At 37.1% G+C, this 72,089-nt stretch overlaps 1 long non-coding RNA gene across 1 annotated transcript; it reads left to right on the top strand.

Annotated features, from left to right (window-relative positions):
* The first annotated feature begins 45,997 nt into the window (after window positions 1-45,997).
* On the top strand, window positions 45,998-59,629 carry LOC311599605. Its single transcript, XR_014779967.1, has 4 exons — window positions 45,998-46,280; window positions 55,103-55,136; window positions 56,182-56,241; window positions 57,821-59,629. It is a non-coding gene; the product is annotated as an uncharacterized lncRNA (long non-coding RNA).
* Window positions 59,630-72,089: the final 12,460 nt, after the last annotated feature.

Genomic DNA, 72,089 nt, shown 5'->3' with positions numbered 1-72,089 from the left:
CCCAGTCAGAAAATATTTTCAAGAAAATCATAGAAGAAAAATTTTCTAACCTAAAGATGGAGATAACTTATAAAGTTATAAGAAGCATACAGAACATCAAATAGATTGGTCTAGAAATGAAAGTCCGCTCACAACATAAAAATCAAAACATTAAACATATAAAACAAAGAAGGTTGAAAGGAACAAGGGAAAACACAAAGTAACATATAAAGTCAAACCATTAGAATTACAACAGATTTGCAATGGAAATCTAAAACTCAGAAGAAATTGGAGGGATGCCCAGTAGACTTTAAGGGACCACTGATTCCAGCATAGACTACTATACCAAAAAAGTATTACAATCACCGTAAATGAAGAAAATAAAATACTCCCTGATGAAGTCAAATTTAAACAATATCTATACACAAATCTAGCCCTACAGAAGGATCTAGAAGAAAAACTCTAGCCTAAAGAGGTCAATTATACCCATGAACACATAGGAAATAAATTATGTCAGAGCAGCAAAATCAAAAGAAGCAAAGTACACACTACTTACCACCACCATCACCACCACCACCACCACCACCAACAACAACAACAGTAAAATAACTATATTCAACAATCTTTAGGCATTGGTATTTCTCAATATAAATTGTCAATTCTCCAATTTAAAAAAAAAACAGACTAAGAGAATGGATGTGAAAACAGGATCCATACTTCCGCTATATCAAAGAAACAGATCTCAAAATCAAGGATAGACATTACCTCAGGATAAAGGTTTTGAAAAAGGCATTCCAAGCAGGTGGACCTAAGAAACAATCTGATATAGCCATAATAGTATCTAATAAAGACTAATTTTCAAACCAAAACTAATCAAAAGAGATAAGAAAGTATACTACATACTAATTAAACAAATCCGCAAATAAATCATTTTAATTCTTAACATCTACACCCCAAACACAAAGGCATCCATGTTTGTAAAAGAAATACTACTACAGAGAATCAAATGGTGTATACTCACTTATAACTGGACACTAGCCTAAGGGGCAGGTCCCATGGAAGTCTTCACCTACCAGAAAAGTGGGATAGAGGTGAGGACATCCTATTGAGACTCTAGGTGAGAAAAATATAGGGCATAAGGAAATAGGTGGATCCAGAGGGTCCTAGAAACCTACAAGAGGAACATTATAATGGGTGGATCTGATCCAGGGGTTCTGCTTGATCGAAGGCACCAACCAAGGACAATACGTGCAGTCATCATCAAACCCCTACCCAGATCTAGCCAAGGGACAGAACATTCTCCACAGTTAAGTGGAGACTGGGGACTGACTTTCACAAAATCTCTGGTGCCCCATATTTGGCCATGTCCCTTTGTTGGGGAGGCCCAATGGCACTCGGAGAAAGGACAGCAGACTACCAAGAAGAGACTTGATACCCTAGCACCATATTCATGGGGAGGAGGTCCCCCATGGTCACAGTCATAGGGAAGGGGGATTAGGGTGAAAGTGGGAGGGAAGGAGGAATGGGGGGATGCATGGTATGGGATAGAAAATGAGATGTAATATGAATTATTTTATTTTTCAATAAAAATGTGTTAAAAAATACTACTACAGCTATAATCTCATATTGACCCTCATGCAATGATAGCGATAGACATCATTGCCCTACCCAACAGACAGGTCATCCAGACAAACATTAAACAGAGAAATACCAGAGCTTGTAGATGTTATAAGCCAAATGGACCTAACAGATATTTATAGAATATTTCACCAAACACAAAGAAATAGTTGTATTACTTTGGGGATAGAGTAGCATGAAGGAGTTGCAAGTTAGATCAAACAAACTTTCCACATGATGAATAAGTACACCTCTTGAAAATGGCTTAGTTTCATGGGTGTCCACTTACATTAAAACTTATCAAATCATCGTAGATAAATATTGGAGTTTATTGGATGTTAATTATGACTAATTAAACCTCAATAAAATTAGTGAAATAATAATTAATTTATAACAAAATTGAGGAAAAGTTCTTTATTCTTAGTCTAATCATTTATCTTTGTTTTATTTTTGACTTTTTGAATACAGGATTTTACCCTATATTGAAGATGGCAGCAGATGTACAATCCTCCTGCCTTACCCTGCAAGTGCTGGAAGCATAGGTCCTATTTAACTACTTGCACTCAGTTGTTTTTAACACACATTCTTCAGAACTACAACCTCATTTAATCCTACAAATAGCTTTGTAACACTAATCTTGGCACACTTATGTGCCAAAGTCTATTCTCAGAGTAAGACTTTAGGGGAGGCAGTGGGGTTGTGTAGGGTTATTTTGACATAAGAGCTAAGAACATTAAATTTACAGACACACTTGCTGGTTCACTCCTGTCACTGTTTCCTTCCTCACTTGAATAACCATGTGTCCATTATCAAATTGTCTGAGCCTCAGGTTGTTCCAGTATCTAATATGAACAATGAAGTAATTTATTCAAAGCAATGCTTGAGCATGGTATGTGTTCAATAGTTTTTATTACTGCTATATTACTACTAATGAAATAGTGTTCCCCACTGTATCATCAAGACTGTGGAAAACAATATAAAAAAAATTCATTTAGACACTACTGAAGCTTTTTATAGACACAATTTTAACACACACATCGTAATAACTCATCAGTCTAAAAATACACTGTCTGGAAACCTTCTTTCTGCCTTTAAAAATCCCATTTTTCAATGGTTGAAGAAACCCAAGATTCCTTTAAAATATCAAAATGGTACACTTGAAACCAACTAATGTCGTCTCAGTTAGCAAGCAGCAATTCAATTATCCACATGCAGGCAGAAGAAAATAAAACTCTATGACCCGTTTTAAAGGCCCCTGTAAGCAGCAGCAAAGATCATGTGCTGTTTGAAAGCAATGAGTCAGCCAAAACATCAGATGTTCTTTCGAAACACCTTGTTCCAACTAGGACAGACTCCACCGGCAGAGCTATGTCAACAGTGTCTCAACTTTAAGCCGTAATTGATTGCATTTCTGATCCTTACCTTTGGGAAAGAGTGTAGGCAAGGTGAAGGCACAGATGAGTGAATAAAATATGCCTATGACACCCGTTTCAACAGAGAAGTAATATCTGTGCTGCACTCAATTTTAATAGTTCTTTCTAGCTTCCCCATGTTCAGGATGTTGAACTGACCATGCAACTAAGTGGTCAAGGTAGGATTACAATTGTGTAAACACACTGTAAAAATAAATGATTTGTACAAAAACCTACACTCTTCATAACAGGGTCTAGGGATGATCCACATACCAATGAATAAATTGGTATTTCAAAGCTGGGTCACTCCTGAGTGTCATAAGTAAACCCACCATCCTATATCACAGTTGAAGCACACACAGCATTTGGCGTTCTAATTTCCAATGCTGCTTCTTTGCATTTTACTAGAACACCCATGAAGTTAGCCCATTAACTGGCAGGTATATCAGCTATTTAAAATCTACCAAGGGAAATTACAGGTGCTGTAGGGTTAACTTATTTTTGCTAGCCTGCCTTGATACCATTAAGAAAGGTAATGAGCCGGGCGTGGTGGCGCACGCCTTTAATCCCAGCTCTTGGGAGGCAGAGGCGGGCGGATCGCTGTGAGTTCGAGGCCAGCCTGGTCTACAAAGTGAGTCCAGGACAGCCAAGGCTACACAGAGAGACCCTGTCTCGAAAAACCAAAAAAATAAAAAAATAAAAAAATAAAAAAGAAAGGTAATGAAATGTTTAAAGTAGTTACCAAACATTTTTAAACTTCGTCTGTAGAGCCAGAGAGCCTCTTTGATAATCTATAGCGTCTCTTCGTCTACATTAGGGGAACAGAAATAAATAATATAATCTGGGGTAAAGACAATCCAAGAGTAAACATTGAGTACTGAGCTTCAGAAGGTTAAAGTCAGCATCCTGTTGGAAAACCTGAGAGTTTCACACAGCATGGTCGGATACGCACTTGAAGATTTTAGGTATTTTAGATTGTTCTAAAATGCCTGTGCCTAAAGAAATGGTTAACATTTTCCACTAAGACATAGAATTACCTCATGCTGAAGGCGAATGTACAGGCTCTCAACCTCATTGACTCAGAGTTTGCCTTCCAGATCTGCCCGTCCCCCTCCCCTTCACACGTATTATTACTGTGGTTAATTTATATCATAGACCAGTGGGGACACATGGGGCACAGTAAGAGGGAATTGTGAGGCCTGTTTGTTATGTGCCTGTTTCAGTGCTTGTTCAAGCTATCTAAACTGCAATGTGTATTAGGAAATACAGCAGAAACAAGTAAAAGGCCTATGGCATCAAGTTGCTATGCCAGATAGTGAAGAAAAGATCTCAGGTGCTTACTGTACTTGAATAAAAATGCTATACATGTTAGAACACTCACTCAATGGTTTGGGTCTAGGAAAGGGCACAGAACATCAAGCAATGCTGCTGGAGAAAACTATGCGAACTTGAAGAGTTCTCTAGTGTTTTTTTGGTTTTGTTTTGTTTTGTTTTTGTTTTTGGGTTTTTTTGTTTGTTTGGGTTTTTTTGTTTTTTGTTTTTGTTTTTTGTTTTTTGTTTTTTGGTCTATGAATCAGAGCTGAAGGCAAGAGTCATTTAGAGAATTTGGCTTCCTTATAGCAATGAGTACCATATGATATCATAACAATAGAAGCCAGCCGCAGCCGAAGCCTCCAGCCAAACCCTGAAATATAAAAAGTGATTACGCTGATAGAACCATAGTTTTATTAGAAAAGAGAACAGATAAACTTCCAATAAGAACATTCCTGGGATTGTATAAGAATGGACACCTGTGAGGCTAAGATTCATCACTTCGATAAAAAGGCCTTCAGGTGTTTCATAGCTTACAGACCGAACTCCCCTACTAACATGGAAACTCTTTGATTAAGCTAAAAAACCTTTCATTGTCTCAAGCCCATTGTCTCTACCCTCCAAAGGACACAGTAAAGCCATTGCAAATATACCTGCTAGGGTTTCCTCAGGTCTTCCCAGAAATAGGAATGCCTATTTGATCAAGTACTTTCCTATTTGCCAAGGGAAAAAAAATATACATTTCCAGGAATACAGAAATCAAGGCTTAATCCCCAGAGTGTTGGGGGATGGTCCTGGTCCGATGTATTTTGATGCTAATTAATAAAAAGCCATCCCACCTGGGCAGGGCAGAGGAGATAACCCTGTCTGAGAGAGACAGAGAGGAAACCTGGGAAGAAGAAAGGAGAAGGAAGATGAGGAGAGGGTCCTGAGAGAAGAGGAAAGACCACCACGAGGAGGGAGGTGGAAGGAGAAAGACCAGAGGAGGAGAAGGAAGAGGATGGCCGCCATGGGTTAGATGGAAGAGAAACATGTGGCAGGCATGGATGGAGATTCAGCCCAGATGAAGAACATTAGCAAGCATTTGGGATTATAGATGGGAAGAGCAGTTATTAAAAGCAGATGGCATGGGATTGGGGCAGGTATCACATACCTGCCCTGCTATGGGAAGTAGTTTATGAGATTAATGTCTGCCCTGCCCCAAGTTAACTAAAACTACTTTAAAATATAATCAGTGTCAGTGTCTTAATTGATTGCTAGCAGGGCATACAGTTAATACAGATAATTTTAAAACAATACCAGAGAACTGAAGTGCCTTCATGGCCCTGCTTCTTCTCTGGGTGTGCAGGTATGCATAAGTATTCCTCATTTCAAAATGGTTCATTGGGATTGACCACTGTTGCATCTTCTACACTGTCACTTGGGGCAGACACATCTATAAGGGAAAAAACAAATATAAGCCTCTAAACTGTATTTACCAAAAGTAACACACATTCTGATCCAGACGACAAGTGGTACCACATCCCAGGATGTCAAGGATACTGATAGTGCACGAATCCACATCCATCACTTCCAGTCACTGCTAGGTTTGTACCTTCTGTTCTATTTTTATATCTACTATTTTCTGATTCCTTTCCACTTTCTGATTTTTGAAAACAAAGGGGCATTTTATGAGTTACACATTTTTTCAAAAACTGTCATTTTTATTTCTAAAATTTTATTATATACGTTTGCATTTAACATGCAAATCTCCTAATATATCACTTCTTGTATTTCTTTCCTGTTGGTGATGTGTCCTTAATAAGTGTGCAAATAACAGGATTCTGTTTAATGTCTTATTTTATGTCGAGTCTACAGCTTCTCTTTATTTACCAGATTATGGGTGATGATTTGCCTACCTGTACTGCCAGGTATGATCAAGAGGTAAATTCTGAGACGACACTGGCTGTTTACTGACCTGGAGCCAAGCAAGACCATGGTGGTACAGCACTCACCATTTCCTTAATCACTTTGATTTTGATTCCACCATTGAGTTCATTGGTTTTTTGGGGGGCATGGGGACATTATTTGAATTATATATCCTAGAGCATTACAGACTACTGAAGGAAGGTGAGGCAAAACTGAAGCAGACGACATAGAAGAACATCGTTTATTGGCTTGCTCCTGGCTTACTCAGTTTGTTTACTTACCCTTTTCCCCCCTTTATTGAAAATAGATTTTTCTCTCATATATTATATCCTGGCTGTGGTTTCCCCTCATCTATTCCTCTCAGATCTTTCTCCTATTCCTTCCTACCCAGATCCACTCCCTTTCTGTCTCCCATGAGAAAACAGACAGGCTTTTAAAGAGTAATAATATGATATGATATGATATGATATGATATGATATGATATGATATGATATGATAAAACAGAAACCAGCACATAGGAAGAGAACAAAACAAACAAACAGAAGGAAAAGAGCCCAAGATGCAGAGACCCTCTTGTGCACACACTCAGAAATCCCATAAAACACACGGACCTATAGGAGGGGAAAGAGAATAAAAAATAAATAAAATGAAGTAAAAATAAGATAAAAAATTTAAAAAACAGAAGCCCTGGCATGAATTATGAGACAAGGAGCCTCAGAGGATGCCATTGCATGCATTTATTTCCTGTCAGTCATGCACTGCTGGGCATGCAACATAACATTAAGTGTAGCTTCTTTCCCCAGTGAAACTCACTTGGAGGAAACCAAATTTTTCATTTGCAAATGATTATCATTTGGAATAGCTTCTGGGTTAGGGATGGGGCATGTGCCCATTTCTCCTTTCAGCTCTGTGACCCTATCTGGTGCAGGCCCACTCAGGGTTTGTGCATGCTGCCTCGTTCTCTGTGAGTTCATCTGTGCATCCATCTTGTTTATATAGAGGGCCTTGTTTTCTTGGTGTCTTCCATCCACTCTGGCTCTTAGACTCTTTCTGCCTCCTCTTCCACGTGTTTTCCTGAACATTGAAGGGAGATATTTTATGGAAACATCCCATTTATGGCTGAATATTCCAAGTTCTCTCACTCATTGCATCATTTCTGAGTGTCCCAAGGTTTCTCCCTGTACATAATGTCTGGTGTGGGTCTTGTTTGTTTGTTACCATCTGCTGCAGGGGGAAGCTTCTCTGATGATAGGTGAGCAGGACACTGATCTATGCATATAGCAGAATGTCATTAGAAATCATTTTATTGATACGTATTTTTGTTTTAAAGAATATTAGTAATTGGTTTTCCCCCTAGGTCCCTGGACTAGCTACTTTCATGTTCTTGGTCACCCAAACAGTTTTGGTTATGGGTTCTATCTCATGAAGTGTGCCTTAAGTCAAATCATATGTTGGTTGGTTACTCTCACAAGCTTTGTGCTAGCGTCACCCTAGCCTATCTTACAGGCAGACCAGCACAGTAGATAGAAGCTTTGTGTTTGGGTCATGTTTGTGTTTCTTTTTTTGTAGCATGCAGCCTAACTTCCTGTAGCAAAGATGCTGGCATGTAGGTGTAAAGGCTCTCTGTAGGTACTAGCTTGACTTCTCGATGGTCAGTGAGTTAGTTGTATAGGTGATGTCTTCAGCAATGTGGAAAGCAATCTATAGTCTTAGTAACAACCTGGGTTGTTTGGGGTTCCCATGGGACCCCTTTGGCTAACAACTAAATTAGATATAACCCAATCCTGGTTCTGCAAGCTTCATTTGGTAAAAAAAAAGGTGGACAGTTAGGGCTCTCTTCTCCCTCCCCCCATTATTTGTATATTTTATTTAGATTGCCTTCATATATTTATATATTTTAAGAAGTGTATACTATATTAGGTTTCCATACTACCCCTCAAATGGCCTTTAATTTTAGCAACCTCTTTGTGTATTTCCTTCCTCTTCCTTATATTCCTTCTCCATCTCCATTTGGATCTTCTAACCCAGCTCCCGTATTTCATCCATAACTATCTATTCTATTTCCATTTGCTAGGGAGATCTGTCTGTCTCTCTAGTCCTTTACTCTGTACCTAACTTCTGTGGTTCTAAGGATTACATCTTGGTTACGATTGACTTAACAGTTAATATGCACATATAGGTGTGTACATATACCATATGTGTCTTTCTGGGTCTGGGTTATCTCACTTAGAATTTTTTTTTAGTTCCATCAATATTCCTGGAATTTTCATTATTTCATTTGTAATGGCTGAATAATACTCCATTTTGTAAATGTATCATATTTTCTTTATCCATTCTTCTGTTGAGACACATCTAGGTTGTTTCCAATTTATGGCTATTATGAATAGAGAGCAATAAAGTATGAGCTTTTAAAAATACTCTTAAATCTTTAGTTTCTATAATATAAATTTAAATTATTGAAATATCTATGTATATTGAATAATATTTTAGAAAATGTTTCCATGTGTTAAAATTGTTATTTCATAAACTTTAAATAAAAAGGAAAATTTGAAATTTGCAGGGAAATGAATGGAACTAGACACTATCATCCTGAGTGAGGTAATCCAGACCCAGAAAGACAAGCATGGTATGTACTCACTTAAACATGGAAATTAGCCCCAAATAGATCTTCTCTGAGAGCCTCCATGCAGCAGGGGATCAGAACAGATAATGGGACCCTGGGGAAAGAGCTAAGAGTTGTAAGAAAGAGTTGGGGCATGGAAGGTCCAGGAAGAAGCAGGAGCTCCACGGGGAGACCATCAAGGCCTGCGGATCTGGACTCAGTGGGTCCTGCACACACTGATGCACCAACCAAGGACAATGAATACAGAGAACCAAGACCCCCTGTTCAGATGCAGCCAAAGGAATACCGATTCTCCATGTGGGGCGGGGCGCAGGAGACCGCTAGTGAAGCTCTTACATGAATTCTGGTGCCCTCTATTTGGTCATTACACCTTGGCAAGACAGCCTTGTGGACACACAGAGGAAGGGGACGCAGGCTATCTTGATGAGACCTAATAGGCTGTGGCCAGACAGTGGGATAGGAACTCTCCTGCCCCATTAGAGGTCTAGCAGATGAGCATAGAGCAGAAAGAGGAGAGAGGGGAGCAATGGGAAGATAAGAGCTAGGGCATAACAATCTAGATATATTGTGAATATATTACATTAAATAAAATATACATAAAAATCCCCTCACCAGAAATAAAATTAACACAATTTCTAAGATAGTGGTAGGTTAGAAAAGGAGAGCTATCACAAATAACATGTAACTGGTAAACCTGTGGGAAATGTGTAATATGATTTGTGCCTCATACGTTGGTAGATGAGCAAGATTAGATGATGTTCATCCAAAGTTAGAGTTCACAGAATAGGAAAACTGACCCCAAGAGTGAGGGAGGGAAAAGGAGGAATGGCAATGAGAGAGGAAAGAGGGAGGAAAGATAAAGAGACAGGAAAATGGACATAAATGAAAGAAAAGAGGAGGGTATAGTGAACAGACAACCCCTGTATATTGAAGATTGTGGGACATTTTTATAAAATCTCATTGCCTCAGGGTTACTCAGAAAAAGGATAAGCATCCTTCATCTGGAACCAGTTAAAATACATGTAAAATCAGGCTTAGCTTAAGAGCTAAGTTACTGAAGTTCCATCTCGCATAGTCATTCCATACCATGCCTCGGAGCTACCCATCACGCCTCATAAAAGTTCTTTCAAATTGTGCATATTCTAGGCATGAAAGTTTAGACTAGTTTTGCTGAGATTCACACTTCAGTATTACTGATCTAAGAGGTTTGTGAGCATATATAAACCTTGGGATACTGATTTAAAGTACACTCTGGGGCTTCTGGGATTGCCTGCTACTTAATTAGAACTTCCACATAGGGAAAGAACAATGAGTTAGTGTCCCATCTCCAACAGATGCCCATGCCAGATGCTCAGACAAATACACACTCCGTTTCCTCTAATGTCATCTACTGCTCATTTTATACAGTTTCAAAAAAAAAAAAAGGCTTTTCAACAATACTTTAAGAACTTACAGCCAAAACAAATAGAATATGAACAGAAAGAGAATCACCATTTCACTATTTTTGCATTGCCTTCTTTATGAATATTTTCTCATCTGTCGTTCTGTTAAGGGCAATTTGTATTCTGCTTAATACTTTCTGGTTATTCTAATGAAATTTACAGTGTAACAAAGAGGACCCCGATCCAAACAATCCAAGACCAGTTGGTGATGCTTTAAGTTCTTGGATCAAGAATAAATTTATGCACCTCAAGGAAGGCTTTGATAAAATCTAATGTTATCAGCACTGGCACTTACAGTAAGGAAGATAAGAGAGAAGAATATTCATAATAGATGTGAGGATTTTTCAGGAAAACTAAGGTCATTCCTAAATTGTATCCATCACGTTAATGTGTTCAATGAAGTCTTTGTACAGTGTCTTGGGAGGATCCAACTCAGAACAGTTCATGAAGAGACATCCCTCTAGGCAGCAAGCCCAATTTCATAATACCAAAGACTCTGACATTAAAAATACCACTAACAGCATCACTGGTTGTCTGATATTCCACTTGATGTAAGAGTATGTCTGAGAAAATCTAAAATTTGGTGAGTTTCTACACACAAAAATAACTCAGAATTGACATTATGTTTTTATGTCTTATATTCATAAACAATGAAATGCAACAAAAAATAAAGATCTTTGATCAGTGAAAATCTAATTTGTACTAGTGCCTACATGCCTAGTCACCCCTTCAGTTCTTTTAAGTGTTGGGCACATGGGGATTATAACAGATGATCAAACCATTCACATGCAAATGGTCCTGTGTGTTCAGCATACCATATGCTGCTTACTGACAAATGTGTGATTGGTAGGTGTTAGTACCCTGCCATTGTAACTGCAGTTATTACAGGTCACCCTACAGACAGGTGGTTATTTTTCAAAAGGCCTATGCTCTCTGCATGATATCTCTTTGAGGTATGCCAGAGATACAAAGTAAGGACATTTGCCTTAGGATATTACCTTAATCTTTAGTCTCATGTTTAATGTGAAATAAAATATTTACTCTAAAATTCTGGCAAATTTATGAAAGCTCTATGGGATAGATTTGTTTGGCTCTAAGTTTGTGACTCAAACTATTCCCCTAGGCCTTTCATCTCACCATCTGCTGCCCTTTGTTAATGTCTACTCGATGCTCATCCACATGCGAAGCACATTCCTCGTTTTTTTTTTAACCAATAGGCAAACATATAAACAAACAAACAAAAAAACCCCTCAAAGTTCAAAGATAGAAAGACTTCTCTCTCTCTCTCTCTCTCTCTCTCTCTCTCTCTCTCTCTCTCTCTCTCTCTCTCCCCATCTATATAGAGTTAATGTTGTGTGCTAGCTTGATTGACTTTTGACATACTTAAATAGTTAAGTAAAACAGTATTTTTGGTTGAGGAAATAGAAGGATCCAGAGGGTCCTGGAAAACTATAGGCGGGTCTGGACCCTGGGGTCCTCCTCAAACTATGGCACCAGCCAAGAAAAATATAGGCAGTAAACTGCGAACCCCTACCCAGACTAGCCGATGGACAAGACATTCTCCACCGTTAAGTGGAGAAGGAGATCTGACTTTTACACAAACTCTGGTGCCCCATATTTGACCATGTCCCTTGGATGGGGAAGCCTGGTGGCACTCAGAAGAGGGATAATAGGTCAGCAAGAAGAGACTCGATACCCTATGAGCATATACAGGGGGAGGAAGTCCCCCTCAGTCACAGACATAGGGGAAGGGAGTAGGGGGGGAAGCGGGAGGGAGGGAGGAATGGGAGGATACAAGGGATGGGCTAACAACTGAGATGTAATAAAAATAAATTAATTAAAAATGGAAAAAAACAGTATTTTCAGGTATGTTTGTGTTGTTCGCAGATTGCATTAGCATTTGTATTTAGATTTAGTACAGTAGAAGCCTTTCCTATAGGTGAGCATCTCTCAGTCCATTTAGTGGGTGAGAAAAGCAAAGAGAGGAAGAATGAATTTGCATACCCCATACTTTTTGCCTTTTCTGTCTAATTTCCTATGCTGGAATGTTTCATCTTTCTCTACACTGGGATTAGTGTGCCTCCTTGGTTTTCCTGATTCTGTCTAGACCATGATGAGTTACAACTCTGGCCTTCTGAGATCTTTAGCTGACCAACTTTACACAGAAAACTTCTTTTTTTTATTAATTTATTCATATTACATCTTGATTGTTAGCCCTTCCCCTGTTTCCTCCCATTCTTCCCTCCTTTCCACTTCCCCCTTCTCCCCTCCCCTATGTCTGTGATTGAGGGAGACCTCCTCCCCCTATATATACTCTTAGAATATCGAGTCTCTTCTTGGTATCCCTCCTCTGAGTGCAGTCAGGCCTCCCCATCCAGGGGACGTGGTCAGAAAAGGGGCACCAGAGTTCGTGTGAGAGTCAGATCTCACTCTCCACTCCACGGTGGAGAATATCGTGTTCGTCGGCTAGGTCTTGGTAGGGGTTCGAAGTTTACTGCCTATGTTCTCCTTGGCTAGTGCCTTAGTTTGAGGAGGACCCCAGGACCCAGATCTGCCTGTAATAAAGTTCTTCTTGTAGGTTTCCAGGACCCTGTGGGTCCTACTATTTCCCCATTCTTCCATGCTACTCTCGCCTAAAGTCTCAATAGGATGTCCTCTCCTCTGACCCACTTTCCTAGATGTCTACATGTAGAAAAATGCAATTAGACCCATATTTGTCACCATGCACAAAACTCAAGTCCAAGTGGATTAAAGACCTCAACTTAAAAACAGAGACATTAATTCAGTTAGAGGAAAAAGTGGGGAAGAGCCTGAGACACATAGGCACAGGAAACAACTTCCTGAACAGTACACCAACAGACCAGGCCTTAATGTCAACAATTAATAAATGGGACCTCATGAGGCTGAGAAGCTTCTGTAAGGCAGGAAACACTGTCAGTAGAACAAAGCGACAGCCTACAGACTAGGAAAAGGTCTTCACCAACTCTTCATCTGACTAAGGTTTAATATCCAAAATATATAAAGAACTCAAGAAATTAAACACCACAAAACCAAACAACCCAATTGCGAAATGGGGCTTGGAACTTAACAGAGAATTCTCAACAGAGGAATATCAAATGGCTGAGAAACACTTAAAGAAATGCTCATCCTCATTAGTCATCAGAGAAATGCAAATCAAAATGACACTGAGATTCCATCTTACACCCATCAGAATGGCTAAGATTAAAAACTCAAATGACACCACATGTTGGCAAGGATGTGGAAAGAGAGGAACACTCCTTCATTGCTGGTGGGAATGCAAACTAGTACAACCACTTTGGAAAGCTATCTGGTGCTTTCTTAGAAAAATGGGAATAGGGCTTCCTCAAGACCCAGCTATCCCACTCCTTGGAATATACCCAGAAAATGCCCTATCAGACAACAGGGACATATGCTCAACCATGTTCATAGCTGCTTTATACATAATAGCCAGAACATGGAAACAGCCTAAGTGTCCCTCAGTAGAAGAATGGACTAAGAAACTGTGGTACATTTACACTATGGAATACTACTCAGCTATTAAAAACAAGGAATTCCCGAAATTTGTGGACAAATGGATTGATCTAGAAATTATCATAATGAGTGAGTTCACCCAGAAGCAAAAAGAGACAAACGGTATATACTCACTTATGTCAAAACACTAGTCCAAGGGATACACAGAAAACTTCTAATCTTCCATAGTCATAGAGCTACTGCCTCATTTTATTAAAATCTCTTTTTAAGACTAGCAATTATGTGTCTGCCTGTCTCTCTCTGTATGTCTGTTATTTATATATACAGAATTTTATTTGTCTATCCATATAGCATCTATCCATTTATGTATACATAAGTCTGTAACTTATCATCCATTTGTTATCCTTTTCTCCATTATTCTGTCTGTCTAGTTCTCTGTCTTCTTTTGTCTGTCCATATATCTATCTACGTCTCTATCCATTCTCATTGCCTCTACTCAGCTGTTTCTGTTTCCATAAAGAATCCTAGTCCTATACCTTCCTTAGTCTGTCAAGAGTTGGAAATTTCTTCCTTACTGCTGAGATGGGTTAGTAGGTGGGGTCCCCTTTTCTGAGAAGTGTGGGAGGGAAGATAGGGGAAAGAGAGAGGGAAAGTGGGGCTATTCAGAGAGGAGGGAGGGCTACAATTGGAATGGAAAGTGAATAAATTAGTTTGAAAAAGAATTGGAAATTTCTAACTAAATGGCTTTCTTCTCAATATTCATCCCCTAATCCTTTTGCTTAGTTTCACTTTCCATTAGTCTCCCTCTAGTATTATCCTTAGTTTTTCCTTCCCATTGAATTTACTTTCATTACCTACCATTAATTTTTCTTCTTTCTTTTCTTTCGGTGTAAAAGAGAACAGTACTCTAGGAATTAACCTTTCACCCTTATTAACTCAGTATAGCACATATAATTTCTTCATTGAAAGAGACTTTGACTCCAAATGTTGAACTTGTGTTTTTGTATCACATTAAGAATTATACATACTTATTAATATTAAATATTTTAAACAAAGATCTTTTTTAAAAAGATTTGATTAAAAGGATGAAGGGAAATTTATTTTGTTAAGTTCTCATGTGTGTGTGTGTGTGTGTGTGTGTGTGTGTGTGTGTGTGTGTGTTCATGAGTGTGTTGTACTGGTGCTGTGGCACACATGTAAAGATCAGAGGGCAGTGCTAATATTGGTCCTTATCTTCCATTGCTTGAGATAGGAGGCTACATTGTTTGCTTCTGAATATGCCAGATCAGCTGGTTCTCAGATTTCCAGAGAATTTTCTGTCTCTACCTCCCATCTCATTGTATGAGTAAAGAGATTTTTAAACTGTGTTATTGTAACCAGTTTTATGTGTTATCAATTGTCTTAGTAGCTACTGCTAATTTTCTAGAATTCAGCAACAGTGATATAATAGAGGTGGTGATAGTGGTGATGGTAGTTTTGGTGGAAATGATGGTGTGTGTGTGTGTGTGTGTGTGTGTGTGTGTGTGTGTGTGTGTGTGTTGTGCACACATAATATTTGAATCATATTTCTCTCTGCCAGTGACTATTAATATAGTGTTTTGGTTATCTATTGCAGGTCCACAAGCAGCATCTCAATAAGCACAACTTAATTACGACGTGTTTCTTACACTACCATATGTACTGTGGATTAAGTGAGCTCAGCTCAAGCTTTCTTTCCTGGGGGAAATCCCATTTCAAACTCATGCCACTGCACAATGAGGACTGGACTCCAAGTTATCTGAAGAATAAAATGTATGCACAATATATTTTCTTCCCTCAGCTGTTGGGTTCTTCAAATGCTCTTCCACGTGACCTGAATTTCTATAAGGAATATATAGCATTCTGATTATACACTACTATTTTATAAGCAGCATCTTAATAAACACTTTTTTTTTAGCAGAAAGACTGTTTCATATGGTTCTAGAAATTAAACGGGCTCAGTTCAATATTTCTTATTTGAGAGAACAGCTGTATGGAGAGAATTGTGTTACACAATAAAGGTTATGTATGTTGTCTGAAGACTAGCCTTCTTTTCTGAGGTGTATTTAAACACTACTGTTCTGAAAAGTCAAAAAACAACCTGCATAAATCCCTTTCACCACAGTAAACTGCTCGTAAAAGCTACAGATAGGTTGTCCAGATTCAAAGAAAAGGAGTTATACCCTACTTTTCAATGGCCCGAATATTTAAGAACCGTGGTCACCTTTGTTCAGCAACACACACACACACATAGAGCCCTTCCTCAGCATAGAGTCTAGGCAATACCAAACATCCGTTCTCACAGTCAGTGCCCATAAAAAATCCACGGAGGTGTGATCTATGACAGCCATGTTTCCCACCCAGTTAGCTGTAAAGTAGGCTATTGATCACGAGTTCTGGCTGATGTTGATGCTCTTGTTCTTTATCACTTTGACACATAAGCCCAGATTTAGCTCAGTAAAAGATTCTAGTGGGAAGATTTATCACCATTCATGTTTCAGTGCATAGCCAGATCAGAGCATGTATTATGTATTATTGAAAATCTCATGCCTTTGTGCCTCCAAAGATAACATAAAATTACAGTTCAGCTTCCGATGAGGCAATTAGTCTTTCAGCCCATTGCCAATTGATTGCATGAATCTGCTGATACAACTGGAAATTACTATTTAGCCAGAGTGTCTTTTAAAGAAATAAGGGTTGTCCTTGTTTGCTTTGGGTGGTTTTCAAAATTTGCAGTATAGTGGTATTGGGTCATTAGCGAGGGACAAAGCTCAGTGCTATCTGGTGACCTAGGATGGCATGTTATTTACCAAAGCATTTATTGCTCTTTCAATAGCACATGTGTTAAAATAATACTCCATACATTAGTCCAGCCTTAAAATATGAGAATTTATAATTTACATGTAACAATATTTAAAGGAAGAAATAGCATAATGAATTTGTTTTTATTTTTGTTTTGTTGTTTTTCTTGTTGTTGTCTGTTTTAATAAGAAATCTCCAGGAAAATGAAGAGGGGCCCATCTGGTAAAGAAAGCCATTTATTCCTTGGCAAGAAGCTTTGAAACTAAAGCACGGCTTTTGTTTTTAGCTGAAAAATATCATTTTGGAGACATTTAAGTTTTCACTGTTCTTCTTATCAAAGAACTACTTTTGAAAACTAATAATTTTCCAAATCTATGAAGTTGGCATTCTGAAATTCACATCTTCGGTGATGTACTTTCTTTTGATCCTGCGGTTTTTCAAACTGCTAGGAATTCAATATGATTTAAATGTTACCACAGATTACTCTTAACTTTACCTCCCGAGGGAGTTTGCTTAAAAGAAAAAATATATTCATCTCCCATCATCTACTTCCCACAACATGTCTCTGTATTTGTTCCAGTACACTGTGTCTTTGAAAAGCAGCTCCAGCAGTTCATATTTCCCAAGTGACACTGGGGAAGAAAACTTGAATGAGGCTATGGACTTGCAGCTTAAAACGAAAAACAAAATGATAACCCATGCTTATCAGTGTTATGTCTCTCCCCCACTTTATAATTAATTCTCTTTAGGGAGTAAGAGAACCCAGAATTATAATAGCTCATGGTATAATCATATAAATAGGGCACACAATCTGAAAGCTTGAGTTCATTTCCTGGCTGGCTCCTCCTCGCTGCTTGAAAGGATGTGTGTATGGGAGGGAGGGGGTGCTAGATACATTAAAAAATCAAAAACGTGTTAATGTAGTTTCCAAGTAAAGAGAAATTTATTCTGGAGATTAAAATTAGCACCAACAGTAATTACAAACCTTATAATGAATTTTACTCAGAAAAAAAAGTTATAATTTTCTAACCATAGTTAGAAACCAAGTGTCTTTGAATAATAATGAATACTTTCTAAAGATAATTTCTAAAACATGGATAAAACGTAAGAATCAGGGGATCAGTTTTGGTTTTAGGAGCAGTTAGTGTGGTGTGTAAGCCATCCAAGTCTTCTGCAAACCATTCTGTCTGGGTCCAGTGAATGGCAGTGAGCACCAATGATGAACTTGAGATCGAACAGAAGCAAATTCTTGTTGTGATGAGGAAAGCAAAGAGGGACAAATCTGTCTTTGTTGAACAGCTGATTTAAATAATCAAATCAGATGACATGTAACGTACGCTGAATCACTGTCAGTTTCATCGCTGGAAAACAGACTTCTCTGCTCCTGAAAGCCTGTGAAACTGTAATTTAGTGGAGGACAATGCGCAGAGTGCTCTATTGATCTGTAAGAAGGAAGAGACAGTCAATTCATAATGGCCCATTTAGGAATAATGAATGTCTTTCACTTTAAATTCAATGTAGAAGAGAAAATGAGGATATAGACAGGTTAACAATAAAGAAAATGAGGTTTTTGAAAAAAATCATCCTTCAATTAGTTTCTGTTACAGAGGCTCCTCCAGAACAGTTTCATGACCTGAGACCAAGGTAGTCAGGGTAACATATGTGCTGTGACAGGGACTGACTATTATATTATGAAAAGAATATCTCTCAGTCATGATTAGGTATTTAATCTTGCTTAAAACAGATTCTTTCATATCTGAGCACACTTAGCATACTAGAGTAACAGAATAGTTCTTCAGAGAGAACTGTGTTTCAATTGAACCCAGTCTGTTCTCGTCATCCATGGTCCAGTTAGGCTCAGTGTCAGTCCCGAAGACAGTCTGTGTTTACTCTATAGCCTTTAAAGCACATTGTGGGGGTAAGATCCTGTTTAATAAATCTTTAATTTGATGAAAATGGTTTTAATTGCACAATGAAAAATTCTCACATTTTCTCTCCTTTCTTTATGTCAAAAGAGAGTAAATTTGTACTGAAAATAAATACAGATGCAATCTATTAAAATTTGTGTAGGAAAGCATAATAAACAATGTAACTGAAATACTACTAACAAGCCCAGCAATCCCAATCCGGGGATGTTCTGCTCACATCACTATTCAGCCTATCTTCATGAAAACTCCTAAGCTCCCATACAGCTTTTGTATAAAAGGAAACAAGATTCTATATTCTCGTGTCTTATGTACATTGGTCAATTTATATTTCCTCAGTGAGGTAATATAAAAATTAAAATATAGATGGTTAAGTAGTTCAAACCATAGGTCAACATTAAAAAATGATAAATATTTACCATAGCACAAAAACTTTATCTTGTGTTCACAAGAGTTACAAGCAAAACTGTGACCTATAAAAGCATGCTGTTACCCAAAATGATATTTGTTACAACCAAACTGGAGCTGGAAGCAAATAACCCAGTAAATTAAAATTCTTGAAAGAATTCAGCAATATTTGCTGCCATTAAAATCCTCAGTTTGTGATTACTTCTAAATTATGCTCTCCAAATGTGCAAGAAATATCTCAGCAGTGATATTTTCTGATGTATATTTTATTATTTCTTTTAATTTTCTACACTTTTGTTCCCTTTGCAGGCTATTAAGTTTTACCAGCCTTAAGCTTGTTTCCTTTTGCACATATATTTTATTTTGCCAAGAGTTTGTAGTTTGATAGCTATAGCTCAATAAGGTCCTGCTCATCGGACAGACAGAATTCAAGTTTCATTTTCTAGCCAAGAGAGATAGGGAGGAAGAGAAGGGCGAAAGGGTAAGAGGTATAAATAAATATTTTATGACCTCTCACCCTTGTTATGACCCAGTTATACAGTATTAAAAGGAAAGGAGGAAAAGAATAAAGAAAGAAAGAAAGAAAGAAAGAAAGAAAGGAAGGAAGAAAGGAAACTTACCTTTAGTTCCAGATAACAAAGTAAAAAGTTTATAAAATAATCAGCAATATTTTGGGTACAAGTATGAGTGTGTATTATTTTTTTAAAATATATTTTATTAATTTATTCATATTACATCTCAATTGTTATCCCATCCCTTGTATCCTCCCATTCCTCCTTCCCTCCCATTTTTCCCTTACTCCCTTCCCCTGAATGCATATTATTCTAAATTTTATTGGGCAAGAAAGAAAAGCACTCAGGGAAAATTGAGAGTCTCACTTGGCTTTTTGAGAATTTATTGGAATCTTGTAAATGAATTTCTGCTCATAAAGTAAAGTTACTTTCACTTATAAAATAGATTTTTCAATCTTTTAATTCTAAAAAAAATAACAGTGTTGGGATTCACTAAAGTTAATGAACAAACTCAGAAATCATTAGTCAAGTGTATTGAACAGAATAAACTTAATACAAAAATAAAGTTAGATGTTGGAAGTAACCATTTAAAGCATAGACATTAATCCAACAAAGTTAGTCTCTTCTGACACATGTTCTTAGCTTTAGGGTTATTTTTAAACTCAAATTACCCTGATAAACAGGTAACACTACAGGCATAGCCTTTAACTTTGTTATGTAAATATACTTAGAAACATTTAACTTAATATTGAATAAGAAGTACGTAACTAATTTAACTAAAAATTTTCAGAATCCAACATAAATTTTTATCCTTTCTTACATAAAAAGTAGCTTTTAGGTTTATTATGCTACTCTGATTGAGGACTAACATCCTGGTTATATAAAGAACTCAAAGAAAGAAAGAAAGAAAGAAAGAAAGAAAGAAAGAAAGAAAGAAAGAAAGGAAAGGAAAGGGGTGGATTCAGCAACAAACAGACAGACAAACAAACAAACAAACAAAAGATCCAGACCAAATGACCCATTTGAAAAACTGGTCCAGGGCTGGAGAGATGGCTCAGGTTAAGAGCACTGGCTGCTCTTCCAGAGGTCTTGAGTTCAATTCCCAGCAATTACATGGTGGCTCACAATCATCTATAAAGTGATCTGATACACATGGGCAGAGCACTGTACACACAGTAACAAATAAATAAATAAATCTTAAAAAAAAAAAATGGTCCTGGGACCTGAACAGGTATTTCTCAAAAACAAATAACAATAAAAACAAATAAAACCAGAGAAATATCTTTTAACATCTTCATCAACCCCAGCAATGAATAAAATGCAAATCAAAGCATCTTTGATATTTCACCTTTGATATTTCAGAATGGCAAAGATCAACAACCAATGGATAACAAGTGCTGCAGGGGGCACAGGAGAAAAGGAGCACTCATTCACTCTTGGTGGAACTGCAAACTGTACAGCCACTATTAAAATAAATATGGCAAAACCTCAAAAGAGTGGAAATAAATCCACCATATGACTTAGCTATCTTGTCTTGCAAGAAATAAAGTCTCAAAACTATTCTTATCTGCACTTTTGAATTAGTAGCGTGTTGATTACCATAACTAGGACTACAGATGTTTTAGTAATACAGCACTTATACACTCAAATAATTGTCAGTAAGCTGTTTGCAGACATGCTCAGCATTTCTCACCATAAAACAGTATACTTTTATGGATCTAGTGTGATGATTTTTAGGAAATTACCAAATTAACATTAAAAACTGAAATTATCATGATGATACATATATGTAGTAAAAGTTTTGCACACACACACACACACACACACACACACACACACACTTTCTTCCTCTAATCCATATATATGACCTTCAAATTCTGTTAAAAACAGGAAAGTCAAATATAATTTAATAACGAACACCTTAATATTAGCATATAAATTTAAAAATGCTCAGCAGTTATATGTCTGGGTTTTTCAAATTTATTTCAGTGACTAAATATGACCCTCACAATCTACACTCATTTTGATTTTAAAATAACTAATGTTAAGAAAAGCTATATCTTTCCAGGGTCACCTGAGTAGCTACCATGAGGAAAAAAAAACCCACAAATGTCCCACAGCATGAAATAATTTTGTGGCTTCAGGACCAGAATAAAAATGTTAGATTTATTTCTCCTTTTTTTCCCAGTTAACTTGTCTGGTATTATGATATTCAAATTAAATAAGATTTTATTATCTCTGCCAAAAATAAAATTGCAGCAAATAATTTCAGTTAATTGTGTTGTGGTTCTAGGCAGCACACAGAGACATGGGAGAAATCCCCCCATGTTGGCAGTAGACAATTTCGTGTTTGGGTTTTATTCACATTGCCACCTCTGCAGGTTATTTTGCCAAACTGTCCTTGGTACTCATGGCACTAAAACTTTCCACTGAGAATTTAATAATTTCTTATTTTATTTCTGTTTTAAAATGTCACTCTTTTACTGACTCTGTTTAGGTGGTAATATTACCTTTAATATTTTAAATTCTTTGTATACACTGCCAGAGGTGTCTTTCCTTTGTGTCACAGACAATTGAACGTATACAATATGAACTCATAATCTTCTTTAATGTCTTTGCCTTTCCATACTCCATCCTCTTTAGTAACTGCAATAAGCTCTGAGCTAGAGTTCACAATCTAAAATGCTCTCTCCCGGGCTGTCCTTCCTATAGCATTTGTGGGGCTCTCGCTCTTCAGCTTTCTCAACCCAGACATATTTCCTGTGCTCAACACTGCAAACTACTAAGCATCACCAATGCAGAATTACTAGAGTGTGGTGATCTCCTTAGCTAGGGGTATAGATGTTATTGTTATACAGCACTCTGTGTTTAAATAGATGGTTAAGCTCTCTCCAGCTGTGGTTTCCATAAGCACAGGAGATTTGAAATTGCTGTGTCTCACTTCATAGTTCTCTACCCACTTAACATTTTCCATACTTTCCAACAAATTAGTAACATTTCCTAAGACTCAGCTCCCATATTGTCCCCTCTAGGAACAAAATATAGAAAATATCTATTTCATTTTCCTCCTCTCCTCTTTTTTATATTTAATTAATAAAATCTCAGTGAAGGTATTGCTACACAATTAGCTTATATTTTAATTTTGTCTACATTCTTATTTTCTCTGCATATTCTAAACTGGCTCTTAGCTACATGATGCACTGAAAAAAAAAAAGAATAAATCAATAAATGATGTCAGAACTAGACAAGACAGTGACCTCTACAAATGGGAGAAAGATATATCAGGTCAGAGTCCTAAGAAAGGAACCAGAAGATAGAAGGCAAGAAACAAGCAAAAAACAAAAAATCCAAAAACAAAGAAAGACATCAGACAAGATGGTTAGGAAAATATAGCTCAATTGCTGCACAGGCCTGGTTTCTCTTCCAGGGTACTTGCAGTTTTAATGGTTTAGTTCAGTTGAAGTAATCTTTATCTCAGCACTTTATTAATACCCTGAATTTATGGGGAATTAATGAAATTCATACCACATATCAAGTACTGCATAAAGCTTACCAATACAGGATTTCACTCATTACACAAAATATAGTGGAGTTTTATAAATTTCCAGTTTCCAATGGATCAACAGTTGAGAAAAGTATTGATAGTGATAAGAGCAAAGAGAAAAGTCTCTGCCCAGAGCTTGTGACTCTGAGGCCACATTCTGTACCTGTGGTGGCATTCCAATCTTTCTTCAGGTTCTGCTTCCAGGTCAACCTGAGCATGGATTTCTTTTCAAAGTGACTGGAAACCAAGTTTCTTCTCTGTTATGCTCTCAAGAGCATCTGGCTGATTCCTTTCCATTTGGGAGAGCCCGAATTGCCCTGACTTGAATCTTAGGACATCATGTTCTCTTGCTATCTGTGACTAGACTCTGCCTATGCAGCAGAGATGGGAATGGTGTTGTGATCTCCTTCTTATGTTGGGAAGGAGTTACTGAGTGGAACGCCTGACTGTGGCGAGCCTTCAACGAGAATATGAAATTCACTGAATTTGTGGTATAACCTGTGATGACAGCCTCAAATCCTGCAACTCACTTTATCGTCAGTACTGAGTTTTATACTTAACATCAAAAAGCTTTGTGGGAAACATTTGTCAGAAGGAAAATATAAAATTTAAAGCCTTACATTTGGAAAATCAAATCAAAGGGCATCTTGAATGAAGGCTACATACTATACAAAATACTAAATCAAGAAATAAACAAATGAGTTCTCATGGTGATAATAACATGGCTAATTGTAAAAGTAATTTTATTTTTCTGGCCATATTGCTGTCTGGGACACTTACTGCCTCCTTCTGCTGTCCTAGACATAGGCCTGGAAGCTTCTGGCCTCTGAACAGTCTAATGCAGGCCTAGAATGTTTTCATCCTCTAAGACTTACTACTTAATGATCTCCCCTTTACTTGTTCTTTCTGAGCTCTGGGCTGGCTGGTTCAACTCCGCTGATCTGGCTCCAACTCCTCTCCCAGCTGACTTATTTAATCTGGCTTCTCTCTTGGCCTAGAATTGCTCTGCTCGGCCTCAGACTAACTGAGTAATCTGCTCTAATCCTCTGGCTTTTTCTCATTTTTTGACCTGTTCCATCTTCACGTAATAGAAAGTGAAATAAGTTTTGTTTATTACTATTATGTTTCTACTGAGACTCATGAATGGAATGAAAGTATACTCGGTACATACTTTGACTTGATGCTCCAATTTTAAAGTTGGCCTGTTTAACATTCATTGTAAATTTCCATTTTAAAATGTGTGACCTTTTATTTTCTAGACCAATAACAAACTATTTTTTTCAAGCTGTTTTAATACAAAAATAAATTGTCCCTGACCATGGATGCACTTACAGAAGAGTACTGTCTACCTTAGGCAATGCCAAAAGATGTCTATAACTGCTGATGGCACAAAAATAGGTGTCTGTTTACCCTTGACAATTGAGTTCTTAGTAGCATGTGTTCCATTTGATAACAAATGTCCTTTGGCAGGACAAAGTAGTGACTTTCAATCAACATCACAAAGGTATGCTGGAATACATCAGAAAGTTATTTTGATGGTATGAAAGTGTAGTGTTATATGACTATACTTTCACAAACACACACACACACACACACACACACACACACACACACACACACACACACACACGAGACCCAATTAAGCTTGCTTTGTTTTGCTCAATTTAATATCCTTTACACAAATTTTACATTAACAACTTCAATATAAGACATTTCAGGTTCATGAAACTATTTTGGTAATGATAGAATTTATTTTTATTATTACTTTTCTGTAACCAGGTTTTCTCAAAGGTGAAGAAAAATGACAATTAGTTTTTAAGACTATAGCATATAATATAAATCACATATGTAAATTGACTAACCTGATACTTTAAAATGCTCATTAATATTCTTACTTTGATCTTCATGTTTATTTATATTTAAGCAATATTAATAAGTGATATATCACAAAGCTTTATATTACTACATGCATATGATTTAGTTGATAGTAATAGTTCTAACCTATTTATTTGAATAAATAAAATTTTGTTGTATCTTTATTTCAATCTTATAGGTACCCAAACCTCAGAAGAGCTAAATGACTTTAAAATAATTATTTTTACGACTTTTATCCTTTGTAAAATAGCACTGTAATAATATAAACACATGCTCCAAGAACATGCTCAAGCTATGTCACCTTGGACATATACCTAAAGGGCTTTGTATCTTACTCAGAGATACTCACTCATATACGTTCACTGCTGCTCTAGTCACAATTGTCAGGAAATAGAAACCTCCTATATGTCTATCAACTCATGAATGGATGACGAAACTATGGTACATTTACACACTGGAGTATTATTCATCTATGAAGAAAAAAGTAAAAAACATATATATATATATACCTCCTGCATGAGATAACACAGACACAGAAAACAAAGACTATGTCTTCTCTCATATGTGGATGTTATCTTTGAATATGGTGTGTGTGTGTGTGTGTGTGTGTGTGTGTGTGTGTCAGGAAGGGAAAAACAGAATGCAGTAATAAAAAGAAAGAAATGAAATAACAGACTAGGAAGAATTAAATTGGTTGCGGCTATAAGAGTAGGCTAGAACAAGGGCTATGTGGATGCATAAGTAACACTAAAGACCTTTCCAAAAAATCCATGCAGACACCTAAGACTGTAGAAGTTTCCTTAAAAGAGAAAGAGGGAGCCTTTAAATGGAGTTACCCTACAATGGAGAAGCTCTATCTGAACCAGATGCCACATGCTAGCAAATAAAATTTCCAGAACAAGATATGAATTATATATTTTGAGTTGTCGGCTAGTGGGGTCACAGAGACACGAAACATCCCAGGCTATTGCCAATGAATTTTTTATTAACTCCCATAAGCAGAAAGTAAGATCTAGAGATACCACACTTGAGTCATAGAAAAGGGAGAAATCAATCCAGTACTTATTTTAAAGCTTCATTTCTACTATCAATGTTTCTTAGTTATGAGAGTGTTATATACGCTGTTGGGGGAGAGAAGATTCTCACCCCACTGTGAATCCTGAAAATTAAGATAAATACTGGCCTGACAAAATATGCCCAAGTGGTGAAGTAGTTGCATCAATTTTATGGCAATAACAAATCACTTCCTGGTTGCATTTAAGAGAAGGCTCCATGACATGGGATCCTTATCTGGAATTAGTAAACAGACAAAGAACTGTGGATATATAAATCATATGTCCTATGAGGAAACCTACTGTGATTACTGTGCTTCATAGACATAGTATTAACGTGACTCCTAATTACTTAACTCTATACTCTCAGATTGCTGCATCTCCCAACTCTCATCAGAGATGTTCCTTCTTGAAATAGATGGAAATTAGCACAGAGACTAGGGACTGGTCTGCAGAGAATAAGAGAAGGGATGCACATATCACAACCCTCCAAAGCTGTCAATCTTAATGCAAAAAGGGGTGGAAAGAATGTAAGAGCTACAGTAAGTGGATGACTTCAAGGAAGCTGTATTTCCCAAGCACAATAGTGCAGTTAACATATGAGAAACCACAGCTATTGTGATAATATTCACAAGAATTATGTAAGTGCAAACCAGATAAAATTCTAGCGTGTAAGGAGGAAGGTGGACATGAAATCCCACAGCAAGCTGAACCTATATATGTATTTGATATTTGACAAGAGAGGGAGCGTCCAGCTTCTTTAATGATTTGCACCCTGTTGTATTGTTCACACTCCATGCCAAGACCTAACTCCAAGAGTAGTGAGGGAAACAAAAATTAGACTGGCTAGGTTAACATACAGATAGGGTGGCATGAGGGTAGGGAGACAGACAGACAGACAGAGAACACCAAGTTGGGTGGTGAGGGTAATTTAAGAGGAGGTAGAAGGAAACATAAATAAAGATCTAGAATATAATTTATAATTCCTCCACTATTTTTAGAAAATAATAAACCTTGGAAGAGATACAAGATGGCAGTGTCTAACACACACCTTCCTTGATCATTAGGACAGCAGTGACTATTCAGCAACCTACGGACTGATGTGAGAACCAGAAAACACCAGTACTGATGACTCACAAGTGAAAGGTGTTAAAATTATGTGGAGCACAGTTGGGTCAGGCCTCCAGCCACTTGGCAAAACACACACACACACACACACACACACACACACACACACACACACACACACACACACACACACACACACACAGAAAAGTCCCAGGTCCCCAGAGAAACAGGTGCACAGCCTCCAAAGGCTAGTGCCACATACATGGCTGACAGGCAGCTTCTAAAGTCCTGGGGGCACAGAGTGAGCCTTGGTTTGCAAAAACACCAGCGTCTGTGGATTCTAGTACCGAGGAGGCACCACAGTCAGGAACACAAGTAAATCAGGCCTCAAGTCACCCAGAAAAGCTACAGAAAGCTTTGGGGGTAAAAGCAAGCACTGTGCTTCTATGTTAGTATCACATGCATGGCTAGCCAGAAGCTCTTGAACTCACCCAGATGCAGAGTGAGCTAGGGTCTGCAAAGACATCCACATCTGTGGGTTCCAGCACAGGGCAGACACCACAGTCAGGAACTCTAGGGGATCTGACCGCAGCTCACCCAGCAAATCCACAGAGAGTACCAGGGTCCAAGCAGGCACTGGGCACAGGCTCCAACAAGAAGAAGCATCACAATGGGAAGAAGACAGCATAAGAACACAAGCAACAATCCCAAGGACCATCTGATACCACCAGAAACCAGCAGCCCCACCACAACAAGAAGCCCTGGGGATGCTGTTACATCCAAAGCACAACAGAAGAATTTCAAATCTGAGGTTATGAAAATGACAGAAGCCTTAAAGGAGGATATTAAATCCCTCAAACTACAACAGGAATACACAAAGGAAGAGATAAAAGAATTGAACAGATTGCTTAAAGAAACTACAATCAAACAGGAGAAGAAAATGAATAAAAGGTCTTAAGACCTAAAAATGGAGATAGAAGCTATGAAGAAAACAAAATCTGAGATAATCCTGGAAAATGGAAACCCTAGAGAATGCATCTACAGACATAAGCATTAAAAAATAGGATTCAAGAGACGGAAGAAATAATATCAGGGATAGAAGATATGACTGACGAAATGGATAGAGCAGTCAGAGAAACTGTTCAATCTAAAGAGGTTCTGACACAAAACATCCAAGAATCAGGGACACTAGGAAAAGACCAAACCTAAGAATCATAGAGAGAGAAGAAAAAGAAGACTCCCAACTGCAAAGCCCAAAAAATATTTTCAAAAAAAAAATTCATGGGACAAAACTTCTTTATCCTAGAGAAAGAAAGAAATGTCCATAAACATACTAGAAACTTACTAAACTCCAAATAGATTGGACCAGAAAAGAAATTCCTCCCAACACACAATAATTCAAACATTAAACATATGGAACAAAGAAAGAATATGAAAAATTAAAAAGGCCAAGTCACATATAAAAACAAACCTGTCAGAAGTACAACTAACTTCTCAACAGAGACTATGAAAGCCAGAAGGCCTTGGACAGGTGTTATGTAGACACTAAGGGACCATAGATGCCAAACGCTTATCAGAAGTACAACTACTCAACAGAGACTATGAAAGGCAGAAGGCACTGGACAATGTGATTCAGACACTAATGGATCACAGATGCCAAACTCTGACTACTATACCCAGCAAAACTTTCAGTCACCATTGATGAAGAAAACAAGACATTCCATGACAAAACAGTACCTAACCACAAATCCAGCACTACAGAAGATACTAGAAGGAAAGCATCATCCCAAGAAGGGTAATTTTACACAGACGAACAAAGGAAATAAATAACCCCACATACACAAAAAAAGAAAGGAAGCGCTCTCCCCCTCCCCTCTCTCTCTCCACTACCAACATCAAAATAATATGAACCAATAATGACTGGTTATTAATATCTCTCAACATAGTGCCCTCAATTTCCCAATGAAGAGACAAAGGTTAACAAAATGAATGCAAAAACAGGCCCATCAATCTGCTGCATATAAGAAACATGCCTCAGCAATAATGATAAGCATTACCTTAGAGTAAAGGGCTGGAAAAAGGTAATCCAAGCAAACGGACCCAAGAAACCAAGAAACAAGCCATTCTAGTATCTAATAAAATAGAGTTTCAGCCAAAACTAATCAAAAGAGATGGGGAAGGACACTTTCTTACTCATCAAAGGAAAAATACACCAAGATGATGTCTCAATTCTGAACATCTGTGCCCCCAATACAGGAGTAATCATATTCATATAGAAATATTAGTAAAGCTTAAATCGCATATCCAACCCCACACATAAATAGTGGGAGACTTCAAACTCCACTCTCACCAATAGATAGATCATTGTGGTGGAAACTAAATGGAGAAACAACAAAACTAATAGACATCATGAATCAAATGGATGGACCTAATTAATATATACAGAACTTTTTACACAAACACAAAAGAATTCGCCTTCTTCTCAGTATCCTATAGAACTTTCAGGTGCCTCTAAGTGTCTTTATAAAGAAATTGGAGAGATCCCATACTAGCATCTTAATGACACACTTGACAGCTCTCAAACAAAAACAATCAGACTCACCAAAGAGGGGTAGAAGGCTGGAAATCATCAAACTCACGGCTCAAATCATTAAGTTGGAAACAAAGAAAACAAATCAAAGATCAACAAAACCAAGAGCTGGTTCTTAGAGAAATCCAACAATATAGACAAATACTTAACCAAACTAACTAAAAGGCAAAGGGAGAGTAATCAATTCAACGAAATCAGAAACAAGGAGACATAACAACATTAAGGAAATTCAAAGAATTATTAGGTAGTATTTCAAAAGCCTATAAACCTCCAAATTTGAAAACCTAAAGGAAATTGACAATTTTCTTCATAGATACCAATTACCAAAATTGAATCAAGATCAAGTAAACAAATTAAATACTCCTATATCCCCTAAGGAAATTGAAGCAGTCAGCAATGGTCTCCCAACCAAAAAAAAAAAAAAAAAAGCCCAGGGCCTGATAAATTCAGTGCTGAATTCTACCAGACCTTCAAAGAATAGCTAATATTCTCTTTAAACTAGTCCACAAAATAGAAACAGAAGGAACATTACAAAACTAATTCTATGAGACCACAGTCACTTTGAAAACTAAACCATAGAAAGACTCAAAACAGAAAGAGAATTTCAGGCAGAAATTAATTTCAGACAGAAGCTGTTAACCTGCACTTCCAGTTTATTCTTGTAATTAAGTTTTATTCCTTCTCAAGTCTCTGGTGGGGTTAAATACCAGTTAATTTAGTCTTACAATTAAGCTTAGTCATTTATGGGTTAAGTTGTTTTTAGGTCTAGATAGATGTTTTAAGTTGATACAGATGAGATATGATACATAATTGATTTTCATTCAGAATTTTAGACTCACCAAGATAGGAAAGATATTTTCTTCAAGATTGCCTTATACAAATAGCCAAAACACTATGAATGTAACATTAATATAATTCTGATTGTTTCATGGATCTTCTCAGTGTATGTAGTTTATTTAATTTATGTGTAATAATCTAAATATGTATGTAAAAAATAAATATGTAAAAATAAAAAATAAATATAAAAATGAAAGAAAATAATAAACTTTGAAACTATGAAATAATGAATGAAATAAAAACGATAAACAAGCATGAATAATGGTGAACAAATAGTTAAGAGAGCTGAGATTAGTGGATTTACTAGAATAAACATGTTATTTATACTCATAAAACTATACTTCATATAGTGTGCATAGAGAATTCTATTTGCAAGAAAGATGAGTAATGTGTTTGTGATAACAGCAGCAGCATTACTAACAATCTCAGTAGTGGCTGTCCTCCGTAGGGTAAAGACAGCAGTAGGAGATGCTGTTATACAAATGCTTTCCCTAAAAGCAATGGAAATGACATGATTCCAAAGTAGCAAAGGCCATATGGTGTTACTTAACCACCAGAAACTAAATGGAAACAATTATCCTAAAGAACGCAAGGTCAAACTGGTAGACAGGGTGGCCCAACTTGTATATAGAATAGAAAATATTTAAGATAACTCAGCAACCTTCAGGTCGTAGGAGTGTATTGATTAACTAGCACAAAGATATAACGTTCGATGATCCAAAGGCTCAGGGTATTTGCCCAGTAAGATTCACAATCTCTTGCTTGCTGTGTAGCCAAGTGTGAGCTGGTTCTCAGATCCAGACCTCCAGAAAAGAAATACTACAGTAAGGATAGCTACAAAAACTTCTTCCAACATTTCTCAAAGTAGTCTATAGACTTTCAGGAAAGTAAGATAATGTTAAGAAAAGAGAAATAAGCAACAAAAAAAAAACTTTGTGGCTCTTGGCACATTCTCTGAATTTATGTTGAACTTTCAACTCTTCCAGCTCCTACTACACATATCTTAAGTACGCAACATCCTGTTTTGTTCTTGGAGAAACTGATTAAGGGGCACAGTCTAGATAATGGCCTACTATATATCTGGGTCTGAAATGATCCCAGTGAGTTCACAAACACGTCTGTACTAACTCCCTGGTCCATGAATGTATAACAGAAGCGCATATATTGTACATACATAAGAACTTCATGCTGGTTCTATAGTATTTCAGGTACCTGTGTCTTTATTGAGAAAAGCTACGTAGAGGCCTCTGAAACAAATTTCACTCTCAGCCAAGATGTTAACTAAAAGGTGATATATTTATATTTCAGAGAGAAACAACTAAATATTTAAACTGTAAGGCTGATAGTACCCATCATAATCATGTTTCCATCTTGATTATTATATACAGGAGCAATTGTGGGCATCAATTTCAGATACAATCAGCTTGTAATTTAACTGCTGTTATCGATGATCTTGCATATATATTTTTTTCTTGGTTATATAAACACATATGTGTGTATATATATTATTTTGACTATAAAATATTATCAGGCTTCATGCTACAATTATTATATTACTTTTCAAGGAAAAGAATTGAAGAAATGTCGTTGTATCCATATATGAATCCACTCACAGACCAAAGAATTTATTTAAGCTGTCTAGATTAGTGAGTTTCTTGTAGTTACAAGAGTGTGCGTAAAGTATTATCTCTAGAAAGCATGAATGACTTAAAAGCAACTTGTCACTGAGAAGCCCATGCCACTATGAGTGTCTGTGCACCTTGGTGCTCCCTGCATGAGTTGGAGGAGATTCAGCCAGTTATAAAATCTCATTGCCCCCAGGTATTGGTGCTATTTATAGAACACTCTTGTGAATTTCTCCAGCTCCCTGAGACCTGTAAAGTTACTTCTTTATAAGTTCTGCTTATGTCTTGTGCCTTAAAGATACTCTCCAAACAGAGGATATCATTTCAAGAAAACTGTACACAATCACTGCTGTTTGTTACAAGGGTGATTTTGTTTTGTTTTGTTCTGTTTTGTTGTTCGAGATGGGGTTTCTCTGTGTAGCCTTGGCTATACTGGACTCACTTTGTAGACCAGGCTGGCCTCTAACTCACAGTGATACGCCTGCTTCTGCCTGTTTTAAGATTACAGGAATACACTACCATGTCTTGCATAAGAATGAAAATTTTATATTTCTCAGGAAGTATTTTTATTTACATGAAAATCACAGCAAACTCTTTCTCCCAAGGCTAGTTTACCCTCTATCAATCTGACAGGATATTGCCTCATGTAATTACCACATTTGTATGAATTCAGATTCTCATAAATCTATATGTTCATGATAGTGTGTAGATGAGCCAAAAATTCATCTGTTTGGCCAGTCAAATCAATTACTATCATGTCAAGTCAATTAAAGTCAATTCAGCAACAGAGCTTTACAGATATATTCAATTTTAAAAGGAGATTTATACTAGTGGAATTTTATATGTTTTTATGGTCTGAGTCATGAAAAGTCTTATACTCTCTAAAAAAACAAATTATCAACTCTCCAGTAACTAAAGAGAAACCCTAGCTGAAGTGCTAAGGGGCAAAGAGTCAACTGAATATTTAGTTCCAGTGTATTTACCGTGGTATACAGGATGCTGCTAGCCCAAAGGCAAATGTAACAGACCCATGTTTCAATATAAGCCAAATGTCTCAAAGTTCCTATAGTTTAAGAGGTGTATATTCAACGAGAAAGTTGAAATGTGAAGAAATATTACATTGACTCTTTACATTCTTTATTTTATTGACAAATAATTATACATATTTATAGGGCATAAAATGATGTTTTCATGCATGTGTATATTGGATAATGATCAAACCAGAATAATTATAGTAGCCATTACTTTAAACATATATATTACATTTGTGGTAGGAGCATTCAAAATAATCTCTCTGGTGGTTGTTTTAAAACATATATTACTATAAAAATAGCCACCTTATTATTAAGTATAACACTATATAAAGCTCCTCCCAAGTGTAACTTTTGATCTACTGGTCAACTTATTGTTGCCATCCCCTTTATCCTCTACTCCTGTAACTCTGATATCATCTTCATCCTCATTTACCAGATGAATGTAAAAAAATCACATTAGTAAATATTATATATATATGTATATACATAAAGTCTTTCACTTAATGTAATGCCCTCCAGTTGTATGCTAGTTGTCACAAATGGCATGATTTATTCTTTATATTCTTTATTTAAATTTTTGAATACTATTGCATTTATCTAACACTTTTTTTTCACTTCAACTAACCATGGGCAGCAATAGACATATGATTGCAAATATTTCTTAGATATACTAATCTCATTTTTCCTTGGTTGTATTATCCAGTAGGAAGATTGTTGGGTCTACTTTTATTTTTTACTTTTTGAGGGAACTTCTACAATACTTTCCATAATGGGTGCACTAGTTTACACTCCTATCAATATTGAGCAAAGCTTCTATTCTCTTCTCATCCTTGTCATGACTTATATAATTGCAGTGATGTGAGGCCTCCTTTTTGGTTTTAATATGCATTTTTATGATCACTAGTAATGCTGGGCTTTTTGGTTTCACAGCATTTGGACATTTTTGGTTTTGGTTCTTTTGTTTTGGTTCTTTTTTTTTTTTTTTTAAGAACAGCCACTCCGATTTGTGAACCAAATTTTAGTCTTTTGCTTGATATTAACTTTTGAGTATTTTACATATTTAGAATATTAACCCAATATTAACCTAATATCTAATATATGGCTTACAAATATTTTCCTCATTCCACAGCTTGCATTTCATTGTGTTGATTTTTCTTTACTATGTAGCTGGATTTTAATTGGATATAGTTCTATATGTCTAATTTAGTTTTGTTGCTAAGCTATTGGTGTAATGTCTATGGAATCATTGTCAAACTAAATATTAGTCAACTTCTCATATATCCTTTCTTCTAGGAATTATAAATTTTCACATTCTATGCAAAAATGTAATAACATATGTTGTTTTGAGTATGATATGAGGTAAAGGTAAATTTTCATTTTAAATATGGATTTTTCACTTTTTAAAACATGTAAAATAAAATGTCCTTTGCATGTTGCATATCCTCCTTGGATTATTAATTAAAGCAATACAATCAGAAGTATCAACTTAGTATAGTCTATAATGTTCTTTATGGCCTTAATGTAGAAGTACAGAGAAATATAGGTTGGGTAGGTAAAGAGTGATTTCTTAGTTAATAACCATATGTCCATTGTATCTCACCATGAGTTCTGATTTGCATTAATATACAATGTAAAAAATAATCCTTTGAATGACTGAACGGACTATATGAGATATGGGATAATCACAGAAACATAAAAGTCTGTTTTCAAACAGGTAAAATCAATTTATCAATTTAGGTTGCTCTCCTTAAGCTCACAGTTTTGGTTATATGCTGAGGCAGCTGTCTAATGACTAGACAGAAGTGGGAACAAAAAGCCAAAAATACATATGGATTTACATCTTAATGTACAAGCTTGGTAGCCACTGCACAACAGTTTTACCCATAGATGTCTATGAACGTTACTCAAGGAGGAAACCCCTGTGTGGTCAGATCTTCACACTGTGTTGCGAAAAAGTGTATACAGAAAAAGTAAAGTCCTGAAGTATGAACACTCATACTGTTATATAAATGACAATGAGTTGGTTGGATAGTCAGTCATAGACATAAAAAGGGAAATATTTGAAGACAATGGGGACTAGGGTAAAGGCATGTTCATTTCTCTAAAGCCACTTTTGTGGGATTTTGAATGTTAACATACAAATGAGAACATCTATCACAAAAGTAGCAATAATAACATAAGAAAGAAAATAACTCTGCCACTTGATATCAGTCAGCCTGTGTCATTAGATAGCTGTTTCAATACTTGGGGATCATGAACTTCCTTTGTTGTTTTGTTTTTTTGTTTTTTTTTTAAGAGTGCACAGGTTTTATTGATTATAATTTTAATTGTATTGGGGGGAATTTCCATATATTCACATGTTTTCTCTTTTTTTTTCCTCCTTTATTAATTTATTCTTGTTACATCTCACTGGTTATCCCATCCCTTGTATCCTCCCATTCTTTGCTCCCTCCCAATTTCCCCTTATTCCCCTCCCCTATGACTGTTCCTGAGGGGGATTACCTCCCCCTCTATATGATCATAGGGTATCAAGTCTCTTCTTGGTAACCTGCTGTCCTTCCTCTGATTGCCACCAGGTCTCCCCGTCCAGGGGACATGGTCAAAGGTGAGGCACCAGAGTATGTGAGAAAGTAATATCCCACTCTCCACTCTACTGTGGAGAGTGTTCTGTCCATTGGCTAGATCTGGGTAGGGGCTTAAGGTTTACCCCCTGTATTGTCCTTGGCTGGTGCCTTAGTTTGAGCAGGACCCCTGTGCCCAAATCTGCCTATCATAATGTTCTACTTGTAGGCTTCTAGGACCCTCTGGGTCCTTCTACTTTGCCTTTCTCCCATGATTCTCTCATCTAGAGTCCCACTAGAATGTCCTCTCCTCTGTCGCAGTTTCCTGGTAAGTGAAGGCTTTCGTGGGACATGCCCGTTGATGTAGACTGTGCAAGACACAAGCAGCATAGAGTCCTATCCACTAAGACTGTAGTAAATATCTACATTTTCGACAGAAAAGAATTCAGCTTCCCAAAACACGGTGAAATGTTGGCAAATGTTTACCATATATTTATCCAGGAAATACTCCTGATTTTTCTGATTCTAAGAGCTCCAGCATGATAAGCTTAAACTTACCAAGTTAACACTGAGGAACACAGAGTTGCAATGAGAAACATACAATCAACTATTGGGAGCCAAACTAGATCTTTTGAGCCACTGCCTGCATGACACCATCACTTCAAAAAGCAATTACAAACTTAGTGGCAACTTTTTTTTTTACATTGCATCCTTTCCATCTCACTTCAAATCAATATACAATCCAGATAGAGCTTCTTTTCCTGACTCAGAGCTTCAGCAAGTATTACTATCTTAGGATGAATACAACCTCTGATATATATCTTCCAAAGCAGTATATAAAACAAACTCTCTCTCCCAGAAACAGAATGGTATCTGTGGCAGCAAGACTGAAGAGGGTACCACACCAGACAGAAGCTCCCATACAGAGAATCAATGAGTTAAACCTTTTCAGGGAGGAGGTATGGCCTGATATTGGTTATGTAGACCAGGATGATTTTAAACTCACAGCAATCCACTACCCCCTGCATCCCGAGCACTAGAATTAAATCTATACATCACCACACCTTGCCATATGTAGATTTGTGAAGGTACAAGCTTAGAAATAACCATATGGGCACCCTCTGGCTCAGAACATTGTCCAATTAAGTAACATTTATGTTTTTCTAACAAGTTGACTATATGGCACCAAAACATTTGAAGCAGATGAAGTAATCCTTTCAAACCATCGCTATTCCTCTTCGGGAAACTAGGGTTGCTGATTCTCACAACACTAGGTTCTGTATTTTAGATGTCTTATTCTCATATAAAGTGAACATTTCTAAGTGGAATGCCCAGAATATATACCACTGTTCCCCAGCTACAGGAACTATTATCTGCTGAGAACTCAAAGCCAAATTAAACTGTGCAAGTTGATGTCTTAGCCCATGAATTGCCTGCATGAAATATCATCAGCACACTAGTTGAATTTAGCAAATATTTGAAGGCCCATATAATATGAGAAGACAAATTTAAGTCAATCCACTTGTAACAGACATGGCTTCTTGCAATTTTATCCCCATTCAGGTAATTCTAAATAAGGTCCCTCAAAAATGGTCATCTCAGTAGTTCTTCTTCCTAAACAACTTGCTTTAAAATGACCCTAGCAAATAGGTCTTCCTCAAGACCCAGCTATTCCACTCCTTGGAATATACTCAGAAGAAGCTCCAGCATGCAACAAGGACATATGCTCAACCATGTTCATAGCAGCCTTATTTATAATAGCCAGAACATGGAAACAGCCTAAGTGTCCCTCAGTAGAACATTGGATAAAGAAACTGTGGTACATTTACACTATGAAATACTACTCAGCTATTAAAAATAAGGAATTCCTGAAATTTGTGGACAAATAGACTGAACTAGAAATGATGATAATGAGTGAGTTAACCCAGAAGCAGAAAGACTCAAATGGTATATACTCACTTATATCTGGACACTAGCCCATGGGGCATGTTCTATGAAAATCTTTACTTATCAGGAAAGTGGGACAGAGGGAAGGACATCCTATTGGGACTCTAGGTGAGAGAAGCATGGGAGAATGGGGAAATAGAGGGATCCAGAGGGTCGTACAAACCTACAAGAAGAACATTATAATGGCAGTTCTGGGCCCAGGGGTTCTGCTCAAACTATGGCACCAGCCAAGGACTATACATGCAGTAAACATCAAACCCCTACCCAGATCTAGCCAGTGGACAGGACATTCTCCACAGTTGAGTGGGGAGTGGGGACTGACTTTCACACAAACTCTGGTGGACCATATTTGTTCACATCCTCTTGATGGGGAGGCCTGGCAACACTCAGAGGAAGGATAGCAAGCTACCAAGAAGAGACTTGATACCCTATGAGCATATACAGGGGGAGGAGGTCCCCCTCAGTCACAGTCATAGGGGAGGGGAGTAGGGGGAAAGCAGGAAGGAGGGAGGAATGGGAGGATACTATTGAGATGTGGATGGGATGGGATAACTATTGAGATGTGATATGAATTAATTAATTTTTAAAAAAGTAAAAAAAAAATGACCGTAGCAGAGACTCCTAGTAGCAGGAGCCACCGTGACTAAAGAGGAAACCCTTTAACTAGACAAATCTCCTAATAGAGGGCAGAGAACACCAACCCATTCACAAAAACTGGGCCCACAATTCACCCTACCTACAAGATCTACAAAAATTGAGAGAAGATCCAACCAATACCCACCCCATGAGAACCAACCCCTGACACTATTAACAGTACTCTGCTATGTTTGGAGACAGGAGTCAAACATAGTTGTCCTCTTAGGGGCTCCTCCCAGCAGTGACTCAAAACAGATGCTGAGACTCACAGTCAAACATCAGGTGATGCATAAGGAATCTTGTGGGAAAGTGGGGGAACGAAGAAAAGGACATGGAATAGACAGGTGCTCCACCAGAAGACCAGCAGAGCCAACTAACCAGGGCCCAGAGGGGCCTCCAGAAACTAAATCACCAACCAAGTACCTTGCATGGACTGGACCTAGGGCTGCTAAAAAGATGTAGATGATGGGCAGCTCAGGCTTCATGTGGGTCCTCTAATAAAGGGAATGGGAACTGTCTCTGACATGGACTCTGTTGCCAGATTTTTGATCGTTTCCCCCTGGCGATACTTCCCTGCCAGGCCACAGGGAAGAGGGCATTCTCATTCCTGATGCATCTTGATGAGCTAGGGTGGGTGGGAAGTGGGGTTCCCCTTTTTTGAAGATCAGAGGAGGGGGATGAGGAGAGAAAGAGAGGGTAAGGTTGGTGTTGAGGAAGGATGGGGCTACAACTAGGATGTAAATAAATAATAAATAAATAAATAAATATCCATTTTGGCATCAACTTCATTGTAATTGATATTTATATTGATACAGATATTGATAGCCATCATCTCAAATTCATCTCCAGAAACTTTAGCTAATCCTCTGTTCCTTTTTGTTTTCTTGCTTCATACAAAGGCTTGAGATTTTGTTTTCCAACCTTACTTGTTTTTACGTGTATTAATACTGGAAGCAATGTTAATGCAATTCTGGCTTTCAATTTTTAGAATGTACTTCTTGTATGCCCAGGAAAATGTCCACTTCACAAGAGGCAAATATCCTACTTAGAACTAAATTGTCCCGTTCTCCTACCACGTTATTATCTACAGCACAGTCTGACTTCTTCATAAATCTGTTACAAGAAAGAAGTCTTTAGAGGCAAAAAAAAAAAAAAAAATGAAATGACTGTTCAATTTATAACAAAAACCATATGCTTTATAGCTAAGCTTTTCGTGGCATTTCTTCATCATTAATTGCATCACTATAAAAAGCAGTTTGTTTTTTCTCTACAACTGCTTTCAAGCTTGAAGCAAAGGTTTTTATATAATCTTAGCAATATATAGATGGGGAGGATTTCTTCTCTTGCCAATTGCAAAGGGATTCCTCTGATTATTGAGAGTCCTATCACCTAGACATCTATATATGGCCAACATTCCATTAAATCTTTACATACTTTTGAAACTTTCCAAAAAAATATCTACCCAGTTTTCTAATCAATTCAGGATATAAGCAGTGCTAAAAAAAAAAAAAAATAGGGGGTTAATATAGGACTTCTAACCCGAATGTTACATAGATGAGAAAACATTTCTGGCAGGGAAAACATTTCTGCTAAATTGCCCTTTATTTCTCAACTCCTTTACTTTATTAGAGAGCCTAGCAATGTGGAATTTCACCAATCGCAGATGCCAGGTTCGATTTCCCTTCCATTTTCTTACTGCTTAAAAAAGAAATGCTTCCAGAACACAGAAGTGATGTCTTGGTTGACTTCAAAATGGTGCATTGTAAGTAATTTGGAAAGCCTTAAGTGAGTAATAAGATAAGTCTGTTGCTATACGTGTTGCATTCTGGGGGAAAGAAGACATTTTCTTTGACAAGTGACAAGCGTTTCACTAACGCATGAGAACAAGGTAGAAATGTCCTAGCAATTTCATTCCAAATAGTGCATTTCAATATCAATGTTTTGAATCAGCATCTATCCATTTTTTATCTAATTATTTTAAAGGCTTCTTTTATGTTTTTTATGTGACTTTTCATTTACATGTGTGTAGGTGTGCTCACAGGAGTACATTTGTCCTTAGAATTCAGAGAGGACATTAGAGCAATTGCAACCAAGTTACAGGTAGTTGTGACACACATAGCATGGGTGATAGGAATCTAACTTGGGTCATCTGGAATGACAGCAGTCACTACCTACCTACTGTTCCCTCTCTGCAGCCCCTTGGCTTACTTTCTAAGCACCTCAACTTTAAAAATAAGTAAATTCTCTTATCAGACAAATTACAGAATGTGTCTTCTCTTATTTCTCCTAATATATCAAATATTAGTCCTACAACTCTGCAATCTACATGTCATTTAAAAATATGAAAGTGACTTTAGCATATAGTGCCTAAATCATATCCTCATATCCATTAGTACAAAAGAAATATTCAAAACAAATCTTATTAATGTAGGAAATGCTTATTTTAAATTTTTGAAAGAACCTGGGACTGGAGAGATGGCTCAGGAGTTAAGAGCATGTATTGTTCTTGAAAGGACCTGAGCTGGGTCCCGAGGACCTGTAGCAGATGGTAGACAATGGCGTACAAGCTTAATGCTAAGTGACCTGACATTCTCTGTGGCCTCTGCGAGCACACACCCCTCAAAACAAACTAGAAGTAAAACTTAAAAATCTAAAAGGTTGAATGAACCTGTAGGAGATTAGAATGTACAACTCATGATTCCTAATAAATATATCCTTAAATTTAAGGTATATTTATAGAAAATAACTTATAAAAATGTAGCCTACTTTATTGATTTTTAGTCTCTGTTCCCTATAAATGTAGTATTTCTTTTGGGACTTCAGAATTCTGGTAGAAAATTTTCAAGAAGAAAACAGTGATTGATTGACTTTAAAATAGGTTATAGCAATGTGTCTGTATCAGCAAACAACAAAAACAAACAAGTAAACAAACAAACAAAACCAGACATATTTTACAAACAAAATCAAATAATGCATCTGCTGTATTGTGTGACTGCCTTACAGATGGAAATATTTCATGGATCACAGAATAAAGCATGTTACATACCACAATTTTTAAAAATTCTTTAGAAACTAAAGCATATACTTCAAGATAAGATGAGTTTAGGGGAAAAGTGTTGCCATTTTGCTCTTGTGATTAGAAGCTTATCAAAGAACAGTCCCATTCAAGTTAAGTAAATAATGTATATTTCTCATATATTAAAGAATCAAATTGGCACTCCAAAATATATAATGCAAAATATACAGCTCTTGACATTGAAACTGGCAAACGTGGCATTCAGAGTGACGGTCCACTCAGAACCACTGTGGCACAGTTCCGGAAAACAGGCATGGACTGAGTAGAACTAGTGAAGTGACAAATGCACAGCTTCAGCACTGAAAAGCAAAAGCTGCTGGTCACACCACAGTGAACTCCATAATGGCTTTCTTATGGTGCATGACCAAGGGGAGTGTCTAGTGCTCAAGAGCCAGGACGGTTGTGTTGACAAGGCTTTTAAAGGTCGGGTGTTGTTTTACAAGACCAAAGAATTCCAAGCATTTCATTTTGTACCCTAAGTAGGGAAGCCACTTCTACGCTGCTTGAGTCATCTTATTTACAATCTAGTGAGAACCTCATCTTGCTGATCACATGAGGAATGAATTTTTTTAAATCAGGACTACTTATAAAATATGGCCATTCTTAGTGAGTTAGACTTATTTACAATGTCAATAATCATAGTAGTTATTTCAGCAGCCTTAAAAGTTTATTCCAGAATCAGAGTTGCTGTTCTTACAGTTTCTTTTTTGCCTTTTTCGTATTTTATAACTGTTGCTGGGACCCAGGCCCAAGACCCTTGGGGGTGGGGATAGGGTGAGCTGGCAGAGTTTCTAAACTTCTCTTCTTGTTTGAATTGTACTTTTTCTAACCTCAAGTTCAAAGCCAACAATAGCTTTGCTTATAAACTATATTGAATCAAAAGATTATCTCAGAAATATGATACACCTTCAGCATTCATCCTCACATTTACCTTAACCAATAAGACTCTCAGACCTCTTCAATCATCGACCATTTAGACTTCATTTTCCATATCTTCCTTAGTCATGGAGTTGAGTGGATTCTGGCTTAGAGGTTAACTCTTGATCCTTGGTCCCTAGCTTGAGATTTTTCATTCCCAGTATCCATGTTCTCTCCATAAGACTCAACAAATCCACTTTTCCTTGCCACTGTACACTGTACATACTCCCAACATGTTCTAGTAAACTGACTTGTTCCCAAGTTGATCATACTAAACCACCATTTTGTCTTCACAATGCAATTGGTATTCCTTCTGCTGAGAAAGCATCCTTTGCTCAGTCAATACCTATCTAATTGTTTAACTTGACTAATTTCACATAGGAGCATGAATACAATAAATAGTACTTGAAAAACTATACTTCTGCTTCCTCGTCCTCAACACTAAAACTTCAATCATTAATTGTCTAGTTGATTATTTAATATTTGCTTCTCCAATTATAATGTATATACCCTGAAGGTAAGGGCTTTGCATATATTACTTCTGGTTAATTCCCATAGATTATCAAGCTTTACATTTGCTTTGGATTACATTTTGAGACAAGCTCTCATTATGTGGCTCAGGCTACCTTCAAACACAGAATCTCACCTCAGTCTCCCATGTGCTAGAAAAATAGATGGCTGCAAAACTTGATATTTTGAAGTTGACAAATATTATCTACAAGGACTCAATATTATAAGCAAAAGTGGCAGAGATTAAAAATATACTACATGATCTCACTTATATGTACTCTTTAAAGGAAGAGTTTAATACATCAATAAAAACTGGATGTGGGAAAAAGAAGCAAATATAAAGATAAGTAAAAGGACACACTTGCCATTTTATAGGATAAGTAAGTTTGCAGCTCAAATATAGGACAACAATTGATCATATTATATTACATTCTTGGAATTTTCTAAGAAATTAAAATTTTGAAACTCTAGCCACAAATAGAATGAAGATAAGAGGTAATTCTATGAGATGATATACATGCTACATCTCTTGATGTATAATATTCCTTTCACTGAGTATGAGCATAGAAGCATCATGATGGAGACCTTCAGTATGTACAATAGGAAATCAAGTTGTTTTCAAATGTTTGACAATGTTCCCAAAGGCATTGGGATACCACCCACTTTTTCTAGAACCTAAAATCCCAATCCTCAGTTCCACAGTCTATTTCTAAATAACGCAGAACCACTCCCATTCCTAATGTTTAACTCTTCCTTTATTCACAGCAAAGCTACAACTTCAGGTTTTAGTCGTAGGAGATTTTGCATATCTTTAACAATGGGAAATGATACTTCAATTTACTTATTTAAAATGTTTGCATCATATTTTGGGCAAACAAGATATTAAAAGTTTGTTCCATCTGTGGGAGCTGCTGGATTATTTTGCCAAAAGAAACGAGGTAAATAATGACACCTATTTGGTGTATCTTCATCAATGGAATATAAGAAGTTTAAAACTAGCTATATCTTTATTGGATGTATGTGTTTTAATTTTGAAACTGAAAACAAATTTGGGGAGTATTTCTGCCTTTCTATCAAAAAATATCTAGAAGTTGCACCAAAGCATTCTGACATTTCCTCAGTCATGTATCATGCAGGATGATTCTCCTGCAGTAAGCATTTCATACAATAACAAACTTTACCTAGCATTTATCTAATAAATTTTAAATAAAAGCAAATATATGATTGAAACATAAATTTCAAATATTATTAATAAATGAGATTACATTTTTTTCTTCAATTCAACAAAAATACCTCAGCTGTGCTTTCCTCACAAGCTTCTTTTCAAATTCCTTCAAGGATGCTGCTATATTTTAAGAATAGCTTTAATGATGATTGATTGATTGACTGATTGATTAAGTAATCTTCTGAGAGTTTATTGTTGTTTAGCAAATCCTGCTTCTCTAGGAAAAGATCACACTTTTTTACCTTCATTTGTTTAGGCATTGTGACATGCTGTGACCATAGAAATGTAAGCAGAAGCTGTAATGTCATTCTTATATAGAAAGCAACAGGGACAATTCATATGTCACCATGACCTCATTACCATAATGATAATACTCCTCATTAAAGCTCCTTAGGGATCCTGTGCCCTAGAGACAACAGTAAAACCAATAGCAAAGAAGAGAGGTAAATCATCATTGTTGTAAATTGTTGGGGTTGGAAACATTGTCACTCTAACAATTTCCACCCCTAATAATGAAACAATCTTATATTCGCAATCTATTCCTGTCTCTATAATCTTGCTTTTGACTGCTACCTATCTACTACAAATTCTTTCTAGATCTATTTGTTTTATGTGTATGAGTGTTTTGTCACCCCATGTGTTATTGCTGGTGCCTTTGGAGATCAGAAAAGAGCACTGGATCTTCCAGAACTGGAGTTACTTACTGACTGGGGTGAGTCACTGTGTAAGCTTTGAAACTGAACCTGGATCACCTGCAAAAGCAAAAATGTTCTTAAACACTGAGGCATCCCTTCAGTCTCTTAAAAAAAATTTTATTGAACTGTAAAGTCTTTATTAAGAAATACTAATGATGTCAAAGGCAGGCCAGGCAGCACACAGAGGAAGGGGAAACAGGCTATCTGGATGAGACCTAATAGGCTGTGATCATATGATAGGAGGAAGGCCCCTTCTGTCAGAAGTCAAGTGGAGGAGAATAGGGTAGAAGAGAAAGGGAACATGGGAACAGTAAGATACAAGTGAGAGGACAACAATTGGATTGTTATCTGGATAAATTATAATAATTTTTAAAAAAAGAAATACTAATCATCAGTGTTCCAGTAAAAATATGACTGCCTAAACAACACCTAAAACAATATACCACCAATAGAGTTGTTAACATGAAATAGGAAAATCTCATGGGACCCAGCCATAAACAAAGAATTGCAGGAAACTGGGGAATGTTGAAACAGATAGAGATAGTCTTTTCCAGGAATAAACTTCCTAATCAGTTACCTAATACCAATTAATTGGTCAGCTTTGAAATGACATACTTAGACATTACTACAGTTTACTTATAAATTGCTTACAATTACAAATGACAAAATGGGTTAAGCAAGCTGTATTTATATATTCATGCATATAAATTATGTAAACATTGAAGAACAGGTTATGAATTTGAGATGGAGTAATGAGGGAGGCAAGGGAGAAGTAAGGGGATAAAAGGGAAAGTATAGTGGAATTTTAATCCAGCAACATGGCTGCTCTGATTACATACAAAGGCCTTCTAGGTGTGTGTGAACAGGCTGGAATGCAGACACACATAACTTTACTTCCTCTGGCTGGAATGCAGACATGGCCTTGGCACATTCCTTTAATCCCAAACAATGAGGTCTAATTAAGGGATAGACTAAGTGATGAATCAAATAAAGATTTAACAGAATAAGGTAGGCCCAACTCTCAAGAGGACAAATAGGAGAGAGAGTCTACTTAAGAGTAGAGAGGCTGTAGAGAAGACGTACAGTACAGGAATTCAGGTGTTTATTGTGTCAGTACGTTAGAGTTGCGAGTCAGTCAGTCTGTTCACAGTGGAGTTCAGTTCAGTTGAGTTTAATGGAGTTGATTTCATTGAGTGAGTCCTTGAGTGAGTGAGTGAGTGAGTGAGTCAGTCAGTCAGTCAGTCAGTCAGTCAGTCAGTCAGTCTGTCTGTCAGTCAGTTGAGAGTTAGTAGGGAGTTAGTCCAGAAGAGGTGCAGTGGAATTAAGTTCCTGGCAGTTCCATTGGTGGCAGTCCTGTCCACGGAATTCAGAGGCGGTTTACCAGTGCAGCAGTACAGAAACAGCTTACAGAGAAAGAACAACTTGGACATAAAGACAGAATGAGTCAGAGAATGAGAGGAGCCAAAGGATTATCACATACTGCCAAAGTTAGCACGACACCATGAAGATAAAGCCAGTGAGAGACCAAGAGGAGCCTGTTTGTGTCAGTCAGCTTCGAGAGGTTTTTGCCAGAAGAGCTGAATTGAGCCAGCCAGCCAGAGTTCAGAAAGAACTAGAAAGGGTGAGCGTGTTCAGTGGTAAGTCTCAGAGGATGAAATATTCTAGGCCTGCGTCAAGGGATAGTTAGATAGATGCAGGAGGGTTCCGCCAAAGCCACGTAGTAGAAAGGCTTCGGAACAAGTTTCATCTCATCCCTTCATCTGAGAAAACAAAAACACTTACAGAAAAGGGGAAACGATAGAATTATATAAATAAATACTTTATGCTACCAGATACTTTCATTAATATCTAATGAAATTTCTGTAAAAGTTTTAGTAATAGATATTTCAGTGAATCTTTTTTTTAAGGTATTACAATATAGATAATATTATGATGTCTTATCTTCACAAACACAGTGTCTAGGGATCTGGGAAGATGATTTTGCAGCTAGAGTGCTTTCCACGCGAGCCTTAGACTAGAATTGATAGCTCTAGAGTGCAGATACGGTGCAGCAGTCCTGTTTTCCACCCTCAAAAGACAAAAGCAGAGAACTGGCATCCCTGGAGCAAGTGGGCTAGTGAGTGTAGGAATTTCAGCAAGCTCTGGGTTTTATTAGAGTCCTTTCCTCAATGAATAAGGTAAAAGAGTAATAAAGAAATATGCCTGACATAAATCTCCAGATTTATGTACACATATATTCATGTAAAATGACACATACCTCACAAACAAGTGCATACATGCCTAACATACAGCCACATACACACACAGACACATAAACACACACACACACACACACACACACACACACACACACACACACACCCCAGAAAATAAAAAAATGATAGCTGGTTAAAGGAACAACTTTTATAATTAGTTAGATTTCAACATTCCACATTGTTTCAAAAGACCATGTGGTATTTAATAAATACCTATATTTCTATCTGACAGATTAAGTAAACAAATTTGAAAAAAAAAAGAAGACTTCTGCTTCATCGTAAAAGAGGGTTACAAAGCAAAATTCTCGGTGGATGAAAAAAACAATTTGCATATTGATGTAGGTGCTAGCTGAGCTAGTAGATACAGAAGCAAATTTGCAGTGGGTGCGTGAGTAAGTAGAAAATTGAACTTGGAGAAATGCCTTTAAAAAATGCCTCTGATCGATGTAGATCAAGCATAGTGAAGAAAATTGGATGAGGGATGAAGGAGATTAGAAAGGAGGAAAAGACTTCTCAGTACAAGAGTCAGAGGAATGAGAGATAGTGTTTAAAGTTGCTGCAGGGAAACTATAGTAAAATCACTGAAGGAGGGTAGTGATCTGAGACAAGGAAACGTTAGCAGGAAATAGAATAGTGTGCGTGCTGGCTCCTTCCTAAGTAACGCCATAAATTAAAAGTTTGAGCTTAGTTTTGAGAAGGTTGAAGTGAAAGGTGGACTGAGGAGTGAAAAATGTCCTGAAAATGTTAAAATATTGGTATGCGCATGGACCGAGGCCACAGTTGACCTTTCGCAAATCACGTATATCGATTTCTGAACCAAACCAACCAGAAGGTATAAAATTCTTCCCAGAAGCAGAGGCACAGAGCAGTCTTCGTAGTCTCCAAAACTCATTTCAAAGTAGCATTTTTAATATAATTTTACCAAATATCCTTGACAGAAACATCAGGCCAGGTAAAACTAATTTCCTGTCTTGGAAAGGAATGAGTGTCATAAAGCACCACTTGAATAATGTAATGGGCAGGATAATGTACAAGTCATGTAAGTGTGTATAGGAACAAAAAGAGCCATGGTGAATCGTTGAGGGGATGGAACAAAGGGAGGAATAAGGAAACTAACCAGGAGAAGGGAGGAAGGAGAAGGAGGAAATTGAAAGGAAAGAGCCTTTAAAACTCTGGGCGGTAAAGGATGTTCTTCCTTCACTCTGATCACCAACTCCTGTGAAATTATTGTTTCTATTGCTAAATTTCCCTAACTATATTAGAAAACTATCTTCAGTTTATATGAATGTTTTAAGATTAATTACATGAAGCTTACAATGTAAATGGGAATCTCAGCAAGAGTCATTGTCTGTGTATAAACTGTGATTCTATATAAAGGCACAAACCGAAAAAAAAAAAAATGCAATACATTGCTTTGATGAGATGCTGCTTCAAAGAGCTCAGCATCATTTCTAATTAAACTCCTTCTTCCAAGAACACGTTTTAAAGGTGGTTTAATTAGAAATGATGATGAGTTCTATATCTGGAATCCATAAGGCAGGAGAGAACTGATTCCTGCAAGTTGTCCTCTGACCTTCATGTACCCAACATGTAGGTTTCCTTTGCCTAACTGTTCAAGAGTGTGAACAAATTTATGACAGGTATTTCAGGCTGGTGGTGGGTAATATCTTTAAAGTACTTGGTTGTATTGGCTGTTTCTAAACAATTGTTACTTTATTCTATTAGAAACATAACAAAAATCAGTACAAATGGCCACATAGACTATACGATTTCATGAAACAGTGTCTGTTTGCACACCCAAATCCATTGATATATGAGTGTTCAAAGAATTTCCACATAAAGGCCCCCAACATTCTGAGAGAGTTTTATTTCTCTTTTTAACTCCCCAATTTAAATAAGAAAGACCCTATGTGTCACTATCATAGGGGAAACTACATAAAAAAAAAACTTATCATGCATTCTTAATACTTGAAGCATTACAAGAAGATACTGTCTCTGATGTTTCCACTTTAAAGTTTTATGGACATTTACAGACTTGCTTTTCCCTTTGTGGTTGTTGTCATCACTGTAATTTATCCTTGTTATTAGGACTTGGAATTGATGAGCTCACGACTTGCAAAAACTAGGTATAAAAAATTAGCAACTGGAGCCGGGGAGGAAGCACCTGCACAGTGCTCTCAGGTGGGCTGTGTGAATGGCATCAATGGTCTGCATCTGGTGGAGTGTGGCATCCACATAAGAACGATGCACCCTTGCAATAGAGGCTAACCAGTCACAGGGTTCTCACCTGAAAAGGAAACCTCTGGTGCATTATCTTCTCTTGTTTAATGCTGGATTTTCTTTGTACCTCTACACATTCCACCATAGTTATGAACTTATATCTCATTTTGAAAAATGTGAACTAACCTTAAGAGTACTATGCTAACAATGAGCTTAAATAGAGACTATATTAAAATCAGGAATCCATTCCTGGAGACTTAATTAAAAAGAGAAATATATGCAGAAATACATACTAGGAGAAAGAGTTATCTTCTAGTGTAAGGAAGTTAATAGAATGAGTCAGAAAATCACCCAGGTGTACAACATGCAGACAGCATTGTGGAGAAACTGATTTCTGAACTTCCAGCCTCTTTTATATTTTTCTGCTCTATTAAGAGGTACATTGGGGAGAAACCCTGAAAGGTAAATATCCTGTAATCCATAGTGATATTTCTCAGCCGTTTATAGTTGGAGTTGAGGAAAAGCCAAAGTCTGGACAGTGTTTGGCAGAAAAACATTGTATATGATATTATAACCATGGAGATTAGAAAACAGTTCCTGAGCAATTAAATAAAAATGAGAATGTATGTATGTATGTATGTATGTATGTATGTATATACACTATATAGTCTATATAATAAACATTATATAGATTGATCAGGTTATACTTATGTATTTATGAATATACATACATATACATATGCAATAGCAATCAATGACTAAGTGACCATGAATTTGCATAAGAGCAAACAGGGATGTATTGGAGAGTTTGGAAAAAGGGGAATGAAAAATGATATAATTATATTATAAACTAAAAATATAATAGAAATATCTTAAATTGTTATAATGATGTTTTTTCTTCACAGATGACTACCAAGTCAAAATTAACACTTAAAGCATTTTCATAAGCAAGTATCAGGATACTTCACTATATGTTGTATTTTTAATATTAATTTCTTAATATACGCATGCATGTGTGTATATGTTGTGCATTCATGTTCATGTACGTGAGTTTGGGCATGAGCATACACAGCTGACAATGTGTCTGGTCAGAGAACAACCTTGGTTCTTGGTAGTCAGATTCACCTTGTTTGTTGAAATGGTGTCTCCTCACTGATGCATGGGCTACACTGTCTGGCGAGAAATGTTTGCAGGATTTTCCTTTCGCTGCTTCCACTCTCCTTGTGGGAGTGCAGAGATTAGACATGTCTGCACCTGTATGAAACTGTTACCTGAAACATATCCAAACTCAGTGTGTGAAGCCTGAACAGCAAGTACTTTACCAACTGAGCCATCTCCCCCAACTCGTGGGGAATATTCTTTATAATGATTTCTATTTATTGGCCTCTTAAATTTTTATCTTGAGGGCTTTTTTTTACACGAAAACAGTGTATCTTCTCCAAGTGAAATGACGCTTATTTTCTTCTTTGTTATCCTCATCATTGTATCTTTGTCAACTTCGTGTTTGTCCCCATAATTATGAAAGCTTGATGCAGACAGACACCCGTTCATCTTATTTATCCAAATACTACAACCCATATGAGAAGATCTGACACAAAGATGATACCAAAGTCTTTGTGTAGTAAGAAATGGTTACTTTTGTGTAAGCTTAACAAAGTACAAAAAAAATTTTATTTTCCACTTCATCAAAAAATTTTATTTTCACTTCTCCCAAGATGCCTCTCATTATAATAATCAAAAACGTAAAAGTACATTATTTTATCACTAGACTATAATAATCAAAAATGTAAAAGTACATTATTTTATCACTAGACTATAATAGTCTTCTATACTCACTCCCTAAGACTGATTAGTGATAGAGATCAGACCCAGATATTCAGTCATGGTGGGATTTAACTGGCAGACTTGTGCCTAATACTTCAATGGATTGAACTGACCATCAGCTTGAGGTACAGGGCACAAACATGCACTTATTTATATATGTGTGGACATAAAGTGATATTGTTGCATGGTACTGGAAGCATTGGTAATTTATCTGTTTCAATACTTAATATTGCACAAATCAATAGAAGCAATTGTAGAGCAATTTTAATCCAGTAACATGGCAGATCTGGCAAGGGATCACATCCAAAGGCCTTCTAGGTCTGTGACCAGTCTGGAATGTATACATGCCACATACTTATAATCCCTCTCTCTGGAATATAGACATGGTCTTAGTACACCCTAAATCCTTCTGGCTGGACTACAGAAGCACCCTTACTACACCCCTTTAATCTCACTCAATGAAGATAAAGTTAGTTTGTAGAAGAAAGCAACCATGTCTGAATGAGTCATATTTTTGAGGGGCAAAGTGATGAATCAGAGAAAGATTAGGCATAATGAGTCAGAGATAGGCTATGCCCAACTCTCACAAGAACAGACAGGAAGGAGAGACTACTTAAGAACAGTGCATGGAGAGAGGGGAGAGTTGAGTTTGGGATAGTTCAATTGGGTATAGTTGATTTCTGTTCAATTTGTACATTGGGAGCTGAGTTTATATAATTCAGTTGTGGAGTTTAGAGGCATAAAAATTCAATGAGAAGCCAATTTGAATCAGTAAGCTTGAAGAGAAGTTTTGAGCCAGGTATCTGACTTGAAGCAGCCAGCCAGAGTTCAGAAAGTACTGGAAAATGATCTTATTTAGCAGTAAATCTTGGAGACTGAAAACATTCTTAGTCCTTGGTTACCAGGCATGGAAGCTGAAGCCTTCAAGGTCTAGGCTTGCAGAAGATTAGATTTTAGGAAGGCTAGAAGCTTCTAGGCCTAGGCCTAAGGGTAGTTATAGATATGCTTTGGAAGCAGCCCAAGCCATGCATTTGTACAGCTTTGGTATGGCTCTCATCCTACCCATTCATCAACGGAATTAAAAACAACATTTATATGCAATATTAATTATAAAATTTTTCACTAGAAGACTGGAATTTACTAATAGGATGGAAATAGAACAGTAAACTTAGTGAAACATCAATATGATCTATTTATTAGCTCATAATGTCATGAGTATCAAGATTTGTGCTAAGGATATCTAAAAGGAATTTCTCATAATGACTTTAATGAGCTTAAATAGTTAACTCAGCCACAGAAAATATTTCAATTATTTGTATTTTCTTTTACTTTTACATATGTATTATATATGCATATGCATGTGCAAATATGTATGCCACAGTGCACATATGAGGGTCAGAGGAACTTACAGGAGTCCATACTCTCCTCTTACCATATGTATTTCTTAGCTACAAAGCCATTTTTGAAAGCCCAGAAATTATTTCAAAAATTTGTCAACTATGCATCTAAGTTTGTAAGCAGATTAAAGTTTAGTGACTAAGAGGCCTTTATATTAATTTAATGTTTAAGTTATCAAATATTATAGCTGAAAAAAATGACTTAGTGACTAAGGTGCTTGTGTGAGCATAAGGATCTGGTTATGATTCCATAGCATCCATGTTGCAACTAGCCACAGGTACCTGTGTATACAACTCCAGTGCTGAAGACAGAGAGAAAGGTAGATCTGGCAAGCTTCCTGGCCAGACAGCCTAAGTTGAAGATACACTATCTATCTATCTATCTACCTATCTATCTACCTATCTATCTATCCTATCCTATGTTCATCATTATTAATTGTTATAATTATTTCCATTGTGTATAATAATAATAATAATAATTATTATTATTATTATTATTATTACTATTATTATTATTATTTGGAGTACCATTGGAGAAGTTATATGATGATGACTATTGGTCTCTACATGTATCTGCAAGTGCACGTACCTGCTCACACACACATGCACATAAAAATGCATATGCTTACACACAAAGAGAGAGAAAGAGAGTGGAGTGGGGAGAGAGGGAGAAATGCCCTAATATAAGCAATCAGAATTAACCCTAAAATCCTATCTTTTTATTCAATTACTCACCTTTGTAGTAGGAATAAACAAATATGATGAAAAAAGGAACTTAGAAACTGATAGTATATTTACTCAGTTGTTCTGGAGTCATTCACAAAGCACACAGGGGTAGAGTGACTACAACCTCAGTGAGAGTGATTTCATGGAAGTCTCTGATATATATTAGTGTCTTCATTTGTGTATTGATATTAATATTTCCATTTCTAGAAGAGCGTATATATACATGTGGAAGATATCATTTAACATATTAAATTATTTGAGGAGGAAGAAAGAATATAAAAGTGAAACTTGGAATAGGAATAAAACAAAATGCATTAGATGAGGAGATGACTTAGTAGGTAAAGTGTTTATTTGGCATGAAAGCATAAGGACTTAGTTTGATTCCCAAAAGACAACAGGATAACTAATCCACACTGTTCTGCAGAAAAATGAAAAGCAAAAAGCTCCAGAAATGCACACATAGCTAGACTGATGTATAAAGCAGCACACAAAATCCTCTGAACACGAATACCCGAGGTTGGCCTTGGACCTCCACATGGTTTTATGATATTGAACAAATGTACTCCAAAACAAAAATATGCAACACAGACATAAAACATAGATTGAGAGAGGAGAGAGAGAGAGAGAGAGAGAGAGAGAGAGAGAGAGAGAGAGAGAGAGAAATGGTGAGTGAGAAGAAGAGGAAGAGGGAGAGGGAGAGACAGACAGACAGACAGATAGACAGAGACACAGTGACACACAGAGAGAACAGAGAGTCAGAGAGAAATATATGGCTTTTACCTCCAGTTATAATCTACAACTAGTGATTTACCTATGCACAGGTGTCTGACTTTAAAGCTCTCTGATATTTGTTCTATTATCCCCCATGTCCTCAGTTTAATCTTCTGGGACCAAATCAACCTAATGATTTAATTTCATAATTCATCTCCGAGGGAAGTATTAGAATACCACAAAATTATTTGGTAGACATTATCAGGGGTATTTTCTATGTGTCAATTTATGTAATCTCCACAGTGAATTTTCAGGGTATGCACCCATGTCCACGCAACGGATGATGAAGTACTATAAATCACTCCTTGAAGCCCAACTTCTAAGTAAAGCACTGCACTCAGGAACAGTTTTATTGATATGATTTTTCTGTTGTGCTTTTATTTTCAATTTTAAAAACTGTCTTTTTGACAAGTAAGGAAAAGAGGAACTATTCGAAAATTGAGAAGAGGGAATTGGACAGAAGACATGTGTACGCTATAAGTGTATAGTTACTTGTTTGAACGGAAATGTCATAATGACATACATTATTTTTATGACCAGTATACATCGATGACACAGGAATAAGAGAAATGGAAGATGATATCTTCTTCGTACATTTCCTCCTCTCTCCTGGCAGTTGTACAGCAGTGGTCACCAATTAACGAGCTCCTCTATAGCACAGATTTTTGTGTGCTCTCCCTTGCCATACACACATTTACACAGGGGACTGTCCTTACTAAGGATTTCTTTCTTTCTTTCTTTCTTTCTTTTTTTTTTTTTTTTTGTTGTTGTTTTTCAAAACAGGGTTTCTCTGTGTAGCCTTGGCAGTCCTGGACTTGCTTTGTAGACTAGGCTGGCCTCCAACTCACAGCAATCCATCTGCCTCTGCCTCCTGAGTGCTGGCATTAAAGGCCTGGGCCACCATGCCCCGGTAGGATTTCTAAAGTAAAGTATCTGGAACAAGCACTTTTCTGACAGAGGGATTTTGAGGATGAATGCCCATTGCCTTGATTTTGTGATTCATGATTTTCAATTGGTAAAACTTATTTAGTCCAGGCAAACAACTAAGAGCGTTCAATCCAGTATTTTCCATTATTCTTACAGAGAGACATTGAGATGGTTGCTATCACATGATAGAACTCGGCTTCCTGGAAGAATTTGGCCCAGTTCCTAATGGATACATTTATCATGTACTATTCTTGTGTATATGTGTTCTTTAAATGTTGTTGCTTACAAAGTCTAAATAGTGACCTAAGTTTGAAGTTATTGTCTCTCTTTTTCACACAGGATTTTTCTAGGGAAGAACCCACATGATTTTCTGGTATGATATATATTTGCAGTTGAAATGCTCTAGTTACATGATCGAAAATAATACTTTTACTTAACATTGCACATTAACAGTTCTTATCTGTAAATGGTATCAAGGCAAGCTTCACATAAACTATATGGCATAAGAATACTGTAACTAAATTCCTTGAGATTGAATATCCCTTTGCTAACTAGCTTTCTGAACAAGATTAACCCATTAACTTCTCTCGCTTAGGTTTTATTTGTACAAATAAGGTATAAATATTCCACCTACCTAATCCCTTTGTGATTAAATGAGGCATTATATATATAAAACAGTAACTGACATGCTGGCCTAATTATATGTAACATGCCTTGCAATTCACTCAATAGTTTAAAATGTGATATTACTATGGTATATCACATTTGGCAGGACAGGATTCACAGTCTTGTTATTCCATATATGAGACATTAGGATGCATGCTATCCATGCAAGACTAGTAATATGGCCACATAGCTGACACTGCATTCTATCCTTGCATAACAATGGAAACGGTGTTTGCCAACTGCTAATGTCAGGAAGTGTGAAAGGGGGAGGCTTGAGCCACAGGGATAGCATAAATTTTGGCATGCTTTCTCAAAACCAAAGAGGAATAAGTCCATTAAATTTTAGTTAAGAAACTGAACTTTTAAAAACGGTCAAGGAGGCCTGCTGCATAAAAAGAAACTGTGGGTAGGGGCATCTCTGTAACAAGCTGGAGACTTAAGTCAAAATAGACCCATGGGAAGATATGAGGGGAACAATAGCTTAGACTCCTGGTAGCAGGGGCCGTGGAGACTGAAGAGGACACCCTCTAACTCTGCAAGACTCCTAGTGGAGGGAGGAAAATTCCAACCTACCCATGAAAACTTTGACCCAAGATGTACCCTGTCTACAAGACATGCAGGGATAAAGATAGAACAGATAGAGCAGAGATTGAGGGAATGTCCAACCAATGCCTGACCCTCCTCCCTTAATCCCACCCCATGAAAGAGAGCTAATCCTTCACACTATTAATGATACTTCACTGTGTTTGCAGACAGAAGCCTATCAAAGTTGTCCTCCTAGAGGCTCCATCCACAATGCTTTGAAACAGATGGTGAGACTCACAGCCTAACATAGGACAAAGCATAGAGTCTAGTGGAAAAGTGTTGGGGGGAAAGATAAAAGGACTTAGAGTTGACAGGAGCTCCACAAGAAGACCAGCAGAGCCAACTAACAAGGGACCAGAGGGGCTTGTGGAGTCAGAATCACCAACCAAGGACCATGTATGGACTGGACCTTGGTCCTCTACAGATGGTTCTCTGAGGCTTTGTGTGGGTCCTCTAGTAAGGAGGGCAGGGGCTGTCTCTGACATGGACTCTGCTGCTTGAATTTTGATCAATTATGGGACTGCCTTGCTAGGACATAGGGAAAGAGGATGAACTCAGTACTTATGGGTCTTGATGAGCTGGGGTGGGTAGGTCAGAAAGGGTGTGGCTCATTTTTTTTGAGGAATAGGTAATGGGGAAGGGAAAGAGAGGGTGGGACTAAGAGGAGAGGAGGGGAGGAGCTAAAATCTGGCATGTAGAGCAAATTAAGTAACAAATTAAAAAAAAATGCTCAAAAGCAATTAGAAAAAGTGAGTCATAATGAAAAGTATAAAAATCTAGAAAATATTACAAACAAAAGTAATAAAGATATGAGTTTAGTTATTACAGATAAAATTAAGAGTATGACCAATCATACATCTCTGCTTCATGTCAAATTAACCATGCACTATCGTGATGTTCATAACATCTTTAAATCCAAAACTAACTTTTAAGTGTGATTGTTAGCTCTTCAGGTGTGTTAAGACATGATCAGTAGGAATCAGGTAATAGTTCATTTTTCCAGTGAAGATAAATTTATACACAGCATCTTAGAAAGGAAGGCTGGCAGCTGATAAGACAAGTGGGAGAACACATAGGGAAGGTTCAGAAACAAGTTCATTTATACACAAAAAAAGTCTTTGTGTTTGTTCTACCCACAATCCCCCTCCCACAGACCTGTAGAGCTACTGCTGTGGCAGCTATTTCAAAACAGTCAGATATGAAAATTGATGGCATGAAGCTTTTAACTCATATATATATATATGAAATTAGATTTAAAAAATTTAGGAACACAAGGCCAGGTGATTCTTGGGAGTGGTCCCCATTCCAAGACAACCTCCAAGTTTATCCTCAGCCATAAATATATTTTTCCAGATGAATCCCACAGATTATTATATTCTGTTATATTATCTATATTTTGTACTTACAAATTAAATGGAAATATTAAACATCTCCTAAAATTGGAAATACCTCTGGGAATGTAAAGAAATTTGCCACCTAGACATTTACAAGAGATAAACTGCATTTAAAGGTAAGAGTTTTATCAAAGTATGGTAGAGGAAAATAACTGGGAAGTAAGAAAAATCCCAAGAGGCAAATCAGACTTCAATGTGGGTGAGCACAGGAACAAAGAACATCATTAATAGATACCTAGGGACCTAAGCAAACAGAAACAGAGGGAAATAAGTAAGCATTGTAACTTAATTTTATCTTAAATTTAATGTTTAGCTTGAAAATAGCTGTTCTAAGACAGTGATCCCCTGCAAAAACATAGACTATCTGACAAAGTCCTCAGTGCCAAGTAAAATGAAACTTTTTTCTTTACAGTTGTTGGTCAGAAGACTCCAGGACACCCCCACCCAAGAAATACTGGCTATTTTCATTGCCCTTGGCTGTTTCCCAAATACTGGATATAAGACCCTGTTGCTGAAGACACACACATTTTGGACACAGGACTTGGAGGAATTAAGTTGAAATTGACCTGGAAGATTCTCCCTTAGAGTTAGTTCTCATGATAAAAGAAGGATCTATGCAAGCTGCCAAGGAAGGGAAACAATTAATAATCAGCTCAGCTGTGATATAAAAACAATGTCCAGAATACCAAGATATCCTGAAGATGCAATGATGCCACTAATATCATGGGAGCAAACAATAGCCATCTAATTGGACTTGTAGTCTGGTCAATAGGAGAAAAATCATGCCTATTACTTTAAACCTAGCCTACTACTCATGAGTGATGAGGCTATGAACCCTAGAAGAGAACCTACTACTATCACCTCACTAAACCAAGTTAATTTCTAGCTGTTTCCTTGGCACCCTTCTTCATACTCACAGATGAGGGTAGCACCCACCCTTCATCATAACATCTTATCGTTTTAGAATGAAAAGACCACAGTAGTAAGCCACAACTCGTCAGTACTTCAGTTGTATGCAGTAAGAGTTGTCAATATATCTTTTTATTTCTCTGACATTAGACTCCTGTGTAGAAAACTGATGCTTATACCTTTATCTTGTAGTACTTTTTCTCTGTTTCCATAGAGCAATGCCAAAGGTTTTTGTTTACTAAATTCACTCTACAAAGCTTCAGCTTCTCAGATATAAAAACTGGCTATGGGAACAAGTGTTGAAGAGGCTCTATACCAACTTCCCTGATGAACACAGGTTATTAAATATTTCTTAATAAATAATAGTAAATTGTATTAAGGAATACATTAAGAAAATGGTATATCATGACCAAGTTTCTTTCATTCCAAGAATGGTTCAACATATACAAATCAACAAATGTAGCAGAACACAAAGACTTGGGGTCAGAAATTTCATGATCATCTTAATAGATTCAGAAAAGACCTGTGATGATGTTAAACACATCTTCATAATAAAAGCCTTGAAGAATCTAGGAACATAAGTAGCAAGTATAACATACTAAAATGATGTTTGACAAAACTAACTCTAACATTGTACTCAATGAGGATAAAACCAAAAAAAAAGCACCATAAATGAAAGCAGTATGCTCACTCTCACTAGTCTTCTTTCTGTACTTTACTCATTTATTCTCTATAGGCATCTACCATGGCTTTTCTAAGGGCCTCAGTCTGTTTCCATCTATCTTCTTGTATTTCTTTATGGATTTTATTCACTTCCTACATTATCATCTTCATAAGGAAATCTTTAAGGTCATTTTCTTCTGTTTTAGTTGTATTAGAATGTCCGCAGCTGATTCCTTAGGCAAAACTGGATTCTAGAGAGGCCATATTGTTTTGGCTTTGTTGTTTGTGTTTTTCTATGATGTTTAATCATCTGGCTGTTTCTGGAATTGTGTTGTCATTTCTCGTGTCCTTCATTGGCAGTTGAGAGCAGCTAGTAGGTGAATGGCTATAGGCTGAGACTTCTCACCTCTGGGCCTCATGGAACCCTTCTGTGGATCAGCCTGGTGACCTGAGATAAGATCAACCTGTGTTCCACACTATGGTGGCTCCTCTCAGCAGGGAGACTCAGACACTGCTGTTTTGTGGCCCACAGTTGAGTCAGAGACACAGCCCAGGTGCTGTGTGCAGGCAGGCATGTGGTTAGACTCTGGAGACTGGGCCTGCTCTTGTGTGGATCCAGGAATGTTCCATTGATTTTCCAAGGGATATGAGGACAACAGATCCACTCGTGTTACAGACTATAGGATCTCCTCTGGGATGGGAGACATGGACACTGTTGTTTTGTGGTCCAAAGAATAGTATGGGGTCCTGAGTGCTGTGAGCCTCAGCCTGGTGTGTCAGTAGACACTGGAGACTTCTGTCAGACATGCAGGGACCCAGGGACTTTTCTGTGGATTAGCCAGGTGACCTGAGGCCAGACCCACCTGTGTTCCACATCCTGTGGGTGGCCCCCTCTCACCTGGAAAACACCATCACTAGCACTGTGGAGCTTTCAGTTTTCACTGTGGAGCAACAGTTCAGTTGCTGTGCAATCACTGCCGTCCTGCTGATCAGGCACAACACATGATTGGTGCAGCCATCTTGGATCTCCCCTTGCCTGAATAATTTCAATATATACATATTTAGGTTTTAAAATGAATATAATGAACAAATGAATAAATGAATATAAATGAATAAAAAAAGTGTTGTCCTGGGGATGAGTAAGTGTTTACTCCTTTTATATGTGTGTATACATATTTATATTCATATACATGTATGTAAAGTTTTAGAGAACACAGAGTACACTGCAGCAAAATCTTTTTATTTGTTTCATCTTTCTGCAATAGTAGAATTACTATTTTGTCTGATTTGGCCTTGGTCTCAGCTTAAATCCAGCAAAGTAACAAACAGTAATTGCACCTCAATCTCCAGGCTTGCAGGCAAATAGAAGTGGCCATATGGTACAAGTCAGTGAGATATAAGCAAAGCCAGTGAGGCACGGCTTATGAGGAAATTTTTGTAAAAGCCTAATGCAGCTCTATTATGGTTTTTATCCTCTCTTCTTCCAGTACTTTTTTTTCTAACTAGTGATGGCACCAGAAAAGTCACAATGAAATCACTAGATTATTAACAAAAAAGAAAAAAAAAAAAAAAAAAAGAAAGTGTAAGGAGCCCTATGTTAGCTACTCTGCTACTCCTATAATGAAACACAACAACCAAAAACAAGTTAGAGATGAAAAGGTTTATTTGGCTTACACTTCCACGTCATAGTCCATAACTGGAGGAAGTTGGAACTGGAGCTCAAACAGGACAGCATCAGAAGCTGATGCAGAGGAATAGATTTAATAATCTACTCTTGTCCTATCATCCTTACATATTTCTGTGTTACCCTTTCTTTCTTTTCAACCCGTATCTCCATAGCTAAGAAAGAAAGATAAAAGAGAGGGAAATCTCTAAGTCCAACCTCATTTTCTTTCTGAATACGATCAATAATAACATATAACAAACTCATAATAATAATAAACATACATAACCCAAGAAAACAACCAAAAACCAACCTAACTCCCCTTGAGGGAAATGGGGTGTCACTATCCTTTTAAAGTTTCTTCTAGTTGATTTGGGATGAATAATATATTTCTAGGGGCCCCAATAAAATTGGGAAAAATAGTTAAACAAGCTTGGAACAGCATTTATGATCCAGTCTAAATGTTGAGAAATTCCAAGATTAATAGAAATCCTGTGTGGGACAGTGAGAAATCCTCAAACAATTGGGATTAGGAGTTCTCTTGGAAGCTCTGCTGTGAGCTAACCTGTTCTGAAGAAGAACAGCAATTTAACCACCTGGGGCTGGAACATGAACGATGCAGGATGTCAATGTCCAGCTTGCTGAGAGGAATGAATTCTGTCAGGTCTGATCCAGTGTCAGTGTCCAGTTCTTTTGTTCTAAAAACATATACTTTCTTTCAAGCATTATACAAGTTTGAAAAGTATAAATGTATGAGAAGTGCAGGATGCACAGAACAATTAAGACTGGTTCTCTGTTCTTTGTATGAGCAGAAGAAAGATATCTGTAAATCTTCATTCATGCTTTATGAAGAGTGGCATCTATTAATAAGTCATAGGGATTCTGTAACCAACAAGAGGCATTGGTTATGCATAGACATTCATGTCTCGCCAGTCTCAGACCTATTCTCTTGTAGTGAGATTAGCAATAAAAGTTAATGGCTTGTTTTTCAGTTTGAATTCATGTAAGTATAGACTGACTTATGTTAGCAGTCTATCTTTCCTCCAGGTCTGGTTCATTCTGATGTCTTTTGAAGAGGAAGTATATCATCATCATTACCACTGAACATACATATAATCATTATCATATTGAAATCAAAACAAGACTGTATAGTTATAAAGTCCTTCTCTAGGTTCTGTGGTGCCTGATGTATAGGCCAGATTGTTACCAGTTTCCTGAGGGAATGCTTCCCATTTTAAAGACAGGCCAGTTGCCCTGAGCAAAAGAAAAGGTATTAAGCCTTAAATAAACGTTATATAAAATCCTATTTATTTTAGAGTTTATGCATTCCCTAGGCATCTTGTACCTGGGTTTTTACATTTTTTGCTGGTATTTTTGTCTTACCTCTTCTTTTCATAGGGGATGGACACTCCCATCTTTTAAGCCTATGAACTGTAGCCTGAGTTTCTAGCACCTAACTAGGCTGATGTGTACTTTGTCACTTGTAAGTTCTGTATCTCCTTACATTAGGCATGACCACCACCTGTTGCCTATGAAAGTGATTCAGGCTTAGAGGGATAAGCCAGCTGCTAGAGCAGTGACACAGTCAGTACACAAAGACTTTCCAACATGGGAGGCATGCAGCTTTCACGCCTGTCTCCCCTCCAACCTTGGTCCCTACATTGACCAACAGAACAAATCTCTTAAGCCTATTTACCCTTTGGCACCAGTTCTCCCATTGAAGCTCTACTTTCTTTTTATTATTATTATTTATCATTATTATTATTGTTACTATCTTATTAATTTATTCAGATTACAACTCAATTGTTATCCCATCACTTGTGTTCTCCCAATCTTCCCTCCCTCCTGCTTTCACTCTATTCCCTCCCTTAGGTTTACCAGACCTCCAATGGACAGGACATTCTCCACAGTTATATGGAGAGTGGGGACTGATTTTGACATGAACTCTGGTGCCCCATATTTGATCATCTCCCCTTGGTGGGGAGGCTTAATGGCACTCAGAGAAAGAATAAGCAGGCTACCAAGATGAGACTTGATAGCCTATGATCATATAGTGGGGAAGCTCCACTTTCAAACAGATGGCTAGCCTTTTTAGAGTGGTGTGACATCATTTTTCCTTTCATAAACCTAAGACTAATGTATATCCATCTTATAGATCAGTAAGGACATATCTTTCATTATTAAGAAAAAGGGACTTACATTGTAATTTTAAGGAAAATTCTGTCTTTTTGAATCTATACTATCTTTGTAAGTAGCTCATTTTACCAGCAGAGAGTCACACCCTGAATTACTGTGGAGACTAAGATGGTCTAGAACTCAAAGAGATGCACCTGCCTTTGTCTCCATTGTGTTGGTATTAAAGGTGCCCTGCTCAAATATTTCATCTCAACTCCAGACAAATTCTTCAAAATCTCTAGCAAACTTCATGCAAGAAATCAATAATATTCTGAGCCTTGAGTCAGTTGTGCCAATTTCGGCTTCAGTAAACAAAGCCCTGTCTATTATTCTCTGGAATTCAGCCATTGCTAAATCATATAGGTGAGCCCTTTCCAGAAAGAGCAGACAAACATCTTGGAGCTAAGGAGCTCTGAATTACAGAGACTATTAACTCTATGGAGAAGAGTTCTGTTCCTTCCTCCCTTCTTATAGCTGGCAACTTAGCCTTGAATATCTCAGCTTTTTTGCCTTTGTCCCTGAACTTTCTTAGAGAGGAGATGGAGAAGCATGGCTATCACTAAGCACATTGCAAACAAATCTATAACAACAAAAGCCAAAACAAAGCCAAAAAAGATCCAGGAGCCTTCTGCCATAGTTACTTGGAGAGGGACCATAGCAGTCTCTATTTTATTACTTTTCTATGCCATTAACTCCATTCCCCCACATTGTTCTAGAAGACTGCCAGCCTTCTAGTTTCACCTCTCCAACATGCTATGTACTTGCAGGCATCACTGCTCCGTGATAGTTGAGCCTGCAGGCAGCTATGAGCAGAGCTTTTGAAATGCTCTGGCCTGTGGATGCACATGTGCTAAGCTAGTGTGTGTGCTTTTCAAACCTCACGATGTTTGGGGGTGGGGAAATAACCAAACAAACCAACAAAACTACCACTGTTAAGGAACCATTCTTGAGGCAGTCAGCTCTGCTTTGCTAAGGCTGCTCAGTTTGTCTCCTGTGTGCCCACAGTAGATTCAAAGCTTAGGATATCTCTCTGGGAGCTATTCCCCCTGCCAAACTATGAAAAAGTATGATTTTTAAGGGTGTGGATACTTGAATTTAGTTGGGTGCCAATATGTTGTGGTTAATTTATCAGTATGGTCTAATAATGTTTATTATTAGGCCTATAATTATTATTATGGCAATATTTTCTAACCCACTAGCAATCAATCAAGACACAAAAACCTGTTTTATTTTAAAATAGCCTTAGTTAACCTGGGGCAGGGCAGATATTAATCCCCTAGACTACTTCCCATACCTGCCCCAATCCTATGCCATCGGATTCTGATAATTTCTATCAAGCTACTTCCCATCCATAATCCCAAATACTTGCTAATTATCATTATCTGGACCAGAGCTCCATCCATACCAGCCATATGCTTCTCCTCCACTCAACCCTTTAGTGCAGCCTTCTTCTCCTCTTTTCTTCTCTGGTCTCTCTTCCTCCTGTCTCACAAAGCCTGGGAACATTAGCCATGCCTATTCCATTTGCTCTGCTCAGGAGTGATGGCCTTTTATTGGTCAAAGAGATTAGGCTCCTAGGCAAAGTACAAGGTGGGGCACAGAGACAGCAAGTAGTAATTAGCATCAAAGCACACCAGACCAACCTCCACCAAAGAATTCTCTGCCCAGCATTCACTATGTGCACATGCCAGGTTAATATACTATTATGTGTAAACAAGGTCACATGTAATGTACTTAGCTGGTAAAATGTTCACCCTGTTTTCATGTGTTCCCTGTAAATGTCAGTCTTCTATCCAGCACTTTTACCCACTACCATGCATCAGTACTCTCAGCCACCTCTCTTTGCATCTTTATTTATAAATGAATTGAACCTACAGGGTTTATAAGGATGGAGAGAAATAGGGGAAGGCTTACAAATAATGTCACTGCTCTGAAAAGGCTCCAAAGCTACCCTTGTTTCCTCTGTGCAAACATGTTTATTTTGAAGTAAAAATCATATTCGATTGGAGATTGAATCACTATTAAAATCCTTAACTGTTTTATTCAGAAGGTTAAAATTCTAGCCTTTAAAGACACCCAATCTCATTTTTTTCTTTTTAATCTGAAAAACAGATAGAACTGAAGCATTCTCCGTCTTTTCTGTGGACTGCTGCTTGTTCACACTGCTCATATTTCCAGCCCAACATCACTAATGATAACACTTCATTTTCCACAGTGGCATGTGGAGTGAGAGATGCTGTCTCTGAAGTGAATACTAAGTGCACATTGCAAGGAATTGAAAACTCAGTTAAATTGTGGACAAGAAAATGTTATCAAAACCATAAAAATACTAAGAACTTTGATTTTTTCATTGCATTTAATATTGTTTACAAAAGAATGAATATGTCATTTATAAGTAGGTTTTCAAAGGCAAATAGCCACAAAGGACCTGCCACTCTGCCTGCCTGCAACCTAGTAAACTTTCTCAACTTTTACACAGAAATCTCAACAGATGCATTATACTAGATAAACTGCTTTAGGCATGTTGTAAATACTAATTTCTGCATTTTACACCCAAAAAATTGGAGACATAAAAAAAATCACAGAATAGTTTTACAATGATGTCTTATTTACTCATTTCTTGTGAGAATTATAAATATTTTTCTTACTCCGCTGACTCATAACATCCCTTAGGTTATTTTAAACTAAAATCTCATAACCTCCTATCATTATACTGCTAAATGGACACAGTATTAAACTGAGTCTTAGTGACTTATTGTCGTACCCACAGATAACTGCATCTCTCACCCCACATTTGAGAAGCTTCTGTTTGCAGGAGATAATGATTAGCACAGAGACCTACAACTCTCCAAGGTACAGAGTGCTCAGTTCTAAGGGGAGCATAAATGCCACACCACCTCCAAGGCATAGGCATAATTTCCAAAATAGAGTACTGAAGAGTTCAAGAGGCAGAGGTTGGGAATGGTTATAAGGAAGTGTTATCTGCTGGACACAGATGGACAAACACACATGTGAAGTCATAGCAATTGTGAAAGTATAAATGAAAACCCATGCAATACCAAACCAGACCTACTCCCGTGAAGGAGAGGGAGACCGGGCACACAATTCCACACCAACCCTTATGGATATCAGAAATTGTTAGCTGCTAGAGAGGGAGACACTCTTTTCTTCATGAGTCTAGCCTGTGGTAAGGTAAATCAATGTGTTCCAAAGGAAGACTATCTATCTAGGAATATCTGAGGCCTATGACAAGGTCTTGAAAGGGTTCTTTTAAAAATTGCACAATGTTGAGTGACTAAGGACTAAGGGATGAAGTAGAGAAGAGTTGGATGATAGGGCTTTATTTATAATTCATTTATAATGTTCTGACTTTTTAATTTATCGGGGATAAGACTTGAGAAATACTTTCCCATTGAAGTTCCTTAATCCTTTGTCTTGCTTATAAGCATAAAAACAACAAAAATAAGGAAAATGAAAAGAATTGGAAAATGAAATAGATTTTTGTCCATGAAAAATATGATTTTTATGTGAAAAACAAAATCCCCCATATAAATTCTTCAGAATTTGTGTGCCCCTGACCCTCTGTCTAAATGATGGTCAAGTGACTCAGAAAAGTTCAACTCTGTTAGTTATTATGCACAAAGTCAAATATTCTAAATTGAACAAATAAATAAATAAAAATCTGTCATGAGAAAATAACACTCACTGCATAATTAATAACAAATATAATGAGGGTATGTAAAAAGCTAACTAACTTGTATAATATTAAACACAATAATGTCACTAGAATGTGCAGTCTTCTAAAAAAAAAGGAAGCTGGCAAGATACAGAAGGATACTTTACAGTATATAAGGAAATACAAGTGTGATTTAACTTCTGGGGAAATGCACAGTAGAGTTACTCAACTGAAAGCATATTATAGCACAACAGTTTTCCCTTCCCACATACAGATTAGGAACTATCAAAACTCTTGGCATCATATTGGGGTGGCAGAGTAGGTAGAGCAGATATTCTTATGTATTACTTCTACTCATGTAAAAGTAGAAAATATATGATAAAAAAGTTAATTAGGCAACATTTGAAAACTTGTGTGTATCATTATCACTTAATTCAGTAATTACACTTCTAATACTGAAGTGAAGTGTATAGTATCAAAGTTTAGGAATATAGGCATAAGAATCTTAGCAAAGCAAATACAAAGCAGTAGATAAGTTAAATAATATATAGTTTATTGCTAGCTTGAATTGGAATGGCTTTTATAGATACATACATGTGAGTTCTTGACCCATAGCAAGTGGCAGTATTAGGGATTGTGGCTATGTTTGATTAGGTGTGGCCTTGTTGGAAGAAGTATGTCACTGTCAAAGCAGGCTTTGAGGTCTTATAATCTCAAGTCCATTGATTAACTAGCCTATTTCTATGCCAGTAGAATGATGTTTTTAATTACTGTTGCTCTACAGTACAGCTTGAGATAAAGGATTGAGATTCCTCTGGAAGATCTTTTATTATATAGAATTGTTTTTAGCTATTCTGTTTTTTGTTTTTTCACATGAAGTTGAGAATTGATCTTTCAGGGCCTGAAAAGAATTGTGTAGGTATTTTAGTAGGGATTTCATTGAATCTATAGATTGCTGTTCGTAAGATGGGCACATTTACTATATTGAATCTCCTGTTTCATGAACATGGGAGATCTTTCTATCTTCTGATAACTTTTTCAATATCATTCTTCAGAGGCTTGAAGTTTTTCTCATATAAGTCTTTTGCTTGATTGATTATAGTTACTCCAAGGTACTTTATATTGTTTCGGGCTATTATGAAGGGTGTAGTTGCCCAAATTTCTTTCTCAGCCCATTTGTCATTTGTATACAGGAAGGCTACTGACCTTTTTGAGTTGATTTTGTATTCAGCTAATTTTCTGAAGATATTTACTAGCTGTAGGAGTTCCTTGTTAGAATTTTGGGGGTAACATATGAGTACTATCATATCTTCTGTGAATAGTGATATTGTGACTTCTTTATTTCTAATTTGTATCTCCTTGATATCCTTGTCTTATTGCTCTAGCTAGGACTTCTTGTACTATATTGAAGATATACAAACAGAGTAGACTGCTTTTGTTGTCCCTGATTTTAGTAGAATTGGTTTAAGTTTCTCTCTGTTTAGTTTGATATCGCTATCAGTTTGCCTTATATTGCTTTAATTGTGTTTAGTTATGTGCCTTGTATCCCCAATCTCTCTAAGACTTTTAACATGAAAGAGTATTGGATTTTGTCAAATGCTTTTTCATCATCTAAGGAAATGATCATTTTTTTCTTTCAGTTTTTTTTATATGGTTGGTTACATTGATGGATTTTCCCTTCATGCCTGGGATGAAGCCTGCTAGGTCATGGTAGATGGTATTGTTCATGTGTTTGTGACAAGTTCATTGAGTAGTTTTGCATGAATATTCATAAGGGAACCATGAAACAAACTTGAATTATATAAATGTTACATTAACAGTGTTTCATCTATTTTTTGATTTAGTAACCTTGAAGAAAACATCTTTCCTATCTTGGTAAGTCTAAAATTCTGAATGAAAATCAATATATATCATATCTCAAATCTGCCAACTTAAAACATCTATCTAGACCTAAAAACATCTTAATCCCTAAACAACTAAGTTTAATTGTAAGACCCCATCAGAGACTTGAGAAGGAATAATACTTAATTACCTGAGCAAATCAGAAGGGCAGGTCAGGAGCTTCCAAAATGAAGAAAATGGCAGAGACAGTTTGCTGCCTAAACCATCACCCAAAATACTCTCTAATGTTGGAGCATCATCTTCAGTTCCTGTCTCACAAATATGTGTGTCAGATATAGTGGGTTAGAAGATGCTCCAATTTCTTTATGAAGGCACTTACTGCTATTATCTTTCCTCTTAGCACTGTGTTCATTGTATCCCACAGGTTGGTATGATGTGCCTTCATTTCATTGAAAGCTAGAAAGTCTTTAATTGTTTTTCTTTCTGGCCTTGTTGTCATTGAGTAATGCATTGTTTAGTTTCCATATATGTGTGTAGACTTCTTGTTATTTCTATTGTTGTTGAAGTTCAGCTTTAGCCCATGATAGTGTGATAACATACAGGGGATTATTTCAATTTTCTGGTATCTATTGAGGCTTGCTTTGTTACTAATTATGTGGTCAATTTTCAAGAAGGTTCCATGAGGTGCTAAGAAAAAGGTGTATTATTTTGTGTTTGGGTATGAAGTTCTGTGGATGTCTGTTAGGTCCATTTGATTCATGACTTCTGTTAACTTTGTTGTTTATCTATTTAGGTTCAGCCTCTATGATCTGTCCATTGGAGAGACTCGCTGAGGGAGAATTGAAGTCTCCCATTATTAATGTGTTGGGATCAATGTGTGATTTAAGCTTTAAAAGAATTTCTTTTATGAATGCAGGTACCCTTTTGTTTGGGACATAGATTTTCATGATTGTGATGTTTTCTCAGTGGATATTTCATTTGATGGGAATAAAATGTCCTTCCTCATCTTTCTTGATTAATTTTAGTTGAAAGTCTGTTTTATTAGATATTATAATGGGTACTCCCATTTGCTTCTTGTGTCCATTTGCTTGGAAAACCTTTTTCCAGCCATTTACTCTCAGGTAATGTCTATCTTTGCTGCTTAGGTATGTTTCTCAAATACAGCCGAATGTTGGATCTTGTTTCCACAGCCATTCTTTTAGCCTGTGTCTTTTCATTGGAAAGCTGAGGCCATTGATGTTGAGAGATATTAGTGAACAATGATTGTTAGTTCCTTTTATTGTGGAGTTGGTGGTGATAATGTATAGCTGTGCTTGTTTTCTTACGGTTTTGTTGTTGTGAAATTACCTATATCCTGTATTTTCTTGGCTGTAGTTGAACACATGGGGTTGTAGTATTCCTTCTAGTATCTTCCATAGGGCTAGGTTTGTGCATAGATATTGTTTAAATTTGGTTTTTTACTGAATATTTTGTTTTCTCCATCTGCGGTGATAGAAAATTTTGCTGAATATAGCAGTCTGTGTTGGCATCTGTGGTCTTTTAGTGTCGACTTTCATGGTCTCTGTTGAGACCCAGGTGTGATTCTCTTGGGTCTGCCTTGATATGGTACTTGGCTTTTTTTCTGTGCTATGTTTAATATCCTTTTGTTGTTCTGTCAGTTTAGTGTTTTGATTATTATGTGTCTTGAAGGACTTGGTGTTCTGTAAGCCTCTTGTATGCTTAAGGGCATCATTTTCTTTAGGTTGGGGAAATTTTCTTCTATTATTTTCTTGAAAATAGTTTCTGGTCTTTGGATCCTGTAATTTCTTTATTATTTATTGCTTTTATTCAGAGATTACATCTTGGATGTTTTGTGTTATGAATTTTTCTGTTTTAATATTTTTGAGAGATGGGTCAATTTCTCAATTGTATCTACAGCATCTGAGAGTCTCTCCTCCATCTCTTGTATTCTGTTGTTGATACTTACCTCTATGATTCCTGATCTCTTCTCAAGTTTTCCATTTCCAGAATTTTCTCAATTTGTGTCTTCTTAATTGATTCTAAATGAGTTTTCATGTCTTGAACAGCTTTAATCATTTCCTTAGCCAATTTGATTATGGTTCCCTGTTTATCCTTGATGACATCTATTCATTTGTATTTTCCTGTAATTATTGGAAAAATCTATTCATTTCATCTTTATATTTCTCAAATAACTGCATAAGCATAGCTTTAAGGTCAGTTTCCCGATATCCAGCTGCATTAGAGTATTCATTATTTTGTTTTTGTTGTGGTTGATTTGTTTTGTTTTATTTTTGGTATTTCTGGTGGAGCCACATTGTCCTGGGTTTTGTTGATTGTGCCCTTACCCCTTACTTTAACCATCTGATGTGGTGGCTTGGGTTTTCTAAGTCGGCAGGGGAGGGGCTGAGTTCTTTCAGAAGAAAGCTGCTTGGACTTAGATTCATCTGAACTCTGCCACCTAGGATCTAGGATTCATCAGGGTTCCATTGATTACTTGGTCTCTTCAGGGATATCAGCAGCAGAGTAGAATGGTGGCTTGGAGGCCAAAATGCTGTACCTGGGATCCAGATGCTATTCTTGATGTTCCCCTAAGGGAAGAGAGCAGGACACTCACAGTCTGTGGCTCCTGGGCCAGGAGATGGCTGCAACTCTCAGTTTGTCCCCTTCTGTCTGAGTTCAGATGAATCTAAGTCCAAGCAGCTTTCTTCTGAAAGAACTCAGCCCCTCCCCTGCCGACTTAGAAAACCCAAGCCACCACATCAGATGGCTAAAGTAAGGGTAAGGGCACAATCAACAAAACCCAGGACAACGTGGCTCCACCAGAAATACCAAAAATAAAACAAAACAAATCAACCACAACAAAAACAAAATAATGAATACTCTAATGCAGCTGGATATTGGGAAACTACCATGAGATTCATTGTTTTTAATTCAAGCCTTGATGGGGGTAAGGCTGGTTTTGATCTTCACCTGCTCTTGGATTGTTCCCTATCCCAGTCTCTGGGACATATCAAACCAGGATTCACCTTTAATAAGGGGGTACAAATTGGAAGAGACAGAGACACATGGGGTATGAGGCCAAGATGGATTCCAATCAAGGCCCACTTTCTTAAGAGTAAGTACCGTTTATATAACAAGGACTCCGTAAACTCTATTACAATCTCACTTCCCCTACCCCTGAGGCAAAAACACAATCCTCTGAGTAATTCTGTAAGAACTTCCTTAATCTCCTGGGTAGTTCCCTATAAGAACTTCCCTATTTCTCTGGGTACTTCCTTGTAATAACTTTCCTGTTTCTTTCAAAGGTAAACAACCCAAAGATAGCCTAAACACAAGACCTCCTTCAGCAAAGGTCAACAGCTTGAAGGTCACAGCATGCAGTCTAAGCAAGGGATTTCTAACATAGCTGAATATAGCATGGCTCCCCACAGTTCCCTTTTCTCTGTTTCCTGGCTTCTGATCTTTTGCTCCCTAGACAGGGTACACATTGGGCACTGTTATCATGCCTTGTACCTTTTCTTAAAGCTCTTTTCTTTCTATTGATTTGCTTTGTCCAACTTTGAATTGATGGGTTTTTATTATTTTTTTGTTTTATCCTATTATATTATATTTTATTATGTTTTATTGTTACCTCTTAAAAGCCTGATCTTTTCTAATGAGAGACAGAAATAGAGGGATTGGGATGGGAGGAAAGAGAGAGGAACTGGAGAGAGTAGAGTAGGAGGAAACTGCAATCAAAATATTTTGTATGAG

This window comes from Acomys minous (genome assembly GCF_964271855.1).
Source record: "Acomys minous genome assembly, chromosome: 6".
Classification (NCBI taxonomy): Eukaryota; Metazoa; Chordata; class Mammalia; order Rodentia; family Muridae; genus Acomys; species Acomys minous.
This window is presented reverse-complemented; position numbering and strand designations above follow the sequence as displayed.